Source organism: Balaenoptera physalus, assembly GCF_965194825.1.
Source record: "Balaenoptera physalus genome assembly, chromosome: 5".
Taxonomy (NCBI): domain Eukaryota; kingdom Metazoa; phylum Chordata; class Mammalia; order Artiodactyla; family Balaenopteridae; genus Balaenoptera; species Balaenoptera physalus.
The window spans coordinates 89,509,787-89,581,875 of NC_138884.1; positions in this window are offsets into that span (position 1 = coordinate 89,509,787).

Below are 72,089 nucleotides of genomic sequence, written 5' to 3' on the forward strand. Positions count from 1 at the left end.
TTTGTTTTTTGTTTTTTGTTTTTTTTTAACATCTTTATTGGAGTATAATTGCTTTACAATGGTGTGTTAGTTTCTGCTCTACAACAAAGCGAATCAGTTATACATATACATATGTTCCCATATCTCTTCCCTCTTGCATCTCCCTCCCTCCCACCCTCCCTATCCCACCCCTCTAGGTGGTCACAAAGCACCGAGCTGATCTCCCTGTGCTATGCGGCTGCTTCCCACTAGCTATCTATTTTACATTTGGTAGTGTATATATGTCCATGACACTCTCTCACCCTGTCACATCTCACCCCTCCCCATCCCAATATCCTCAAGTCTATTCTCTAGTAGGTCTGTGTCTTCATTCCCGTCTTGCCACTAGGTTCTTCATGACCTTTTTTTTTTTTTTTTTCCTTAGATTCCATATATATGTGTTAGCATACTGTATTTGTTTTTCTCTTTCTGACTTACTTCACTCTGTATGACAGACTCTAACTCCATCCACCTCATTACAAATACCTCCATTTCATTTTTTTTTATGGCTGAGTAATATTACATTGTATATATGTGCCACATCTTCTTCATCCATTCATCCGATGATGGACACTTTGGTTGCTTCCATGTCCTGGCTACTGTAAATAGAGCTGCAATGAACATTTTGGTACATGACTCTTTTTGAATTATGGTTTTCTCAGGATATATGCCCAGTAGTGGGATTGCTGGGTCGTATGGTAGTTCTATTTTTAGTTTTTTAAGGAACCTCCATACTGTTCTCCATAGTGGCTGTATCAATTTACATTCCCACCAACAGTGCAAGAGTGTTCCCTTTTCTCCACACCCTCTCCAGCATTTATTGTTTCTAGATTTTTTGATGATGGCCATTCTGACGGGTATGAGATGATACCTCATTGTAGTTTTGATTTGCATTTCTCTAATGATTAATGATGTTGAGCATTCTTTCATGTGTCTGTTGGCCATCTGTATATCTTCTTTGGAGAAATGTCTATTTAGGTCTTCTGCCCATTTTTGGATTGGGTTGTTTGTTTATTTGTTATTGAGCTGCATGAGCTGCTTGTAAATCTTGGAGATTAATTCTTTGTCAGTTGCTTCATTTGCAAATATTTTCTCCCATTCTGAGGGTTGTCTTTTGGTCTTGTTTATGGTTTCCTTTGCTGTGCAAAAGCTTTTAAGTTTCAGTAGGTCCCATTTGTTTATTTGTGTTTTTATTTCCATTTCTCTAGGAGCTGGGTCAAAAAGGATCTTGCTGCGATTTATGTCATAGAGTATTCTGCCTATGTTTTCCTCTAAGAGTTTGATAGTGTCTGGCTTTACACTTAGGTCTTTAATCCATTTTGAGTTTATTTTTCTGTATGGTGTCAGGGAGTGTTCTAATTTCATACTTTTACATGTACCTGTCCAATTTTCCCAGCACCACTTATTGAAGAGGCTGTCTTTTCTCCACTGTATATGCTTGCCTCCGTTATCAAAGATAAGGTGACCATATGTGCGTGGGTTTATCTCTGGGCTTTCTATCCTGTTCCATTGATCTATATTTCTGTTTTTGTGCCAGTACCAAACTGTCTTGATTACGGTAGCTTTGTAATATAGTCTGAAGTCAGGCAGCCTGATTCCTCCAGCTCCATTTTTTGTTCTCAAGATTGCTTTGGCTATTTGGGGTCTTTTGTGTCTCCATACAAACTGTGAGGTTTTTTGTTCTAGTTCTGTGAAAAATGCCAGTGGTAGTTTGATAGGGATTGCATTGAATCTGTAGATTGCTTTAGGTAGTAGAGCCATTTTCACAATGTTGATGCTTCCAATCTAAGAACATGGTATATCTCTCCATCTATTTGTATCATCTTTAATTTCTTTCATCAGTGTCCTATAATTTTCTGCATACAGGTCTTTTGTCTCCTTAGGTAGGTTTATTCCTAGGTATTTTATTCTTTTTGTTGCAATGGTAAACGGGAGTGTTTTCTTAATTTCACTTTCAGATTTTTCATCATTAGTATATAGGAATGCAAGAGATTTCTGTGCATTAATTTTGTATCCTGCTACTTTACCAAATTCCTTGATTAGCTCTAGTAGTTTTCTGGTGGCATCTTTAGGATTCTCTAGATATAGTATCATGTCATCTGCAAACAGTGACAGCTTTACTTCTTCTTTTCCAATTTGGATTCCTTTTATTTCTTTGTCTTCTCTGATTGCTGTGGCTAACACTTCCAAAACTATGTTGAATAATAGTGGTGAGAGTGGGCAACCTTGTCTTGTTCCTGATCTTAGAGGAAATGGTGTCAGTTTTTCACCATTGAGGACAATGTTGGCTGTGGGTTTGTCATATATGGCCTTTATTATGTTGAGGAAAGTTCCCTCTATGCCTACTTTCTGCAGGGCTTTTATCATAAATGGCTGTTGAATTTTGTCGAAAGCTTTCTCTGCATCTATTGAGATGATCATATGGTTTTTCTCCTTCAATTTGTTAATATGATGTATCACGTTGATTGATTTGCGTATATTGAAGAATCCTTGCATTCGTAGAATAAACCCCACTTGATCATGGTGTATAATCCTTTTAATGTGCTGTTGGATTCTGTTTGCTAGTATTTTGTTGAGGATTTTTGCATCTATATTCATCAGTGATATTAGCCTGTAGTTTTCTTTCTTTGTGACATCTTTGTCTGGTTTTGGTATCAGAGTGATGGTGGCCTCGTAGAATGAGTTGGGGAGTGTTCTTCCCTCTGCAATATTTTGGAAGAGTTTGAGAAGGATAGGTGTTAGCTCTTCTCTAAAAGTTTGATAGAATTCGCCAGTGAAGCCATCTGGTCCTGGGCTTTTGTTTGTTGGAAGGTTTTTATTCACAGTTTCAATTTCAGTGCTTGTGATTGGTCTGTTCATATTTTCTATTTCTTCCTGGTTCAGTCTTGGCAGGTTGTGCATTTCTAAGAATCTGTCCATTTCTTCCAGGTTGTCCATTTTATTGGCATAGAGTTGCTTGTAGTAATCTCTCATGATCCTTTGTATTTCTGCACTGTCAGTGGTTACTTCTCCTTTTTCATTTCTAATTCTATTGATTTGAGTCTTCTCCCTTTTTCTCTTGATGAGTCTGGCTAATGGTTTATCAATTTTGTTTATCTTCTCGAAGAACCAGCTTTTAGTTTCATTGATTTTTGCTATTGTTTCCTTCATTTCTTTTTCATTTATTTCTGATCTGATCTTTATGATTTCTTTCCTTCTGCTAGCTTTGGGGTTTTTTTGCTCTTCTTTCTCTAATTGCTTTAGGTGCAAGGTTAGGTTGTTTATTCGAGATGTTTCCTGTTTCTTGATGTAGGCTTGTATTGCTATAAACTTCCCTCTTAGAACTGCTTTTGCTGCATCCCATAGGTTTTGGGTCGTCGTGTCTCCATTGTCATTTGTTTCTAGGTATTTTTTGATTTCCCCTTTGATTTCTTCAGTGATCACTTCGTTATTAAGTAGTGTATTGTGTAGCCTCCATGTGTTTGTATTTTTTACAGATCTTTTCCTGTAATTGATATCTAGTCTCATAGCGTTGTGGTTGGAAAAGATACTTGATACGATTTCAATTTTCTTAAATTTAACAAGGCTTGATTTGTGACCCAAGATATGATCTATCCTGGAGAATGTTCCATGAGCACTTGAGAAAAATGTGTATTCTGTTGTTTTTGGGTGGAATGTCCTATAAATATCAATTAAGTCCATCTTGTTTAATGTATCATTTAAAGCTTGTGTTTCCTTATTTATTTTCATTTTGGATGATCTGTCCATTGGTGAAAGTGGGGTGTTAAAGTCCCCTACTATGATTGTGTTACTGTCGATTTCCCCTTTTATGGCTGTTAGTATTTGCCTTATGTATTGAGGTGCTCCTATGTTGGGTGCATAAATATTTACAATTGTTATATCTTCTTCTTGGATCGATCCCTTGATCATTATGTAGTGTCCTTCTTTGTCTCTTGTAATAGTCTTTATTTTAAAGTCTATTTTGTCTGATATGAGAATTGCTACTCCAGCTTTCTTTTGATTTCCATTTGCATGGAATATCTTTTTCCATCCCCTCACTTTCAGTCTGTATGTGTCTCTAGGTCTGAAGTGGGTCTCTTGTAGACAGAATATATATGGGTCTTGTTTTTGTATCCATTCAGCCAGTCTGTTTCTTTTGGTGGGAGCATTTAATCCATTTACATTTAAGGTAATTATCGATATGTATGTTCCTATTCCCATTTTCTTAAATATTTTGGGTTTGTTAGTGTTGGTGTTTTCCTTCTGTTGTGTTTCTTGCCTAGAGAAGTTCCTTTAGCATTTGTTGTAAGGCTGGTTTGGCAGTGCTGAAGTCTCTCAGCTTTTCCTTGTCTATAAAGGTTTTAATTTCTCCATCAAATCTGAATGAGATCCTTGCTGGGTAGAGTAACCTTGGTTGTAGGTTTTTCTCCTTCATCACTTTAAGTATATCCTGCCACTCCCTTCTGGCTTGCAGAGTTTCTGCTGAAAGATCAGCTGTTAACCTTATGGGGATTCCCTTGTGTGTTATTTGTTGTTTTTCCCTTGCTGCTTTTAATATTTTTTCTTTATATTTAATTTTTGATAGTTTGATTAATATGTGTCTTGGCATGTTTCTCCTTGGATTTATCCTGTATGGGACTCTCTGTGCTTCCAGGACTTGATTAACTATTTCCTTTCCCATATTAGGGAAGTTTTCAACTATAATCTCTTCAAATATTTTCTCAGTCCCTTTCTTTTTCTCTTCTTCTTCTGGGACCCCTATAATTCGAATGTTGATGCGTTTAATGTTGTCCCAGAGGTCTCTGAGACTGTCCTCAGTTCTTTTCATTCTTTTTTTTTTATTCTGCTCTGCAGTAGTTATTTCCACTATTTTATCTTCCAGGTCACTTATCCGTTCTTCTGCCTCAGTTATTCTGCTATTGATCCCGTCTAGAGTATTTTTAATTTCATTTATTGTGTTTTTCATCGTTGCTTGGTTCCTCTTTAGTTCTTCTACATCCTTGTTAAATGTTTCTTGCATTTTGTCTATTCTATTTCCAAGATTTTGGATCATCTTCTCTATCATTATTCTGAATTCTTTTTCAGGTAGACTGCTTATTTCCTCTTCATTTGTTAGGTCTGGTGTGTTTTGACCCTGCTCCTTCAACTGCTGTGTGGTTTTTTGTCTTCTCATTTTGCTTGTCTTACTGTGTTTGGGGTCTCCTTTTCACAGGCTGCAGGTTCGTAGTTCCCGTTTTTTTTGGTATCTGTCCCCAGTGGCTATGGTTTGTTCAGTGGGTTGTGTAGGCTTCCTGGTGGAGGGTACTAGTGCCTGTGTTCTGTTGGATGAGGTTGGATCTTGTCTTTCTGGTGTGCACGTCCACGTCTGGTGGTGTGTTTTGGGGTGTCTGTGGCCTTATTATGATTTTAGGCAGCCTCTCTGCTAATGGATGGGGCTGTGTTCCTGTCTTGCTAGTTGTTTGGCATAGGGTGTCCAGCACTGTAACTTGCTGGTCGTTGAATGAAGCTGGGTCTTGATGTTGTGATGGAGATCTCTGAGAGATTTTCGCTGTTTGGTATTACGTGGAGCTGGAAGGTCTCTTTTGGACCAGTGTTCTGAAGTTGGCTCTCCCACCTCAGAGGCACAGCCCTGATGCCTGGCTGGAGCACCAAGACCCTTTTGTCCATATGGCTCAGAATAAAAGGGAGAAAAAAATAGGAAGAAAGAAAGAAAGAGGATAAAATAAAATAAAATAAAACTATTATAATAAAAAATAAGAAAAAAATTAAGAATAAATTTATTAAGAAAAAAAATTTTTTTAATTTTAAAAAATATATTTATTAATTTTTTATAATAAAAAATAAGAAAAAAATTAAGAAAAAAATTTATTAAGAAAAAAAATTTTAATTTTTAAAAATAAAAAATATGAAAACACTTATTAAATTTTTTTTTAATTTCTAAAAATAGGAAATAAAGAAGAAATTATTAAGAAAACATTTATTAGGAAAAAAATTTTTTTGAGTAAAAAAAGAAAAAAAAAACAAAAACGGATGGACCTAACCCTAGGACTAATGGTGAAAGCAAAGCTATACAGACAAAATCTCACCCAGAAGCATAGACATATACACTCACAAAAAAAGGAAAAGGGGAAAAATTAATATATCCTGCTCCCAAAGTCCACCTCCTGAATTTGGGATGATTCGTTGTCTAATCAGGTATTCAACAGATGCAGGCACATCAAGTTGTTTGTGGAGCTTTAATCCGCTGCTTCTGAGGCTGCTGGGAGAGATTTCCCTTTCTCTTCTTTGTTCATACAGCTCCCAGGGTTCAGCTTTGGATTTGGACCCGCCTCTGCATGTAGGTCGCCTGAGGGCGTCTGTTCCCCGCCCAGACAGAACGGGGTTAAAGGAGCAGCTGCTTCGGGGGCTCTGGCTCATTCAGGACGGTGGGAGGGAGCGGTACAGAGGAGGCGGGGCGAGCATGCGGCGGCAGAGGCCAGCGTGACGTTGCACCAGCCTGAGGGCGCCGTGCGTTCTCCCGGGGAAGTTGTCCCCGGATCACGGGAGCCTGGCAGTGGCGGGCTGCACAGGCTCCCAGGTGGGGCGGTGTGGAGAGTGACCTGTGCTCGCACACAGGCTTCCTGGTGGCGGCAGCAGCAGCCCTAGCGTCTCCGGCTCGTCTCTGGGGTCCACGCTGATAGCTGCGGCTCGCGCCCGTCTCTGGAGTTCGTTTAGGCGGTGCTCTGAATCCCCTCTCCTTGCGCGCCGCGAAACAAAGAGGCAAGAAAAAGTCTCTCACCTCTTCGGCAGCTGCAGACTTTTTCCCAGACTCCCTCCCAGCTAGCACCAAAGCCAGAGCCTCGGCTCCCAGCCCCGCCCACCCCGGCGGGTGAGCAGACAAGCCTCTCGGGCTGGTGGGTGCTGCTCGGCGCTGAGCCTCCATGCGGGAATCTCTCCGTTTTTCCCTCCACGCCCCTGTTGCTGTGGGATCCGCGCTGATAGCCGCGGCTCGCGCCCGTCTCTGGAGTTCGTTTAGGCGGCGCTCTGAATCCCCTCTCCTTGCACGCCACGAAACAAAGAGGCAAGAAAAAGTCTCTTGCCTCTTCGGCAGCTGCAGACTTTTCCCCGGACTCCCTCCTGGCTAGCACTGAAGCCCGAGCCTCGGCTCCCAGCTCCCTCCTGCCCTGGCGGCTGAGCAGACAAGCCTCTCGGGCTGGTGAGTGCTGCTTGGCACTGATCCTCCGTGCGGGAATCTCTCCGCTTTGCCCTCCGCACACCTGTGGCTGCGCTCTCCTCCGTGGCTCCAAAGCTTCCCCCCTCTGCCACCCGCAGTCTCTGCCCGCGAAGGGGCTTCCTAGTGTGTGGAAACCTTTCCTCCTTCACAGCTCCCTCCCACTGGTGCAGGTCCCATCCCTATTCTTTTGTCTCTGTTATTTCTTTTTTCTTTTGCCCTACCCAAGTATGTGGGGATTTTCTTGCCTTTTGGGAGGTCTGACGTCTTCTGCCAGCGTTCAGTGGGTGTTCTGTAGGGGCAGTTCCACGGGTATATGTATTTCTACTGTATCTGTGGGAAGGAAGGTGATCTCCACGTCTTACTCCTCCGCCATCTTGCCTCCGTCCCAAACTTATGTATTTCTTATAGCAGTTTGAGTTGTGTGTTCCATAACTTGCAACAAGCATCCTAATTGATTCAGTTTAGGAATCAGCAATGAAGTAAAAAAAGCAGACTCACTTTCCCTGGCATCATTCTTTTTGAACACAGCCACTTTCAAACTTCCATATGAAATTTAAATTCCTATTTGTTCCACAACAGATTTGTTGCAGAATTTTCTCTACAAGTGTACCAGGTATGCATTTTCATTATGAGACTGATTTCTCATGCAATAGAGAGAAATAGAGAAAACAAGTTTATATCAAGTTATAATTCCACGTTAATAGGACTTCCTCTATAAAATATTTTATTGTAGGATGGACCATATAAGTTTGCAGAATATAGTCAGCTATGAATTGAATGACAAAAAATTAGAAATCAAGGAGTCTGACTTTAACAGCTCGTACTTTATCATGTTTATGATAATTTACAAAAAAATCATTAAAGAAATTTTTTCTATTGTAATCTGATAAAGTATAAATATTTACGCAGCCCCTAATATGTACAAGGACCTACGCTAAATATCTCCAGAATTCTAAGGAAGAGTTTGTGGAGATGTCTTCTCCCAAGAGACCTAAAATTTACTTAGAGAGATAAGATGCTCATGAATTACAAGTGAGAAATCAGACCACATCTAATTGGCAGTTAAATTAGGCCTTAACCTCTAATTCAGAGCAGAAAAATATCAGTAAAGACTGAAGAAATCAGTGAAAGCCTTCCTGATTTTTATTGGGTTATGGCCAAGGATTTTTTTTTTTAATTTTTATTTTTTTATTGAAGTATAGTTGATTTATAATGTTTCAGGTTTATAGCAATAAACCTGATTCTGCTATACATATATATATATATGTATTCTTTTTCAGATTATTTTCCATTATAGGTTATTACAAGATATTGAATATATTTCCCTGTGCTATACAGTAAACCCTTGTTGTTTATCTATTTTATATATTGTAGTGTGTATCTGTTAATCATACTCCTAGTTTATCCGTTTCCCCCTTCCCCTTTGGTAACCGTAAGTTTGTTTTCTATCTGTGAGTCTATTTCTGTTTTGTAAATAAGTTTATTTGTATCATTTTTTTAGATTCCACATATAAGTGATATTATATGATATTTGTCTTTCTCTGTCTGACTTACTTCACTTAGTATGATAATCTCCAAGAATGTTTTTATATGAAAGTATTAGATAGAACGGTATTCAATATCTTCATGAATGAGGACCCTCATGGTCTGTAACCAAGACTCCCACTCTTAAGTGTTTTTGTACTTATGATTGAATTTAGAAGTTCTCTTCATTAACGGACTATTCTCTGTACATTTTATAGATTGTGGATATAAATCTAGCACATATTCATAGACACTAACAGTGTTTAAATAATGAACCACCAATTGGGATTTAATATGTTGTAAGAAAGGCATTTTACATAGGTAAATTGAGTTCTAGAAAGGCTTATTGTTGGATTGAAAAGAGTTAAAAACTTGGGCTCAAAAAACTTTGGACTGTTTCCCAGCTTTCCAGTTTAGTGGTTTTGTGGACTTGCCTGGTTTTGTTCTGAGCTTTAGCTTTCTTGTACGTAAAATGGGAATAGTAATAACATATATAGCACCGAAATACTGGTGATAATTGTGTTTCCATACAAAATGTGGAATATCAAAGTACTTGTACGTTGCATGTATTTATATGGATTTTAGTTATTATTGCTGTTTGTCCTAGGATATTTCTAGATTTCTATTTTAATAGCTGGTGTGAAAACTTATAAAACTACTTTCTGGTGAAAGATAGATATAATAGAATCAAAAACTATAAGAAACTTGGTCACTGATGACTAACTTTTGTCCAAATTTGCAACAAATTTTTTTTAATACTATAAAGAAAATAAATTCCTTGGTCATCTAGTATAAAGGAAAAAGCCTCACACAAAGCTGCTTCTAAAATATCAGCAGATCTTAAAGTTCACTGGTTGGAGCTGTGAAGATTATATGCAGGAAAAACTTCACAAATTACCAAAGGAACCAAGTCTAACTGTATGGAAGGATACAGTACAAGCTGTACTCTTCTCGTTTCTGATTTTTATAGTCAGTTTTGTTTAGTACAATTGTCAGGCAATGCAACCCAATACTTAGATCTATCAGAAAAGGTGTTGTAAGAACAAGATGAGAATAGAGCCTCTGATCAGATATCTCCTCAAACTGAATAATTTTGATATGTGTGCAATTTTGAAAACTGGGTTTAGAAGGATGAATCAAAAGCCATATTCTGTTTATTATGCACATTTTGTAAATGGAGATTTCGAAGCATGAATTAAACAACTAAACAAAAATTTGAAATCCTGATAATATGAGCAATCAAGTTCAAGAACAGTATAACTCTGCTAAAGAGGTGTAGAAAATCACATGTGTGTCTTTCTGCTTATGGTCGTTAAATCTAAATCTAAGAACCAAATAGTGCTCTTACAAAATTATGATGCATGCTAACTTTAGTCTCCTCTTATTTTCATGCAAGCTATTTTCACACATAGAAGAAAGAAGGCAAAGTGGAGATGAGAGCAGATTTTCTTTTATTCACACATCATGAACTATTGCTCTTTTTATAATAAAACATGTTAGTAAAGGAAAATTGATTTTCTTCAGAAAGAAGATACTTACTGTAATATTTCACTTAAACTGCAAAGAACAGTGAATGATGAATAATTCACTGAGAACTATTTTAAGGAATTTAAAGGACTAGTTTACCTGTTGTGTTATTATCTAATTCATTCTCCATTGATTTATATTAGTCATTTTTTAAAACATGCTCATATGGCTAACGGGAAGGGCTTATCACAGTGCTGATGGATCATGCGATTCTGGATAACATTGAAATATGTTAAAATAAGTACAAAAAGAAGGATTCCAGACACATTTCCATCACAGTAGCAGCAAGGAAAGCATGCATATCATTTTTTTCTGCTGAAGAAAATATCTCTTTGTCCTATTTTCATTCTGCCAAAGTGGCACAGGGTCCACATTTTAATGATGACCAGAATCTTCCAAGTAGAGAAATATTTCCCTGAAGAAAGGTAGTATTATTAAGGTAGAATTTCTAACTGAAGTTAAACTGAATATTTTCTAAATATGTAATGTTTCTTCCAGCTTCCTGATTAATTATTGGTGCTTATGAAGTTTATTATTGAAGTTGGGTTTGAGATTGGAGGAAGATTGGTGGAATATTTCACAAACGTTGTCAGAGTACAGAATGAGAAGAATGTCGTAGCCACCACTCCATTTCATTGACTACTGGAGAGATGGGGAAACGTGCAATCGTTTTGCTGGTAAGGAAATTTCTAACCCTCTAACAGACACTTACAATTGATGCTCATGTTTCAGTATCCATGCCATAATCATTAATTGAGGATCTTCTACGTGTCTATCACTTTGCTAAAAGTTATGCAGACAATGCAAAATAAGAATAAGAGGTGGAAGGGGCAAGGAAATCATCATGCTACAATTGTGCATAATGAGATAAAGTCAGTGTTTTTCTTCTTCTGAAGCTTTTCATGAGTGTTATAACTGAGCATGCCTATAGTTCTCCCAAATGGCAAAATTTAGCATTTGTACTGTTTATATTGTTTACCATATTTTCACTTTGTAGCATTTTTACCCCAAGATGCAGACTCCCTGAAAATCCCATTTTCACTCCTTTGCAAACCCCATTACACTTAGCACAGTGCTGAGTGTGTGTTCAGCAAATTGTTGTTTGTTAGGTTAAATGTGACATGTGTCACCCCAACGCCCAGTTTACAGACTATAGAGGTCTTCTAACATGCTCTTTTTGACAGATGTCATTGAGATGCTTCAGTCTGGAAGAAGCCTTTACCAAGCTTTAGACTGGCACAGAACAGAGTTCAGTTATACAGAAATCAAAGAATAAGTAGGACTGGAACATTTAAAGCAAAGAATTTCTCAGGATTCTTTGGACCCAGGCTGACAGAAAACAAAAATAAAACAAAATTTTAAAAAATGCGTTATGTTAGTATAGATTTTGATGTAGCAGTTACTTAATAATTTCTAAAAAAGAGGGGTACAAATCTGTGTTCTGATTAGAAGGAGTTGGGGGCTTAACACCAAATGTGCATAGCACTTTACTTGAGATTGGCACTGAAATCAATTTTTCCCATCAAAGATGGAGTCTTTAAACCTGGTCCACCCAGCCCCACTTGGAATTGTCTCTTAGGCTTGCACCTTGCTGGTAAGACAAGGGGAAGGAGGCTCTTTTTTTCTAGGTTTTAAAGATATTCATTACCAAAACAGTTCATAATTTCCTGAACCTCACAGTATTGACTTCTTTAGGCAAAGATAACAAATTAGGTAAGTAAGCACTCTTTATTATTTTCATTTTATTTTAAACAAAACATCATGTATAACTTAGAAAAGTCCTTAATTACTATTTTCTATGTAGTACCAATAAATATATAAATGTTGTGTTGTTCTATTTAAATTCAAGTAAGGTAAAAATTTTCTAATTATTAAAATTTAATCAGTCACTGATAAGAGGTAACATTTCTTGATTGAGAAGTTTAAATGGCTGTCCAAAATCTGAGTAAATGCACTAAAATTTTGTTGGCAAATTCGAAAGTATATTTTCCTAAACATGTGAAAAAAGTAGTGGTTAATATGTCATCTCATTTGGTCTTTGTGTGATTCACTCTCTGAAATTGTGTCTCTAATTAAATTTTGGATGAAAATCAGTAACTACCCGATTTCCATAGGTATTTTGATGTCTTCCAGAAACATAGATTAATTTCTTACAAAGGAATTGTTTGATTAACTTACAAGGGAAGGGTTACATTTTTAAAAATACATCCCTAGATAGCAATGTCTACTCTTTACATGAACCATGTATATTTTAATGATTCCACTGAAATCACTTTGGTTGTTTCACTTACTCTACCCTTTTATTTTTAAGCTTTTATCAATTTACAAATTTGTTATTTTTAATCCTTGCATTCTCCTCAAATGAAGAAGATAAGTTTTGTTCCTGCATGTGTATCCATGTCATATTTTTTCATCTTCAAAATCCCCATTTGTGACTAATAGACCCTTGTAACTTGAGGGAAGCTAATTCCATTCCTACTTTCAGGGGTAGAGCACATGACCTAGGATGAACCCTAGCACTGCATTTCACTGTCTGGCCAATGTGATTAGTAAATGGAGCACATATGACTTAACCTGATTGGAGTACATCTCAGAATTTGCTGAGTGTTTTGGGCAAAAGATACTCTAGCACATCTGTAGAATATGAAAGAGGACCTATGCAGCCAAGTATCTAGAGAAATAATTTAAGACCATAAGAGGAATCCTCTGCAGGAGAAGACAGAGTAGGAAACATTGTAGAGACAAGGAAAAAAATAATGTGGCCTGGCTTGGTAATAACACTGTGTTCCTGGCTCTCAAGCCTCAGGACATGTATTTGAATTGGGTTTGCTGTTGTTGAAACTAAAAACATCCAAATGGAAATATCAGTACTAAATTTTTTATTCATGGATGAATACAATTAAAAGTCTGTTTTAATTGGAACTGAAAGCATGTGGTATGTCCTTCCATAATTGTGTGAATTCCTAAGCCCTAGAGCTACCTAGCTAAGATCAGAAATGAGCTCGCTTTGATTTCTAGTACAAATCCATTTTACCTATCTCAGCACTTCCCCAGCCAATGTCCCTCAAAACACCTCTACAAGTTAATAGGTTTTCCATGGAAATATTCCTTTTTGCTTGAATAAATTTGAAACTTTTATTTTGTACTTTAAACACATTCAAAATAGTGTCCTTTCTGTGTAACATCTCAGGGACTTCTCAATACACTAACATACTAGTGTGAATCCACAGGAGAGAGATTTAAGTTCAACATTTCCTAGTCTTATGTAAATATCACATTTTCAAAGCACTCTTACTAATGTTTTCTAGATTAGGGCTCTGATGAACAGAACCTTGGTGACCCCAGTCCTATTGTATTCTTAATACTTTATATTATTTTATAAAGAATAGGCAATTCCCTTGTAAACTCTTTGTCTTTAATAATTTTATTCTATGTGATTTTGACATTTCAAGGAACATTGTTTTGTGATATGATCTTCATGTCATAATGAGCTGTGTTATAGTGGAGTTCTATTTATGTTTTTATATTTTATAATATAATATATTTTATTTAATTATCCTTTTTGATAGGCAAATATTAGAGGTGTTTGTGCAAAGACAGCATTGGAAAATGGATACTGTTATTAGATGTGTTAAATTATTATTATCATCACTACTGGTAGATTGGACGCTAGAGGAATAAAAATAATAATACCACAAGAGATCTAGAGACAATTCACCCTCAGTATTGAACCAATTACAGTGAGAAGGATGAGGCTGGAAATTTGAAGGTGCTTTTATGGTAGAACACCTAATTTTAAACAGTAACAATTTTTATCACATTCTTTGTACATGTCATTTAGTTTAGCAATGAAGCAATGGACATTTTGGTGAATTTTTTTTCAGTCAGTTAGTTTTCATTAATTACTTATCCTGTGCTCCAACCTCTGTGGGATATAAAGAATTATGCTGATTTTACTATGCTCTTGAGAAATCTGAATTATACTGGCAAGAGGAGATTGATATTAAAGACCAATAGCTAGTCAATAAGGGCTCTGAAAATACAAAAATAAAAACAAAAATTACTATGAACTTGTGTAGTTGGAAAGTCTTGCCACCTACAAATTGGCACTTGCCATCTACTTCTACAAGGATTAAATCATGAGCTACTGCAGCTGCTGACCTTCAACACTCCCTGAAAATAGTTCAGGGTGGAGATCAGGAATGAGGCACTCTGTGCTCTGGGAAAAACTGGCAGAACAGGTCTTTAGATAGCTAGATATTTTCAGAAGATTTTATGAGCCCGATTCTTGCATCTTCTCATATCTAGAAAAGCACTAAAATCATTAACGGTGACATCTGCTCCTCTTGACGAGCAGCAAGCCTCTGCCAAAATGTGTGCTTGACTGCACATACCCCCCCTCACTAAAATCATATATAGCACCGACCTTCCCTCCTACCTCTTTGGAGCAGTTTCTCAGAGCTATCTGAAATGCTGTCTCCCGGGCTATATTCCTCATTTTGCCCCAAATAAAGCTTAACTCGCAACTCGCAGGTTGTGCATTTTTTTTTCAGTTGACAGTCTTCCCAGGAGGACAGCATGGACTGAGGGATAAAAAATTAATAGCATCTGGAAAGATGGAGGAAATGATCACATCTCAAAGGAGAGAAAATTTTAAATATTCTGAAACACTGTGGATATCATTAACTCATTAGACATTCATTTATGTATATTAACTATGAAGGATGCATATATGATGTACGTTCTTCACTTATAAGCTGTTACTGTTGATTCATATCAGACACATTTCAGTAAAATTTGACTTCCTTAAGCTCTTTTATAATTAACATCTTCACTAATTGTTTAGGCTTTGCTCATCAATCTTATGATTAATTCTAAGCCATAAAATACAAGAGAAAAAAATAATTCTAGTGCCAAGAAGATACACACATACCATAAAAATTCTTCATTGAACTTCTAGTAGCTTCTGATCATAGTTTGGAGAATTCAGCATTGATAATTATCTTCATGTAAGGTAAAATTCACAGACCATATTTTAAAATATGGAACTTGCAGCCAGTTCACTCAAGATTAGAATTCTTTTCTTCAAACAAGCATTTTTAGGCTTACAATATGACAGCTGCTTAAGCAAAGAAAAGCCTGGTTTACTAACAGAGAGGAGGAGTAAAAATCACCACTGCCATGCCCCTGTTAAAATAACTTGAAGTTTTCTTGGCACTGGAATATGTTGAGATTTCAGAGACTGCTGCCCTGTATCTCTCTAGACCTGTGCTTGAGTAATCACTTTTCACTCTGGGTGCCATAGATTTATCCCTGAAAGTATGATTATTAGGTTATTTTGGCATCATTCAATGTAAAGCATCTTTCAGGAACTAAGGCAGGGATCCCCAACCACTGGCCATGGACCGGTACCCATCCATGGCCTCTTAGGAACCAGGCTGCACAGCAGGAGGTGAGAGGTGGGTGAGATAGTGAAGCTTCACCTGTATTTACAGCTGCTCCCCATCACTCGCATTACCGCCTGAGCTCCGCTTCCTGTCAGATCAGAGGCAGCATTAGATTCTCACAGGAGCACAAACCCTATTGTGAACTGCGCGTGCGAGGAATCTAGATTGCGTGCTCCTTATGAGAATCTAATGCCTGGTGATCTGAGGTGGAGCTGAGGCAGTGATGCTAGCACTGGGGAGTGGTTGCAAATACAGATTATCATTAGCAGAGAGGTTTGGCTGCGCAGAGACCATAATAAATCAATTGCTTGCAGGCTTATATTAAAACCCTATCAGTGAGTGGCAAGTGAAAACAAGCTCAGGGCTCCCACTGATTCTGCATTATGGTGAGTTGTATAATTATTTCATTATATATTACAATGTAATAATAATAGAAATAAAGTGCACAATAAATGTAATGCGCTTGAAACATCCCAAAACATCCCCTCTGTACCACCGCCCCCCACACCCCCAGTCCATGGAAAAATTGTCTTCCACAAAACCGGTCCCTGGTACCAAAAAGGTTGGGGACCGCTGAACTAGGGGGAACACATTCAAGCTGGTCATCTAAAATGCAGCAGACTTCCCTCTCACTAGTGATACAAGATAAACACAGGGCTCGGCTTATTGAATAGCTGGCTCTACTCTATCAGTGCATTCATTTGCAGTGGGAAATACACATGACAAAATTATTGGGCATGGAGATTGTTGTAGATAGGGTGGCCTTGGTGACTCTTTTGAGTGGGAATTATGGTGAGAAAAACAAAAACAAAACAGTCCAGTAGAAACAAAAACAAATTCCTCCCTCCAAAGAGCCAGGAGTAGAGTGTTGGACATAATGGAGATAGTATGTAGAGTGTGTACAAATATCATGGAACTTAAGCAGCTGGTCTTATTAGAAGTATCAGAAGGTCATGTGACAATATGACGAGAGGGATGGAATAGAATCTGAAAAATATATATACATATGTGTATATATGCATGTGTAATTGAATCACTGTGCTGCACACCTGAAACTAACATGACATTGTAGATCAACTATACTTCAATTTAAAAAAAAGAAAGAAAGAAATGAGAAGAGAGAGGCACAATTATGAAAGTCTAATAATGAAAGAAATGTAGAATTTGGTGAACATTGTGATTGGCTTCTCAACACTCATCCCTCCCCTGCTTATTGATTAGCAACCTGAGAAGCAGTTGGAGGGCTTGATACAAGACAATAGGCCAATCAAATTACTTTTATCCCTTGACAATCATTGTTTCAGGAACTCTGGTCTAAGCCAAAGAATGAATCAAATTCCTGGGACAGCAGGGATTGATTTTGGAAGGGGCGTGTGCTATCCCAATCAAATAATGAAATGCAAGAAGAACTGCCAGCAAAGGAAGCCAGAGCTGTGGGACTGAGTCATCTCTGAGGCCTGCCCTAAACTGTACTCCCAGGGTTTCCTTTCTACTTAAGAATAGTGGAGGTGAATTTTCCCATTATTTTCCTCTGAAAACATCTTAACTGATATAAAGTCTGTATAGGAAGATTTTGCTTATTCTCTGAAGCTTAATGCTAGCACTCACAGACTAAAGAGACAAATTATTTAGCCTAGATTACATTATTCACAACAATCCTAATTTAAGGAAACATTTAAACTGGAATAAAATTACTTTTTTTCAGAGAAGTGCAATCCCTTTGGAACTGTCGTCAACCAATTATTTCCTTTTTGTTACCAAAAGCAGTGCTTTTCAAATTTTAACATGCATACAAAGCAACTGGGTGGGACTTGAGATTCAGCATTTCCAATAAGCTTTAGATAATGTTGATGCAGTTGGTCCATGGGCCACACTTTGAGTAGCAAGAACCAAGTGGTCGTCAGACTTCTGCAGTAGTAAGGTCAACAAAAGTGAGTAATCACTGGACTCTGACCATGTATTGTATTATATTCAAAAAGATCCAGTGAATATTTCTACATAGAATTCAATCCCAAACAGAGCTGTATATTTCACATTCATCACCACCTCAAATATATATTAAAAAAAAAATGGGAAGGATAGAGTGCTGGAGTGGAAACTTCTTGATTAAATTTTCTTTTCCCACTTAATTTGATTTTACTGAAATAAATTCACTGACTATGCAAAAATGGGAAAAACCATTGACACATAAATTAGGCAAAATAATCCCAAGATACTTACACAGATTTATATGAAGAAGCAATGTGCATAACATGGTTACTCAAATAGCTTAGTGTAGTTTACTTGGATAGTTTTAACTGGGCCTTCATCCAAATCCTTCATTGCCCTAATTAGTTATCAACATATTCTAGATTCTCTTTAATTACTTGTATTGTTCTTTTTTATTTCTTGAGCGAAACAGTACTTTCAATTGTGTGCTAAAGTGAAAAAAATATTAAAATGAAGAAATTTTATAAAGATGTAAATTTTGTGATGTGTTCCCAATTAATATTTTACAATTTCTTTTTAAATAAATTTATTTTATTTATTTATTTTTGGCTGCAGTGAGTCTTTGTTGCTGGGTGTGGGCTTTCTCTAGTTGTGGTGAGTGAGGACTACTCTTTTGTGGTGTGCGGACTTCTCATTGTGGTGGCTTCTCTTGTTGTGGAGCATGGGCTCTAGGCATGCAGGCTTCAGTAGTTGTGGCATGCAGGCTCAGTAGTTGTGGCTCACGGGCTCTAGAGTGCAGGCTCAGTAGTTGTGGCACATGGGCTTAGTTGCTCCGCAGCATGTGGGATCTTCCCAGACCAGGGCTTGAACCTGTGTCCCCTGCATTGGCAGGCAGATTCTTAACCACTGTGCCACCAGGGAAGCCCTACAATGTTTTTTTCCCCTCTATATTTGAAAGAAGTGACATATAATGATCATTATACTGTAACCACATTTGGGGAAATCCAAGAGAGGAATGTTTTTCTTTTTTGCTGCCTTCATCCATTTATGCAAATATGTAATATGCAGGTACATTATGAACATTAATTTCAAAATACTTTTCTATCTACTTACATTAATTGGGGGTACTTAGCAACTGTAACACCTTAAGGAAATATGTCTTAATACGATAGAAACTTATTCTCACTCATGTTTCCCAGTGAGGGTCCTTTTGGCAAGTGGGTAGCTTGCCTCCAGGTCATGCTTTGGGGACTCAGGCTTTTTTCATCTGTTGGTTTCTCCTTCCACCAAAGCCTTGGAACTCTCCACATTCAGTAAGTGAAAGGCAAATGGGAGAGTAGAATTTACCAAGCTGTTAAAAGCCCTGGCCTCGAAGCAATATATCACTTCTTCTAAAATTTCACTGTTGAGAACCAGTCATGTACATTATTAGGGAGCTGGCAAATTTACTCCACAGGTGGGAAGTTGTTTCCCAGCAACAACTAAAAATATGAAAGGAGAAGCACACATTTTGGTAGAAAGATTGCCTATCTCTCCTTTATTATTTCTATATTATTATACATATTTTGTACAAAATTTGTATATATAATTATTTGTATTATTAGTTCATTATCTGTGCATTGGACCAGGTCAGGAGGGTCAGTAGAAAGGTGAGTGAGACATTGAGCATTACTATCTAATGATGTAAGCAGGAATGCAAACTTTTTAGAAATGTAGTATAGTGTGGTAAGTACTAGGAGCTGAAAACACCAGAAAACAATGTTTAATCAGAACATTTGCTTTTTGTGTAGTTTATTCTGATGACATTAGAAGACAAACAGTAGAGAGAGAAGACTCAGGAAGAAGTTGCAATTGCTTGTGTAAGTCTTGACAAGAGCTTAAAGTTAGATATTGACAACGTGAAGAGAGGGAAGATTCAAGAGTCATTTATTCAGTAATATTAAAAGAATGTGTACAATAAAATAAGAAGTTAAAGTTTCAATATAACATGATTTAGCGCTGACCTTGAGAAATTGGATGAATGATGATACTGATATAGGGAATTAAGAAGTTACAATAGAATTTCAGTGGGTGAATGTCAATCGATTCATTTAGAAATGCGTAGTGAGTGTATATGAAAAGTTATGCTTCGGTTCTTACAGCTCAGGAAAGTGATGAGAGATTGAAATAGAATCCAACAGCATAAACATGGTAGCTAAAGCCAAGGATGTAGCTGAAATTGTGAGGAAGAACATGTATAATTAGAAGAGACAAAACCAAAATTGACTAAGGACAAAATCAAAATTTAGGCTGCAAAAGTAAATAAAATAGAAACCAAAAGAAATTAGATTTACTGCCAGATTTTTGCTCAAAGAAGGCAGGTTAAGTAACTCGGTCTTTAGTGAAGTAAGTATACTTGAATGAATTTTCAATGATTCTTAGTAGTTTTGCACTCATAGATATTGCAATATGACAAATAATTTTCTGTGTCAACTTGATTTGGCCAAGAGATGCCCACATAGCTGGTAAAGCATATATCTGGGTGTGTCTGTGAAGGTGTTTCTGGAAGAGATTAGCCTTTGGATTGGTGTCTGATAAAGCAATATTAGTGGTCATCATCCCATCTGCTTAAGGCTTGAATAAAACAAAAAGGCAGAGAAAGGTTGAATTCCTTCTGCCTGTTTGAGCTAGGACATAATTCTTCTCCTGTCATTGGATTGGGGCCATCAGCCTGCTAGTCATCAGGCATTTGGACTTGGACTAAGCTACACCACTAACTTCCTGAGTCTTCAGCTTGCAGATGGCAGATTGTGAAATTTCTCAGTCTTCATAATCATATGAGTCAATTCTTCATATTTATATATATCTCCTATTGGCTCTGTTTCTCTGGAGAACCCTAATACAGACATATTTAATAATCAATGAAATTCTTATCTTTTCTCTTAAAATATGCACATATGCATATGCACATGAATCATTCCAACTAATTTCGGAATCTCATAGGCTTCTGGAAACCCATACATGGCGTGTAAAATCCAGGTTAAGAATTCTAGCACTATGTACCTAGAGGTCTTAAACTGTAAAATAAGTTTAAATAACTTTGGTGACTTATTTCTTTTAAGGCAAACAAAGTCCTGAATATGTTTCTATAAAGTGAAAAAATTTAAAGGAGATACTATGTTCTCATTGCATTGATACAAAATCTTTTATAAAATCAAAGACATAATGGAATTCAGATTTTTAAATTTCGCTCACTTTGATTTTCTCTTTTGTAGGGAAACCCGGAAATATAAAAAAACAAAAATACATTTTATTTTGGTGTTTTATAACCAGACATGTTATCTGCTACTTCTTTTAATTGTCAGCTTCATTATTGTTTTCATTTCATGGTTGGTTTATTTATAAAATTCTTCATAGAAGATACTGATTTTTCTTCCTGCACATTTTCTATTAGTAAGATTTGACTTCTGCTTCTAGTTTTCTGATTATTTCTAATGGATTTGAAAATGATATTAGAATGGATTGTTTGTTTATTATGCTCATTAAAAAAAAATTACCGTAAAAAATGATGTCAACAGTACCCAACATAAACAAAGATAAAATATATTAATGACTGAATCAGCTAGAAGAAAACTGAAAGATAATCAGAAAAATTAGACTGATTTCAGTTAGGCTGATAGAACATTTTCTGTAGTTTGTTTTATAGTGTTCTGTCCATTTTGCTTTTAGACAATTGAAGTAATCCATATTTTTCAGTTTTATACAGGGATGTATTCCTTTGATTGATTTTTACTTCTAAATTTGTATCACTCCTCCATTGCTACAAATTACGAGATATAATGTTCTTTTTTATAAATTTATTTTACTTATTTATTTATTTTTGGCTGCTTTGTGTCTTTGTTGCTGTGTGCGGGCTTTGTCTAGCTGGGCGAGCAGGGGCTACTCTTCGTTGCAGTGAGTGGGCTTCTCATTGTGGTGGCTTTTCTTGTTGTGGAGCATGGACTCTAGACGTGCGGGCTTCAGTAGTTGAGGCGCGGTCTCTAGAGGGAAGGCTCAGTAGTTGTGGTGCATGGGCTTAGTTGCTCTGCAGCATGTGGGATTTTCCCAGACCAGGGCTCGAACCCGTATCCCTTGCATTGGCAGGCGGATTCTTAACCACTGCGCCACCAGGGAAGCCCTATTATGAGATAGAAATTGATGTAGTTTAGTCATTTCTTGAAGCTAGCTTAATTCATTTTCTGTAGATTTTAGACTGTTATAATTAATTAGTAAGAACATCAGCTTTTAAACATCACCTATTTCCAATTCTCAGTCATTTTTCACATCTTAGCAAGTAGTTTTTTAGGGTTTTTTTGTTTGTTTATTTTATTTTGCTTTTGTTTCTTAGTAATATTTACCCTATTTGAACGAGTTATCTCTGTGTGCCTTAACTTGAGAGTGGCAGGCACTGGGAGACACTGAAAGAGAGAACTGGTCAAAATACTCCAAGAAGAGTTTGGTATTCCATGCTTAATCACCAAAGGCAACATCTCATTTCTACTGCACCCGCAAGTAGGACAAATGAATTCCTGATGTCAATAGTCATTCACATAGACATTGTTTTATTTAGCTCATTTTCATTAAGTGCTAATCATATGTTGGGCACTGTTTTGGGAGCTGAAGAATAACTAGTCAAGGATACATATATTAAGTACTAAAAAGTATAAAGAAATTCCTACTCCCTCATTATAATACAAACTAACATTTCAGTATCCATTCATTTGACCAGTAGTTAACACCTTTTACTAGAAGTGCCTAACCTCTCCATGAGCCCACTCAATCAACATTCTCTGGTTTTCCTTGGTTTAAGCAGACTGGATCCCTCTTCGTAGAAGCAGTCTTGTGCTTTGAAAGAATTAACTTTTTTTTTAAGACTGTATTTTTTTAGAGCAGTTTATGTTCACAACAAAATTGAGAGGAAGGTACAAGGATATTTCATATTCTTTCTGCCCCCACACATACGTAGTCTCCTCCACCACCAGCAGATTTGTAACTATAGATGAACCTATATTGACATATCATATTCACCCAAAGTCCTTAGGGTTCACTCTTGTACATTCTATGGGTTTGGACAATTGTATAATGATGTATACTCATTATTATGGCATCATACAGAATATTTTCACTGCCCTAAAAAGCCTCTGTGTTCTACCTATTTGTCTCTTCCCATCTCCTTCATACCTATCAACCTCTGACTTTTTTATTGTCTCCATAGTTTTGTCTTTTCCAGAGTGTCATATAGTCAGAATTGTACAGTATACAGCATTTCAGATTGGCTTCTTCCACTTAGTAATATGGATTTAAGTTTCCTCCATTTCTTCATGTCTTGATAGGTCACTTCTTACTGCTGAATAATATTCCATTCTCTGGATGTACCAAAGTTTATTTATCCAGTCACCTACTCAGGGACATCTTGGTTGCTTACAAGTTTTGGCAATTATGAGTAAAAGTGCAGTAAACATCTGTGTGCAGGTTTTGGTGTGTACAAACTTTTCAACTCCTTTGGGTAAATAAGAAGGAATGTGGTTGCTGGATGCTAGAGTAGGAGTATGTTTAGTTATGTAAGAAACCACCAAACTGTCTCCTAAAGTGGATATACCATTTTGCATTCCCACCAGCAAGGCATGAGAGTTCCTATTGTTCTACATTCTCACCAGTTTTTGGTGTTGTCAGTGTTCCAGATTTCGGCCTTTCTAATAGGTGTGATGTGGAATCTCCTTGTTTTAATTTGCATTTCCCTGATGACATATGATGTGGAACATCCTTTCACATGCTTATTTGACATCTGTAAATCTTCTTTAGTGAGGTATTTTTAAGGTTCTTGGCTCACTTTTATTTATTATTATTGTTTTTTGCTGCACCACATGGCATGTGGGATCTTAGTTCCCTGACCGGGGATCGAATCCTCGCCCCCTGCATTGGAAGCACAGAGTCTTAACCACTGGACCGCCTGGGAAGTCCCTCTTGGCTCATTTTTAAATTGAGCTTTTTGTTTTCTATAGTTGAATTTTAAGAGTTCTTTATATATTTTGGATAACAGCCCTTTATCAGATGTGTTTTTTGCAAATATTTTCTTCCAGTCTGTGGCTTGTCTTTTAGTTCTCTTGAAATTTTTTTGTTTTTCAGCACACAATTTTTTTAGTTTTAATGAAGTCAAGCTTATCAATTATTTCTTCCTTGGATTGTGTCTTTGGTGTTATATCTAAAAAGGCATCAACATACCCAAAGTAATATAGGTTTTCTCCTGTATTATCTTCTAGGAGGTTTATAGATTTTGTCTTTTACATTTAGTTCCATGATCTATTTTGAGTTAATTTTTGTGAAGGGTGTAAGGTCTGTGTTTAGATTCACTTTTTGCATGTAGATGTCAAGTTGTTCCTGCATCATTTGCTGAAGAGACTATCTCTACTGCATTGTGCTGTCTTTGCTCCTTTGTCAAGGATCAGTTGACTATATTTGTGTGAGTCTACTTTTGGGCTCTCTATTCTAGTCTATTGATCCATTTATCTATTCTTTTGTGAATACCACACTTTAGACTATGTCTTGATATCAGGTACTATCAGTCCTCCAACTTTATTCTTCTTCAATAATGTGTTGGCTATACTGGGTCTTATGCCTCTCCATATAAACTTTAGAATCAGTTTGTCAATATCAATAAAATAATTTGCTGGGATTTGGATTTGGATTTAAACATGTTACAGAGCACGTTGGATAGAAACTGACATATTGACAATATTAAACCTTCCCATCCATGAACATGGACAATCTCTCCATTTGCTTTTTTTAAAATCAGTTTTCTAGTTTTCTTCACATAAATCTTATACATATTTTGTTATTTTTATACCTACGTATTTCATTTTGGGGGTACTAATGTAAATTATATTGTGTTTTTAATTTCAAATTCCACTTGTTCATTATTCCTATATAGAAAGGTAATTAACTTTTTCATGTCAACATTGTATCCTGCAAACTCGCTATAATTGCTTATCGGTTTCATAAGTTTTTTTTCAACTCTTTCAGATTTTCTACATAGATGATCACACCATCTGTGAACACACACATTTTTGTATCTTTTGTATCTTCCTTTCAAATATGTATAACTTTTCTTTCCTTTTCTTGCCTTATGGCATTAGCAAGCACTTCCAATACAATGCGGAAAAGGAGTGGAAAAGCTTCAATGTTCTCATCATTAAGTATGATATTATTTGTGGGCTTTTTGTAAATATGCTCTATCAAGTTGAAGAAATTTCCCTTGATTCTTAGTTTACTGAGAGTTTTTATTCTGAATAGTTGTTGGGAGAGCAATTACTTTTAATGGTAGAATGGCAAGGGGCCATTTGAAAATACAAAAGGACTTCTTTCTACATAAATGGATTGATGACAATCCCTCATCCTCAGAAAGCATACTACACATATTGAACAATGGGATTGGAAAGGAGAGGTAATGAGATTTTTAAGTCCTTCAAACTTTAAAGAAAAGTTTCAGAGATTTAAAGGAAAGGCTGAGAAGCACACCACCTGTGGGAGACCAGTGGGAGTCTTTCTCTTTCTCTGACTCCATATCCCACCCCCACCCCCAATACACACTCCCCCTGTGGAGGAAGGCTACTGATAGGGATCTGTCAAAGACAAGAAAAGAAGTTGACCATGTTTTGAAAGAGTCAAAGAAGTGCTTTATGTGTGAAGAAGAGGATAACAGCTCTGAATTTTCCATAGCATTTTCTTTTAGGATTTGTTTTCTCTAGTGGATGCTGGGTAATGGCTATCTAAGTGTCCATTCCATTCTCCTTTTACTGCATATGCTGAAAAACTAAAATCATCTACATTAGCAGCTAAAATTCTGAATGTACATTTGGTTTCATCAATTACATTATATGCATTCAAGTGAGATTTGAAAATAGGAATAGGAGTTATGTTGCTGATCTTTTGATTGTCTTTTCTTGGTCATGGAGTAGTGAATGTGTAGTTTATTTCTCCTAGGTCTGCCTAGTGTAGGCAGAAATTATCCTTGCAGCTCCCTGTGGTTCAAAACTTCACCAGAATCAAGAGTTCCATAGGGGAGCTTGAGAGGTAGGTAAAACTTCTTAGTAGTAATCTGGCATTGCACTGGACACATATCTTCTTCAAGTACTGAGTAGAACTGACCGCAGTTATACCAGGTGGCTGAGCAAAACATATTTGATTTGGTGTAGGGATCCAGCACACTTCCCTCTTTTTGTACCCGGAGAAACATCTCCCTCTTTTGTGCCATTACTTTTCTTCATACATATTGTTTTTCTTCTTTGTACAAGTCGTTGGCTAACAGACTAGACTCTGAGCTCATTGAAGGCATAGGTGCAAGACTTTTTACATATTTGTGTCGAAGGTGCTGTGCAGGACACTTCATAGAGCTCACAAATAATTACTGAGTTAGTGAATAAGCAAATTCATAAATAATAGGCACCAGAAATTTTAGATTAGACCATTCTTCAAACTACTTGCAGTTCTGTCTTCAAGAACAAGTATTAAGTTTTTTATTTGTCATTGCTAAATGAGTATAGAACTCCAAATGTTCTAAGAGTAGAAAAAGTACTTTTAAATATTACAGCATATTATTACACTATTACAGTATTAACTACTTAGCCAAACAGAAGAGCAATAAGAAATGTAGTAATTTTCTTCAGCTCTTTTCCATTAATTTGTTAAGGGGTTGAAGAAAAGTGTGGGTCACTACCAGAAAAGAGACTAAGGCCCTGGAAATCCAGATTCATGATTAGTTTTTAGTTCTGAACTTGTATATTTTTACCTACCTGGATGAGTTTTATTTACTTTTTGACTAAGTATTTAATGCAGCACTTCTGTACTTACTTACTATTTCCTATTTTCAAAGGTGATTTAAATTCAGAATTGAAGGTTGAAATAGGCCAAAGGATTACAGATTCATGTGACTCATCACTACTTTCTTGTTTATGATATATTTCCCCTTCACAGCCTATGAACAAGAACTTATACAGGCTATAGCATAAAAGCTGAATAATATTTAGGAAGTATTTGATCTCTGTTGGTCTCATTTTGTGGCTCAAGAAACTGAAGCAGTTAAGCTATGTATTCTGCACAGAGACCAGAAAGCATAACACCTTCAATGGAATATACATATACATGTATATATATATGTTCCTTCTCTAAAAGCATTCTTTATTACATGAGAGTAATCCCATCACTTTCCACATCGGAAAATAACCCAGGGCTTACTGATTTCTGTTGAAATAAACAATAGAAATTAATTTTATACCCCATTTGGGGGCATCTTTCCTAGAGGACAACAGGAAAACTTGGATGTACAGGTTATATCTCCTGTTTTGTTTTTTTTTTTCCTTCCAAGTATAACCAATGTTTCACCAGTCCCAAACAGCCTGGACAGAAACAAGTTTACATTATTGATAATAAGAGACCATCTCTGTCTCCATTTGTAATTGCAAATCAGTAGAAATCCAGAAACTCTAATTTGCTCCTAACCAATTTCAGAACATCTCAGGGAGATTGTCACATTTATTTCCAACACTCTGTCCACTTACACATTTTTGTATGCTGTTCAAAATGACCTAAAATTAACTGCTCTGAAGTGGACAGTTCAATATTATTCTCCTCTTCCTGTATTACACATTTTAAAAAGCATATTTTGGCAACATAGAGAAAGACACAAGTTTGTTCTTTTATCTTGTACCTGAATTTGAGCTGAGTTCCTGGGGATGCATAGGGCCTTAGGCCAGAGGTTAGTCTTTACACCAATCTCTCTGCTGATCATTTGTTTTTGGGCAAAATGTGCAGATTCTGAACCTCTTTTCTCTTTTGGTGAAAACATCACGGTCCCTCCTGCAAACCGATGCCCAAGGAGCCTGCTTCAAGGGCATCTAAATTGGGGATGAGTTTTTTTGTGGGGATACAGCTGACACCAAGATTGTGTGCCTCCATTTCATCTGAAAATGCATTTATTCTATAAATTACTCATGTAAAAAGCGACCTTTATTTTTGTCCAGATAATTGTTTGCAATCTCTTTCTAGTTCACTGGAATACTAATGAAAAAATATTCTGATATAAATACTTTCATTTTGTTATCCTTAATGTTGTTTTACTCACATGATGATCGTGTGTTTCATGACTTCCTCAGTCTTCGTAAATCTGTCTAGCTCAATGGAAGATTGTTTTCCCCTTTCAAACATGCTTAACAATAACTCCTTATTGTGGCTCCCAGAAATTTAGCTAAGGTTTAAGAAGGTATAATGGATATTAACAGTCTATGTGCTACCCAACTTTAGCTCAGTAAGTAAAATACACATGAAAAGGATTGGGATTAATAAGACTCTAAGGCTTAATAGAGATGTAGTATAGATATTTCACTAAGTGGAACAGAGCTCCTGCTTTCCAAATGAAATTCTTACATGAAATCGAGAAAGTGATTTTTTAATGACCAGATGATTTGGTAGGTAAAATACACCTGCCATCTCTAAAGAAGAAGGGCAACTTGCTTTTAACTAGAAAGTAAAGTTCAAAGTCACAAGATGCCTTGTCTTAACTATGGCAAGAATGCTTGAACATATTTTTTGTCTTGAATGAGATGCTTATTGATTTTCTGATTTTTAACTCAGATGGCAACTGTGTTTAAAAGTGCTTTTTCCCCAGACATGTGGAAAGCTTAAATTCATCCACATTTCATTTGCACATGTGCTGAGATTCTGGGTGCATGATACTGGGCACAGAGCATGGCACTTTTGAGCTATGTGAACTCTTAGCAATCATTTGACTTGATGTCATCATTTTACAACTCAAAAAATTGATGCCGAGATAGAGTATGATATATCCTTAAAGTTACACAGTAAGGTTTGTAGCAGAACCTAAATTTGAACTTAGATCTATGATACCCAAATAGTCCATACCCTTTCTTGTGCTCTTTTCTACCCAAAATAATGCAAATATGTCAATTTGTATAACTAAATGAATAATGGTAAGTCATTTTTATTAGATTTGATGCAAATCTACTTCACTGGCATTTTTGCTTCTCTTTTACCTTATAGTTTTAGTATGTGGACCCAGTTGAATATTTTAGGATGTGGACACAGTTGATGACTGAGTCCAAAACAAAAAGAAAAAATAACACTTATTGCATGTTTTTATAACATGTAGTTATTTGGGATAATATGATACTTATTGAAAGGTTCCAAAACATGTGAACCTTAAATATTTTCTGCTTCAGGTTGATCAATTTATTATTTCTGCATACAAAAATAAGCTACTCAACTCATTCTTTGCCCTATTGATTTATTTTTGATTTTTACCTTTTTTTTTTCCCCAGAACATTTTTGCTTCAGTACCTTTTTGCTGTAAAAGACACTAATCAAATGTATGGAGTACTTTAAATGATTAACAGAAAAGGAAATTATCTGTCTAGAAACAAATGTTGCCATCTTTTGTATGCAAAGAAGACAGTGCGCTGACTATAGGATTTACCCAATACTAGGAAACTAAGAGATGAACATAATTCTCCCAACTCAGCATGGACCATAGTTGTATAATTTAATGTAATATTTCTTTGCTTAACTAATGATTACTGGTGGTGATGTTGGAAATTAAGTTTTCAATTTGTGTGTGTTCTATCTGCTAAAGATTGGATATAAGCTAATGTCATGTGATTACAGGAGCCCTATTAGCATATCCACTTTGGTTCTGCTTGCTCCTCTACCACTGACAGCTACACATTGGACATCCTGAGACATGTCATTCTTCAGAAATGTTTGCTGAAGATGACCTACTGGTAGGAAATGCCAAAAGAGGGCACTTCACACACAACTGTTGAACTTCAAGTCTTTATCTCATCTTGAAATGTATAAAGAGGGCACTTCACACACAACTGTGAACTTCAAGTCTTTATCTCATCTTGAAATGTATAATGAGTATAATACAGTAATTCTAAATTTTTAGACAACTGAATTTGTCAATGCATGAATAATTATGATCTGACCTTGCCAATGATTATTCCCTTTTAAACATTTCAATATTTCTTGAGACCTGAGTATGAAAAGGAGTTCTGAGAAATAAGTGTATGAGTTTATCCATCTTTGAAGATTTATTTCCAATCTATAGATGCAAAGGAACTAACATCAGGCTATTGCTATTAAATTTTTAGAAACACTACCCATGCAGTAAGATTTCCTGACCTTGCAGGCTAATAAAATGTTTTAATGTATCAGAATCAGCAGAGCATATGGGCGGGTAAGTCACTGAGCTAATTAGTCACCCCTCTCCCAAGAGCTGTGTATGACTTAGTGGAGTGTGCTTAGCATTACAAGTAAATCAACATTGTTGCGGCAGGAAAGTATCATTTCGGAGTTATTTCCATAACTTTGCCACCTTGACTTTCCAATAAAATCTTCCAGGTTTATGATGCTTACAGCTTGTAAAAAGGGGATGTAGCAGGAAGGAAAATTAATGCCATGCATAATCTTATGATAGCCAGAGTACACTAATTTTAAGAAACAGAATGGATTCCTGAGTAATGGAAATGAAGATATAAATATGCCAGTTCCTATACATAAATGAACAATGATGAGTAAGTTATTTTCGTTAGAAATGACCCACTGCTATTTCACTGGCATTTTTGCTTATTTTCCTCCATTATAGTTTTAGGATGTAGACACAGTTGAATAGAAAATCAACAAGCTTGGATCTATAGCTAGAAACAGTTGAGGCTGAGTTTCAGGCAGATCCTTTTATGAGAGTAGTGAAGGGAACTCTCATGGCTCTCCTTGGAATTCTTCCAAGGAGCAGGAAACAACCAATAAAAATAACACAATTTTAAGCTTTCTATATAATTATATTTTAGTTTTTAATCTTCACGTGTACATTTCATAATCTGTTTTGCAAATACTTCTAGTTTGGACTCTCTGAGTGAGTAAACCCATAAGTTAGGCCAGACAAAGACTATTGTTGTTATTCTAATTTTATAGATGGAAAATGAGATACAGAGAGACAAAGTTTATTGCTAAAGCTTACCTGCTTGAAAGTGGCAAAACTCAACATACTTAATACATTAATACAATGAAAAATGGATCAAAAATTGTGATAAGGAGAGTGCAAGAAACAGTTTCCCATAATTAATGCTTTCTGTCTTTCTCTCCTCATCAACTCTTTCTGTCCCTTTATCTTTTAAATAGGCAAACCTCTCTGATCTTAAGACTCATTTCCTTGGCCCTATATTTTCCACAATTCTATTCGTTCCTCCTCTCAATTCCAACATCTGAAAAGAATGAACAACCATCACTTTCTTACCAAAAGTTCCCTTTGTAAACATTTGCAATCTGGCTCTTGCCTCTCACTACAATGAAATTGCTCTCTTGACAGACACCAATGTGTATCCTTAACTTCAATATTTTGTTCTCAGTAATTCCTCATCCCTCCTTGAACTCTGCAACATTTAGAACTCTTGAAAATTTGCTTACTTAACCTCACTCCTCTCTGGAGTTAAATGACACTGCAAGCCTCTGGAAGAAAGAACGTTTCTCAGACCCCACTTCTGCCTCCTCTTCATCCAGGTCTTGAAAAAGGCCTTGGTTAAGTCTTTCCTTTGACTGTCTTCCCTGTATGTCAATCTCATGCATTCCTATCAAATATCATCTTACTGGGTTCTTCCAAATTTCTTTCCTCAGCTTCCACTTTGCTCTTAAGCAACTGACCCATACTTCTAATTACCTGTTAGATATCTTCATATAAACTCAATTTAACTACACTTATTATCTTATCCCTCAAGACCATCTCAGTTAACATTCCACAATGTACCTAATTCCCTAGATCAAAAACAAAGCAAAACAAAAACAAAACAAAAATAGGAAAGCAAACTTGATGTAGAATCTTTTCTTGAATCTAAGGCTTCATTATTTCCTTTTGATCCTATTTCCCCTCTGTCTCTTTCATGCGTTCTTTCCATTTTATTTTTCACTATCATTTCCCTATGTCAGTTCTAATACTCGGAGTACTGAATTTCTCTGTTGCCTAAATTTTTCAACTATAAAAAGGGTTTTGTATTAGTATAGTATCTTATCACTGTTATGAGGTTAAATAAATTGATGCACACAGGACACTTAAACCAGAGCCTGGCCCAGAGCAATTGCTTAATAAATGCTAGCTTTCACTGCCACCACTACTACTATTACTATTTTTACTACTACACCAGGACCACCTACATAAATTGTGGAGCCCATTAAAAATAAAAGTGTGGGGCCTCAGGGTCAAGGGTCAACAAGCAGGAAAAAAAAACTTAAATCAGTTTGTATTACCTTTTATGTTTCTAACTACATTTCCAAAGTCAGTTTCTATTCTACAGAGTGATAAAATAGTGTCAAAGAGAAATTATTCACCAGACACTGGTTAAAAATTACAATGCAATGGGACTTCCCTGGTGGCGCAGTGGTTAAGAATATGCCTGCCAATGCAGGAGACACGGGTTCGAGCCTTGGTCCGGGGAGATCCCACATGCCACGGAGCAACTACTGAGCCTGCGCTCTAGAGCCCGCGAGCCACAGTTGCTGAGCTGGCGTGCCACAACTACTGAATCCTGTGCGCCTAGAGCCCATGCAAGCCACTGCAATGAGAAGCCCACACAACACAACAAAAAGTAGCCCCTGCTTGCTGCAACTAGAGAAAGCCCACGTGCAGCAGCGAAGACCCAACACAGCCGAAAATTTTTAAATAAATTAATTAAAAAAAAATTACAAGGCAGATTTTATTCCGACTACTGCAGTAAGGAAGAGAGAGATTTCAGTATACAATGTGCTCAACTCCACCAAAACAAAAGATAGGAGGCTTTTAAAATGCTGGGCATGCTACAAGAAATGTGCTGAAGGGCATTAAGGGAGTTAATGACTAGGCCAGTTAATGTGACTAGGCCATCAGGGCTTGTTAATTAACACTTATCTGGAGGAGAAACAAACTTTTAATAATTTTAAGACATGAGTTAGTTTTGTAAATTGGATAAGGCACCCACCAAAGTTAGGCTCCTACCCTCCCACAGGAACTGGGGGACAGGAGATCTATCTCTCTGGATGTTCTCATTTCAAAGAGCTGTTTCCCAGGTTCCGAAGGAGACATTTCTGCATGGTAGAAGATTTACATCTTGAAGGGACAGAGAAAGGATTTATAATTACAAGTTTGCTAAGGTAACTGCTCTAAAAAAAAGGAAGGTCAGGGGCCTATAGTCAGGTTTTGGCTGGAATAAAGAGTAAATTCTTTTGTCAGTTATAATAGTCAATGCTCTCTAGTGATACACACACTCAAAAAGGATACACACACACGATTTATTCTGAGGAATTGACTCACACCATTACAGAGGCTGAGAAGACCCAAGGTCTGCAGTCTGCATGCTGGAGAACCAGGAGACCCAGGTGTGGTTCCAGTTTGAATCCAAAGGCCTGAGAACCAGGAGAATTGATAGTATAATTTCCCGCCTGAAAGCCAGCAGGCTCAAGACCCAAGAAGAGCCAACATTTCAGTTTGAGTCAAAGTCAGGAAAGAACTGTTGTTATAGCTCAAGGCAGTCAGACAGGAAGAATTCCCTGTTTTCCATGGAGGGTGAGCCTTTTTGTTCTATTCAGTTTATTGGATGAGGGCCACCCACATTAGGGAAAGCAATCTTCTTTGTTCAGTCTGTTGGCTCAAATGTTAATCTCATCCAGAAACACTCCCACAGACACACCCAGAATAATGTTTCACTAAGTATTTGGGCACTCCATGGCCCAGTCAAGATGACACATAAAATTAGCCAAAATTAACCATTACAGCAGTGTTGAGCTTTCTCAAGTAGACATCTTAACGGGGATGGCAGGCTGTGATCATCCAAGGAACATGGTCTTGGGCCAATAGAAGCTATTGTAGAGTTTGGTTAATTCTCATAGCATGAGAAGATTGTACAGTGTTGTTTGTGCCAAGAATTTTACAGTTTTCAGCAATCAAGTGGCATTATTATTACATAATCTCCCTTATAATGAGTTTCATGTGATTTAATTGGTCAATGTTTTAAGCTGGTTTAGAATTTTAAGAACATTTTAAATGAAATTTGTCATGATAAAAATTATAAGATAAAGATAAATGATTCATGTATCCATTGTAGAACTGTGCAGTTTTGAATTGAACTAATTTCTATATTTTGAAGGGCTACAAATTCAGCTCTTATTATTATGTTCAAATTGCTGCCTCATGATTTCCTTACTCACAGCTTGATGTGTACATGATCTTAGGTATTTTGAAAATGTGGAAGCAATGAGCTCAGTCACACAGGCTTGAAATTTCAGAAAATATTCTTCTGGAGAAATAAATAGAGCCAGTTTTATATCATTACTCTTTCCCCTTTAAAGATCAATGTTCTTCAGTTTACTAGTATTACATACCAGGATCTTGTTATGGAATTTTATCACTATAATTAAATGAATAATGAGTATAGCAAATATTTAGTAAGTATGTACATAGTAGCAGGTTCTGTGGAAAACAAGTTATGTTTTTTTTTTCTCAGTTTACATACACACCTCCTAACCAAGGAGCTCTTCTTAATTTGAAAGCCCCTTTTTCCAAGTATGCATGCTTCTCTGTCTTCTGAATGAGACTTCAGACCTTAGTCAAAGTCCTTAACCTGTGTATTTAACATTTATTTCCCCCTTTGTGAATTCCCTGAAGTATCTATTGGTGAAACCTTTAAAAGTGTCTTCCATGATAAGTAGCAGTTAGCCCAGTACACCCTCCAAAGAAAGTCTTCCTCAGTATTTTGTTTTCTTTTTTCTCTTCTAGATATCCAGTCCTCTTAATATTTTAACCTGTGTCCATAGTATCAGGGTAATTTATAATACAGACTATATTCCTATTTACAGGGGAAAATTACTAGTATCATGGCAAATAGACCAATTTCCAGTATTTTAGATATATTTTAAAGTTTTTATTTTCTTGATCCCACTTTAGATATTCAACAAATATTTACTGAGTTCCTATTATGTGCTATAAATATATATTGAGTGCCTCCGGGAAGCTGAGACTACACTAGCTAATGAAAGAGAGCATGGCCTCAGTCACACAGAGCTTTTAATCTGGGAAGACAAGTAGTCAAACAAATAAAACACATGATGAGTGATAAGTGTTATGAAAAGAAAACAGGAGTATTGATAGATATGGAGGCCTTGGTTAAGTGACCATTTTTAACAGGTGAATAGGAAGGTTTCACTCCTAAGGTGACATTTCAGAAAAGAAGCATGAGAAATGGAAGTGTAATCTAGAAGAGGATTCCAAACACAACTTAGGGCAAGTGTGAGTGTCCTGAGGCAGAAGTGAACTTACCGTATTAGAGGAATAGCAAGGAGATCAGTGTGACTGGAACAGAATGAACAATTGAAGAGTGGTAAGAAATGAGCTCTTAGAGAAGTAGTAGGGGGGTCAGATCACATAGGGCTTTGCTTATCAGTATTTGGATACTGTCTTTCACTCTGAATGTAAAGCTATTTAAGGGTTTTGTTTAGGCTAGTGATGGGTATATGACCTACATTTTGGAAAACTTCCCCTCACTGCTGTTGTTGAGGATAGATTAAAGGAGGATGAATTTGCAATTAGAAAAATGAATCAGATGCTATTGAGATAATGATGGCTTGGATGAGGGTGTAAACTACAGAGGTAATGAGAAGTGGCTTGATGCCGATTTTATTTTGAGGCTAGAACTAACAAGGATGATATCCAGAAGTTTGAGAAATAGGACGGTCTAAGATGAATCCAAGATTTTTGGCCTGGAAAACTGGAAAAATATAGCTGCCATCATCTAAGAAGTGTAGAAGAGGCAATATCAGGAGTTCTATGTTGAAGGTGATACTTTTGAAACTCAATTATTAATCTGAGTGGAAATGTAGACTAGACAGTTGGTTACATGAGCCAACAAAATTCTGGCTGGATATATATATTTAGTAGCTGTCCACATATCACTGGTATATAGAACAAAGAGGCTAGATGAGCCACCAAAAAAGTAGTGTAGATAGAAAAGAGGAGGTTCAAGGACTAATCTCTGGGAGCCCTCACGGTGTTTACAGGTTGAAGATTTAAGTAGAATCTGGCACAGTGGACTGCAGATAGGAAATAAGGAGGTTGTCCTGAGAGCCTAGTGAAGAAATTCAAGGATGACTAAATGACCAATAATAATTATCTGTTGGATTTAGATATATAGTGATCATTGGTGACTTTGACAGAAACAGGTTCAATGGAATGGCAGCTTAAAAGTCTGAATAGAATTGGTTCCAAAAAAACCCAGGAAGATAGTCATGAGATCCAGCAAATATCAAAAACTCCTGAGGTGTTGAAGTATATTACTGTTAATAAAAGGAACCTGAGATGGGGGATCAAGAGAGAATTTATTAAAGATAGAGATATTGTAGCAGATCAATTGAATGGCCGTGGGAAGAATTTTCAATTCTGTTTATATCTGTAAAAAGAGAGTCCCATAAGAATCTCAATGTCATTTAGGAACCTATTCAGATAACAAAATTTGATCATCATCAGAGTTAGCTAGAGAACACAAAACAGACAGTAACCATAGAGAAATTGGTACATAGGGCTGAGAGGTAATGGAGACGGAATATCAGTATTTCTGGAAAGTCTGAATATTCAGGCTTAAATGTATATGGTCATTTTCTAAGCATATGTATATGAATCATCTTGTTTTATACTCTCAGCAACACTGGTAATAAGTGGAAGTTATTACACCCTCATACTGAGGCAAGAATGAACTGTCTCCAAAGTTAAGGGCTTGACTTAACTAACCTCTCTAGCAATTTTTACTTTCTCATGATATATTAGTGTCACAGCATAGATCAGGGTCCTCAGCTTTCCACTTTAAGAAGATACATATTCTAGGAAGATGACTAGTAAAAAAAAAAGATAACCAGTCATTTAAAACATATGCAAGCATTGGAGGTCATTGAGAGGACGTGACCGTAGGTTGACCTGTGAGCTGGACCTGGGCAGTCTAAGGTTTCTCACCCCTCCCCTGTCCTTGGAATGTGCATTCTATTTGCTTTCCCTGCAATAGAAGCTGCCTCAAGGACAAAGCCCTGAGATAATAATGTGTTATTGAGACCATCAGTAACAGTGTATGTGACTGAACCCACTTAAGACCTCTATTTAAACTTTTAAGATTCTGGTGGGCGGGTTCGGAGATCTACTCATGCTGCCATAGCTGCCCAAGACAAGCCTGGGATGTCAATTCCCTTGCTTATTAAAACTCCAGGGGCTTCCCCGGTGGTGCAGTGGTTAAGAATCCGCCTGCCAATGCAGGGGATATGGGTTTGAGCCCTGGTCTGGGAAGATCCCACATGCTGCGGAGCAACTAAGCCCATGTGCCACAACTACTGAGCCTGCGCTCTAGAGCCCGCAAGCCACAACTACTGAGCCCGTGTGCCACAACTGCTGAAGGCCACACACCTAGAGCCTGTGCTCCGCAACAAGAGAAGCCACTGCAATGAGAAGCACGCACACTGCAACGAAGAGTAGCCCCTGCTCGCCACAACTAGAGAAAGCCTGTGCACAGCAATGAAGACCCAATGCAGCCAAAAATAAATAAAATAAATTAAAAAACAAACAAACAAACACAGCAAAAAACCCCAAAACTCCACTACCCAGCTGGAGTGACCTGCTCCTTTCTTTGGTCTCTCTTTGGCGTCCCAGTACAGGGGCCTGTTTCAGATTTCACCATGGAAGTTCTTAAGGTTTTGAACCAACAGCAAGAGGTAAGTTGAAAAATATAGTAAAATAAATTTACAGTAATGCAAAATATAGTTTACTTTTATGTTGGAAAATGACATCATAAATATAGAAATCAAGGGAGATTTGTACCAAATGGTTTCTACAACCATAGATAGAGCCAAAGCTTCTCAGAAAAGAACCTGAGATAAAATTAGCTTTAAGAATTTTGACAGGGAGTTAATTGTAGAGTAAATTCTGTGTTTTCTGTTGTAGAGAGGGAATTTGCTGTCCTTGTTAAACAGATTTTTAATTAATAAGGAGTTATCACATATACCATACATGGGGATTACCAATTTTCCAAAGAATTAGAAAACAGTAGAATATACTTAACACTAAATTAAATCAAACACAATTTAATCATGTTAATGACTCCAAAGTTTGCTAGAAATACTTTACATTAGTAAATGAGATTCAGCAGTGTCGAGTGTGACACAAATACAAGTGTATGCAGTAAGAAATCAGGTTACTGAGTAGATTATATCAATGTTTTGGAGGGGCTAACACTAAAGTTCAGATCATAGAAACGTATAGACATGGTGTTTGTTATGTAATACAATAGGATTAGTCATGACTTCATTCATTCATTTATTCATCCTACATTTGTTGAAAGCATGTAGGAAGCTTGGCTTCAGTTGTAGTAACTATTGTTATCAGTAGGAGTTGTATTAACAAAACTTTGTATTTTCAGGAAGTTGACCAAACAGTTCAGAGAGCAGAAAAGTAACGTATAGGAGTATATGCTTGATAGTATGGAAGCACAGGAGAGAGTTTCTCAACCTAGACCTAGTGTTACCGACCCTCTAGTGTTGGTGGACCCCAGCTAGGTCCTTTCCTTGCCTGGTGCCGCTAGCAACAATTGCAGGAGAGTCCAGGTTCAGCAAAGCAGAGCAGAAGCTTTATTTGTTGACCAAGGAATGGGGAAGGGAGAGCTCCTGCTCTAAAGACCCCTTCTCCAGGGTTGGGGTGGGGTGGGGGGATGGTGAGGGGAAGCGGGAAACTTTTAAGGGGTAAGAGATGAGTATGCAATCAGAACTCGAGAAAGGAGAGGCGAGTTCCAGAAAGAGACGGAGCATGCGCAGTCCTCTGGTCTCCTTTGCATGCGGCACTAATCCAGCCTAACAAAGTGCAATCCTCTGGTTGGGTGGAGATCCTGGCACGGTAAAGACACAAAGGCAACTTTCTGTCTCATCTGTGCAGGCGCTGCCATCCTGGTCAGGCTGGAGCCAGTTCAGGGCAGTTGACTGTCGCCCTCTTGGTCCTTTTTGGCTTCAGAGTGGTTCTATGGTTTTGCTTATGTGGCATTTGCCTTAGTTTCTGTTAAACAAGTACAGCTGTGGGCACAGACTGACAGATTTTGGTGTTGGGGAAAAAAAGTAGGTTAGCCTCTGTGCAGGATGGGTCTCTTCCCTGTGACATTAGGTTGGAAAAAGGAGAAGAATTTTTGGGGAAATTCGCCTCTTTATGTTTGAAATACTGAGGTTTGTTGCCAATGTATCCATTGTGCATATGGGAGCATATTTAATGGGAAGAAAGATAAGTGCGTGTAGTGGAGTAAAGAATTCGAGGTGAAAGTCTTGGGTATTGCAGGTTTAGACTGCTTGAATATGTAAGAGAAGGCAGTCCTTTCTGCAAACCTGTTGATGACGACTGAGAAGGTATTGGAAACCATTTTTCACTGAGTTAGTAATGCTGGCCCATTTTTTCTAAAAAAGCATAGTGTTTAAATGCAACTCTGGTTTCTTTATCAATGGCCTTTAGGGATTAAAGTTCAGCTGAAAAATTCATAAGAATTTACACACTGATTTCATAAACAAATACACGTAGGCAAAAGGATCATTTGTTAATCTGTAATTAGGACATATGTATCATTTAGGGTCCAGTCTGGAGATAGAACTATAGCAGTTTTCATTGTTGTTTTTTTCTGATTTTGGTTTTGATCAGGAGTATTTAATATAAAGATGTGATACTAGTCATTGGAGGATTGGAAAGGCAGAAAGGGTATAGTAATGCCTCAGCGATAGTAGCTACTGGAAGGTGATTCCATCCTAAGGCTGGGGCATTAGAAAGGTTGAAATTATTAAAACATTGGAGATGGAGTAGGGAATCTGCAGAGCCTGAAAGTCAGGTGGATGAAACGCAGATGTCCAAGGAGGAACCACTGCTCACTCTGTGAAGCTGACATCTCTGAGGAGGTGTGATAAGGTTGGTCCTGAAAGTGTTTGGAAAGTGCAAACTGAAACCAATTGCTGTTACTAAAATGGAATTGTTAGGGTGAAAATTTGTTGCTATGGTAAGAGCAGCAAGAAGCAAAAACAGGAATGGGAAACACACAGGAAGGAATGTGTCCCTTCTTTTTCCTTAATTTTTCCAGTACTTTTCTAGTACCTAATACTGGTAGAGACTTACAGAAGCCAGAGGACAAAGCAGTCCCAGTCCCAGAATCACAGACTGAGTATAAAGCACAGGGTTAACTGGGACAACAGAACTTATAACTGATACATAAGCAATAAGCATACTTGAGTATAATTTTGCATTAGCCCTGTATAATTTAAGTTTAAGGTTGGAAGTGGAACTTTGTGAAGAATTTGCTTTTGCTCCCATAGAATTGGAAGTTGATTACTAGTCAATGCATTTATACTTTTAAAAAGCTTAGTTAGATAAGTTGTAGAATATTGTCATAAGTTCAACATGCTTCAAAACAGAAAGCTCAATGAGTGGATGGATCCCTCTTGAAGTCATTTTATTCTTCTTTGATGTTTTTATTAAAGATTGGTATTTAATTTTGTTTCTGGAATCCAGTATGAAAATTTGGACTGAATTAAGGATATCTGAACATAAATACAAAATTTGCATCAAGGCAATAAACTAGTTTTGTATTTCTTTTCTTTTTCATGTTACTAAAAGAAAAAATGCTTTATTTTAATTCTGAAATACTCTCATTTCAGCTTTATCATGTTTTATCATTTTCTCAAATATCAATCCACAATTAGCAATGGGAAGAAGTGAAAGAATCTGGTCTTCTGATTATTCATGTAAAAATCTAAAAAGAGCTCAAGATTAGAACAGCCATGAGCTAAACTATTGGAACTCTTACAACAGCTATAGAAATTCTCAACACAGGAATTCACTCAAAGATGAAATAACATTTAGAGGAAATTATTTATTTTCCTTTATTAATGTTGGTGTTAAATTGGGCATCATGTCAAAACTGAGCATTTTGTTTCTTAAGGGGAAAAAGGTAGGCAGAAAGTTGATCAAGCAAAACAATAAGAAATGAGATTTTGTAAAATAAGTAGATTTTAATTGCATCAGTTGCTAAAGTGTTATTTTTCCCTCAAATATTCTAAGTCAATTTTTCATATGCATCATCGCATAGCACCAAAGTTGCTTATTGTCTCCCATTTAGATTTTGCTTCTAATCATAAGTCTTTTGAGCAAATAAGTAAGTCTATATATTTTACCTGACTCTCAAGATGATTTTCTTTTAATTCAGCAACTAAACTACTGTGGGTTTCTTAAAAGTATTATAGCATTATATAGTTCTGTGAGTTTTCTGATTTATTCTTTGCTAATAATTATGCATTGTGGGAAATCTAACATCAAGTTTGAAGTTTATACCTAAGATAAATTGTAATACATATATTTTTGATATAAAAGACTAAAAAAGACATGGATCTCTTTAGTCTTCAAGAAAGAGATGCCTTTGCAAGCCCTTTTGAAAATTATTTCTTTATCTTTATCAAACTAGGTAAATAAATATTAACATAATTATATTTTTGATTCAATTAATTAAATTAATAAACATATTAGGCTTGGTTTAAAAGGGAGAAAAATATTATCAAATGCTAAGATTATAATCTCATTATAATCTCAATTTTTAAAAATCTCGACAAAATATTTTTAAATTCTTATTTAAAGCAAACAATAAACTATGGCATTTCAAGATGTTCAGGTATGCTTATGTATATAGAATAGAATGTTTTTACTTTTGAATGATAGTTTACCACAAAGTCATAGGTAATAATGAGAGTAGTATCAGTATTAGTTATCATTTATTAAAAGAATACTCTGTGTTCAGCACTGTGCTAGACTTTATTTATGCTTTTATTCAACAGATTTCTTGATTGATTTTTGTGTATTAGACATTAGGTGAGACAACTGAGACCTCAGAGATTAATAAGGAAAGTCTTCTGCCTTTAAGATGACAATACAATATGATAAGCATTGGAGATATAAATATGTTTTTAACTTTTTCATTCCTTTATTTATTCATGCACTCATTTAACAAGTATCTATTTTGGCAGGCATTGTGCTAAATGGTGATAATTCAGAGGTGAACAGATGTAGACCAAATACTTTCCAAAAAGGAGTTTATAGTATGGCGTAGGAGGTAGAAATTAATGGGAGTAGTACATAAGTAAATTTAAAACTGAACTGTTATAAAAATTACATGGGAGCTACATGGTCCTATGAGAGGGTATGATAGGAGTGTCTACCCTAATCAAGGAAGATAGGAAAATATGCCCTGAGATCTGAAGAATGAAAAAAACAAAAAAAAAAAAGGAGGAGGAGCCAGCCAGCATCTTGGCAGAAAGACCACCATGTACTAAGGTCCTGTGACAGGGAGAGGAATATTTTAGAAAGTGAAAAGGGACAAATGTGACTACTTTGGTAGATAAAATTCAAACAATGTAGAGCCTTCAAGTTAAGAATTTTGATATTTATCCTAAAAATTAAGAGAATATTAATATTATTTACTCAATCAGATGTACTGGTGGTATTATTGAACCAATGCAGTTTTCAGTTTTAAAAATTGCTCTGGCTCTAGTGAAAAACTTGAAGAAAGAACGAGATAAAGACAAGTGCATCTCTAGGAGACAATGTAAGAAGCTATACTTAACAATATTTGCATTCATTTCAGTGAGCTCATAGATCTCTTGGAGCTAATCCATAAAAAAAGATCTGCTGTTCTAGAGATTTAGTAATTAAAATAAAATTTTGTAAAAGAGTTAGTAAGACTAGTTCTGAGATTTGAAGTTTATTTTATCATGGAGGAAAGAACTAGAACAAACCCATGGATTTTGAACTCTTTTTATATATGGTACTTTTTAATACAATAGTCCAAGATTGACAATATGAGACTATTCTGCCTTGCAGACATTTGTTTATGTTAAGCCCATGGGATTAAGAAACATATCTATACAGCTACACATCTCAGGTTTTTAGTTATCATTGGTTTTGCATTTATTTCTTGTGATTTAGAATTCTTCTGTGAAAGGGAGTGTGACTTCAGTATTCATTTTGAATCAGTAACAATGATGATGAAAGCAATAAAAACAAAATGATAGGTAATCTTTGGTTTGTGTATACAATAAAATAAACACTGCTCTAAGAATCACCATCTCAAGAAACAAAACTCTGAGGTGAAACTTTTTATTATTATTATCCTAAGGATATGAGGAAATTGAAGCTTGGAAGAGTAACTCACATAAAATTATATAGTTAACAAGAAGAAATTGAATTCAAGCCACTGTCTGTTTGACTCCAAAAACCATATTCTCCCTTATTGGGAAGCAGGTAGGGAAGGTCAGTTGTAAATAGTAAGTAAAATCATCCCCTACATTGCCACTTTTCAGCCAACTAGTTTATAGAGGTATTAAGTGCAATAAACAAGGGTTTTTTGAGATAGAGAATAAAAACAAGTAAAATAGAACTTTAATGAATACCACATAATCGTAAGAAAATAGACATTCTAGATTTAACACAAAGATAACTATTTTTAACTTCCTGTTTCAAATTGCCAGAAAATATGTAAAACAATAGAGATAAAATTTTAGAAAAAACTCTCCCCTTCTTTTCTCATAAGAGACAAATAGGAATGTGATGTATACCTTTTGTTGTATCCTGCTTAATACTTTCTACAGAATATTTTGTTTCTCTGTAAATAAATGAAAGAATTTCACGATAATTTAATTATACTGTTTTGTTAAGCCTTCCTGGCACATTGAAAGAAGTAATAAAAATGAAACTGGGTTTGTTCGGATAGTACAATGATGGTAGTGGAATATTTTAATCTCTTTCTCTAGAGTGCATTCAAGGCATCACAATTTCTCCTCATTATAACCAGAGTTGGAAGGAGCTTGTAGTGGAAGTTGAATAACCCTCTCTGGGTTTATAAAACATATTGTGAAGAGAATACAACATGCTTAGTTGTGAATATGAAAGACTAATTCTGTACAGAATGTTTTTAATTTTTAAAAATAACTTCATGCAGTTTGATTTTAGTAAGATTTAACTTTTTTAACATTAGATCCTCTGACTTTATTCATCATTTTTTGTTTTAATTAAAGTATAATTGATTTACTATATTATACTAGTTTCAGGTGTACAGCATAGTGATTCAATATTTTTTATAGATTATACTCCATTTAAAATGATAAAGTATTGGCTCTTTTCCCTGTGCTATACATTACATCTTTGTATCTTATCTATTTTTACATAGTAGTTTGTATCTCTTAATCCCATACCCTTATCTTGCTTCTCCTCCCCTCCTTCTCGCCACTGGTAACCGCTAGTTTGTTTTCTAGATTTATGAGCCTGTTTCTGTTTTGTTATATACATTCATTTGTTTTATTTTTTAGATTCCACACATAAGTGATAACATACAGCAGTGATCCCTAACCCACCCCTGGGCCGCACAGCAGGAGGTGAGAGGTGGGTGAGCGAGTGAAGCTTCATCTGTATTTACAGCTGCTCCCCGTCACTCGCATTACCGCCTGAGCTCCGCTTCCTGTCAGATCAGCGGCAGCATTAGATTCTTACAGGAGCGCGAACCCTACTGTGAACTGCGCATGCGAGGGATCTAGGTTGCGCGCTCCTTATGAGAATCCAATGCCTGGCGATCTGAGGTGGAGCTGAGGCAGTGACGCTAGCGCTGGGGAGTGGCTGCAAATACAGATTATCATTAGCAGAGAGGTTTGGCTGCGCAGAGACCATAATCAATCAATTGCTTGAAGAGTTATATGAAAACCCTATCAGTGAGTGGCAAGTGAAAACAAGCTCAGGGCTCCCACTGATTCTGCATTATGGTGAGTTGTACAATTATTTCATTATATGTTACAATGTAATAATAATAGAAATAAAGTGCACAATAAATGTAATGAGCTTGAATCATCCCGAAACCATCCCCCCACCACCCGGGTCCATGGAAAAATTGTCTTCCACAAAACCTGTCCCTGGTGCCAAAAATGTTGGGGACCGCTGACATACAGTATTTGTCTTTTTCTGTCTGACTTAGTTCAGTAAGCATAATAATCTCTCTAGGTCCATCCACATTGTTGTGAATGGCAGAATTTCATTCTTTTTATGGCTGAGTAATATTTCATTGTGTATGTATATATGTATATATATACATAGAATGTTGTGTATATATATATTTTTTCAAATTAACAAACTGTAATTGTTTTCCCAAAGATACATTTTTTTCATACACATCCATCATACACTGTAACCAAAAAAAGCAGTGTACGTGAAATAAGAGAAAATAAAGTAAAAATCCATAGCATAAGTAAGGAGGCTCTAGTCTGGAGCACAGCTGAGTTTCCAGCAATATAAGGAGGCTCAAAAGTTTCTTTTATAAGAATGCCTGCTAACAAGGGTTCCAGCCACATGGTTGGTTGGTCTGTAGGTCAGTCTTGAGTACTTGAAACAGTTCTGTTCGTTTTTTTTCCTTAGCATTTAGTATAGCCATCATTGTCCTGCAATACACAGAGCTATCCGGGAAAAATGAGGGAGGGAACCACAGAGGCAGTGTGAGATCCAAATACAGCTCAAAGGTAATTGGTCCAGTGGTGCCTAGGGAAGGAAGAAGGGGATGGCACTCCAGAGTTAGCCATCTTCCTTCAGGGGAGTGTACCAGCTGTTTTTATCGTGGATCTGCACCGAGAACATGTAGGACTGCTGTGCTCTTGTCAGGCTGTATTGAGATTTGTTGGCTCCAAACTGCACACGTGCTTTTCCCTTCACCAGTGTGGCACTGATCTGCATGATCACTGACTCTACTGAGTAGGCACTGCTCCAGCCCTGCTTGGTGAGAAGTTCCATGCAGATGGCACCTCCATCTGTTGATGGACACTTAGGTTGCTTCCATATCTTCTTGGCTATTGTAAATAATGCTGCTATGAATAATGAGTTTCCATGTATCTTTTCAAGTTAAGTGTTTTGTTTTTTTAAAAATATATGCCAAGGAGTGGAATTTCTGAGTCACATGATAGTTCTATTTTTAGTTTTTTGAGGAACCTCCATACTGTTTTCCACAGTGACTGCACCAATTGACATTCCCACCAACAGTGTACTTGGGTTCCCTTTTCTTCACATCCTCGCCAACAATTTTTATTTGTAGACTTTTTGATGTTAGCCATTCTAACAGATGTGAGGTGATATCTCATTGTGATATCTCATTTGCATTTCAATAATAATTATTGATGTTGACCTTTTCATGTGTCTGCTAGCTATCTATAAGTTTTCTTTGGAAAAATATCCAGTCAGGTCTTCTGCCCATTTTTTAATTGAGTTGTTTGGGGTTTCTTTTGCTGTTGAGTTGTATGAGCTCTTTATATATTTTGGATATTAATCCTTTATCTGGCATATCATTTGCAAATATTTTCTCTCATTCAGTAGGTTGTCTTTTTGTTTCTTGGGTGGTTGCCTTTGCTGTACAAAAGTCGGTCCCATTTGTTTATTTTTTCTTTTATTTCTTTTGCCTTAGGGACAGATTCAAAAATATATTGCTACAATTTATGTCAAAGAGTGTTCTGCCTATGTTCTCTTCTAGGAGTTTTACGGTTTCCAGTGTTATATTTAGGTCTTTAATCCATTTTGAGTTTATTTCTACATATAGTATGAGAAAATGTTCTAATTTCATTCTTTTACATGTAGCTGCCCAATTTTCCCAGAACCAGGAGATTTAACATTTTTTCCTCTCTTTCTTTACCACTGCCCTCTGTCTTTAGTTAGTCTTAAATGTTAGGTTTTACAGGAAAAGTAAAAAACAAATCTGAATTTATCTTCTTAACTTCCCCCCCAAAAGTCTACTAAGATTAAAGGGTATTAATGCCATCCCTTCTCTTTTTAATGATAGGTTTCAACCACTAGAAATATCTAAACTATGTTCAAAGTGTATTTTAAGTTATGGAGATAATGTGCAAGATAATGACATAGCTTATTTAAGGTTTGCAGAGTACATTCCTGTCACTGGATGCTAGTTATGTACAATACCTAGCATTTTGTTTACATTCTAGTACATCCCTCATCCATGGTATGAAGACACAAAGTTCCATTTTCCTATTCACACATTCTTAAAGCACCCTGAAAAGAAAAATAACATGCTAAAATTGTTTTGTTCTTTGTGGCACTACTCAGGTTTAGGTTAAACCCAAATCTTCATAATTTCTTCCATGGTTTGACAATTCCATCTGCTTATTGTAAACCCAGTGAAGCTTCTCTACAGGAGAAAGCCTAGCTTTGGGGAAAGCAGTTGCAGAAGGCTGCGAAAGAGAGTGAAATGAACAATGCTAACCTCAATTTGTTAATTGAAGTCATTGGTTAGCTTTAGAGAATACTGTATACACAATTAAGCAAGCATTTCACACTGCTCTTCCTCGTTAACTGGTTTTGAGATATTCGGCTGAACAGAAAATTGATGGGCAGGGTAAACACGCTCTAGTTGCCTCATTAGCTCATGTAGTATAATTACTGGTGTTCAATATCTATCAACAAAGCAAAGGTGCTTTAAATGTCATATAAACACTAGAAATAAAAATACAGCACAAAGGAATTTCACACAGTCAGCCATCTGAATGAAAGTCAACTTCTTATTAATTCTGCCTTGTAATGTAGAAAGCTCAACTTAGGGAAAGAAAGATAAAAAGAAAAATACCTTATTTGATTTAAAATTCCCACTTCTGAGTGTTAGAGAGGCATTTAAGAGGGTTTTTACTAGCTTTATAAAACCTCACATTAACTTGGAATACTAATATAGCTACCTAAAAAAGTCAGACTAAATGATACCAGCAGAAATTCTCCCATTCTGTAGTCTCTCCCACTATGCAGAATAGGCCACCGGGAGGATTAAGGATTCCATCCTACAGAATGCAATAAAGTCTCTACAAGTGCAAACATGTCGGTGTGGTAGACTGAACTTACATTCAGGTATAAATTTTTAGAATGTTGTTTTCTTCTAGTATCATTTTTACCAATTCTTAGATGTAGCTTTCCTATCATGCCTGCCATTTATCTGTTTGATAATTGAGCTGGTACTTTTTAAGTAACCACTTTGTGCTAGGACTGTAGTAGCATATACTTGAAATTCTTTGTACATAAAGAATGTCTCAGGGTAGTGGACAGGCTGTAATGGACAGCCCAGGTTGACTTTTCAGTGTTCATCCCCACTTCCTTTATTCCTAGGAGGACCTCTCTCCATACAGCCTTGTGACTCAGGGAAACCTGAGTCTACCCTCAGCTCCAGGTGGTGAGTGAGCTTAAGGGTAATTCCAGTCCCCTTTCTAAGAGATTAGTTTAGTAGTGAGCTCCTCACCTTGAGCAACTGAGTCATTATTAGAGATTTGCTGGAGATTTGGGGAAAGTTATTCCATACTTTTAAATTCTTATGTGAGAGTTTCGAAAACTCTTTTCCTCTGGATTCTGTAAATAATAAATGTCAACACAGAAAATGTTTCAATCATTTTTCACATGAAGAAAACAGCCCATAGAAGAAGGGATCACAGAGAGGAAGGCACATTCAAGGCAACAGCAGTTCAAAGAAAGCAGAAACATGGGATTAAGCTGACCCTCAGGAAACCTACTTTACCTCTGACTTTATTATTTTTATGTCAGTGTATGTTGCTTTTACTGGTACTTGGAGTCATAGTACATTAGTTTATAAATCAGAGAAATCCCTTTATCAAAAAAATTATTCAGAACCGTTTTGTTTTATTTCTTATTGTTTTCTCATCTTTCTGTCACAATTTATCATAAAAAATGTAACAAGTCAAGACTACCTGATTATTGGTATATTATACAAAAGGAATTTCTAAATTAGTTTATCATCTTTGTTAATCTAATACATGCTCATAGTTTATAAATCAAATAGTTCTGAAATGCTTGTATATATCATTTAGATGCAATATCTAAACTGAGAACACCAACTGATTTTTCTGAGGACTTCTGGTATTATCTGAATGTGCTCTATTTTCTCCCTTTTTCTGTTTAGTTTAGTATTTCTCTCTTAATTGGAGACTTTCATCAAATATCTGGTGATCCTTGGCTATTTGTTAATAGTTAAAATTAAGAACTGAGATAATTAAAAGTCCTAAAAAAACAACATTTGTATACTTTCACCAAGTAACTTTTGATTTCCTTATTTCCCTCCTACATCACAAGTTTCTGTATCCTAATCTCCTCAGCTGGCTTCTCCTCCTGTGTCAGAATTTTAAATTCCATTCTCTCCTGAAATACCCCATCTTCAGAGAATTCCCTGAGCAAACTTATTGAAAATGCTACTCCCCACCAGCCACTCACTAATCCTTATAGTCAGTGCTCCAAAGCACTGATTTTTATTTCAAAATATATTACACAGCTCTATGCTCTAGTTTATGGTCTGTCTATCCCCTCCTCCTTGTGCCTAAGCTCCATGGGGCTGCAGATAAAATCTTGTTTGAATCTGTATTGCCGTGTAATATGGTGCCTGGCACATAATAGATTCTCATTAAATATTCATTGTGTAAATGTATTACCCTTAAATGAGTACTAAGTTCAGCGTGTCTATTCTTAAGGGCAGATTGTTCTTTATTAAACTTTTTTGGGGGGAGAGGGGTTGCAAGTATAAATAGAAAGATTGTTTCAGAAGTCAAGAGAAGTCACTACAGTTTAAGACCTCTTAAGTTATATATTCAATGTATGCATGACAGGCAGTGCTAACCATTGTGCCAAATATCACAAGGAAAGTCTGGCATTTTTGTAAACTAATTTCAGTGCAAGTATCTTTAGCTTTAGAACCTAGATGACTGGGAAACTGAAATAATTTCCCACTAAAAAAACAGTGATGCACTCAGTGAATCTATCATTCTGTCACATAAAGGACTAAGGGATTCTTCTTGATTTACCCTAGAGAAGTTTTTAAAGTAGTTCCTTTGGAAAAGTGTTCATCTTGCTTAAAGCTACACCTGGTAAATGATGCTCAACAAGGCAAACAGTTTAATTTCATCTAAATTATTCCATGTGTTAATAGACAAATCACTAAGAGAGGAGAGAGCACTAGATACCATTTTTAAAGAAATATTGGGAAGTACACATTCCACGTATTTGGAAATTTTATTAATGAGGGAAAGACGAGGACTGAAAGCCTTTGTTATTGTTCTTTTTTTCCCTGTGAATTTAGATATTAGACTTCAACTAAATGCAGCAAATGTTAATTGACTGGCTTCTGCATGGAAGGTGTGCTTGGATTTAGATACTGGAAATACATAGATAATTAATCTGGGAAACCTTTTTCACAGGATGAGCTCAATGTAAGCAAATGTTGGCAACACATATAGCAAAGTGGTATGTGCCAAGTCATACAGAATGGAGTGAAAAAGAAGGACCGATTATCTCTGGTTTGGAGGATATGTGACTGAGGACATTCTAGGAAACCTGAAGTAAACTCTGAAGGCTTGTTGGGGCTTTAGGAACCATAAGAAGTAATTCAGATCAGACTGTTCCAACTTTGATAGAGTTTTAATAGCCTCGAAAATCTGAGGGGTGTGTTTGCTGGGAACCACAGGGGTAAGTGTGTGCATGTGTGTAAGTCTGTGTTAGGGAGAGACAGAGAGAACCACTTTAGTGACATTTATGCAAAAGACTCTCAGTTATATTTTAAAATGACTTAAAGCATATAAAGTTTGAATCAAATTGGAGTTTGATTTTGGCAACTGTAATTCAGGCTTATACAGCAGGAAGCTAAGACGTTTTTTCAATATAGTACTCCTATGCTTTAAATAATCAACAGGGTTGCAATATCTTTATAATTTATATATTTTTAAATAGAAAAACAAGATCCTCAGTAAGCAACCCAAATTATGTGTGACACAGATGCTTATCCTCCTTGATTATATTTATATTTTCTATAAAAGGGAGGTTTACAGAATTAAAAAAAAAAAAAAGATGCAAAGCACCAGCAATTACTTTGTATTTGAGGTAAGGGAGGAGAGACAGGAGTCATAGCCATGTCACTTCTTACAAGTGCAGTAGTAAATTTTTCCATATTGGTCTTCATTTCTCTGTCTCCTTTAACCTTGAAACATGTTAGATTTTACTCCTCTGTGGCTTACAAGGAATAACATTTATTAGCTGGATATTATGCACAGTTGTTACCATTAATTACTTTGATACTAAATCAGGATAATACTACTCAGCTTAAGATAAATTAAAAGTTGCTTTGTATTCTGGAGTCTGACTTGTCAAGAGAAAAAAAAAACCTCTCCTATGCTTAAAGAAAACAAACATCTAAACTGAGAATAATCTAATATTGAAGCAAGACAAAACACTAAAATGTTATTTTTGATCTCAATTCAATAGCTTAGATTAGAAAGAACTTATTTTTTACAATAAAGCAAAATAATTTATTTTGTACTATCTATATATTTAGGTATGTCAGCTTCCCATATCTCATGAAATATTAGTATCCCCATGAGACAAAAGAAAATAACACAGAAAATGAATGTGTCAGTACTTGGGTTATATATTATTAGTTTAAAAGTTATATCATTTATTTTTTGTAATTGCTAGGTTAGGACAAGATTTTAACTTTAGCCTTCAAGGACGTTAATTCTGAACATAAAAGGAAAAAAAAAACAATGTGTCTCTGTGAGTTCGTATCATTTTGGGAGCTGTCAGACTTTTCTGAAAAGGTAATTAATAATTCATGAAAAATAGAAAACTCTCTCATCCGTGGGTGTTTGGTCTCAGAGGTGTAGACTGAGGTGTAAGACCAAAAAAAATCTATGGAAACGTATACAGCTACAGGCAGCCTTCCTGCTGATCTGGTAACTAACCTGCAGCCCTGAAAAAGACAGGCTTCCTCCCTGCCAGTAACAGGAGACAAAAACCCAAAAGGCAAACAGTTTGTGTGGAAAATAAAGACATGGCATTTGAAAATGTTTCTACTTGTAGGAAGAAATGCTGCATTAAAGGTTAAGTACCTCATAAGACTTGGTATCTCTTATGAATAGAGTCTATATATTTTTCTGAACTACATCTGTGGGTTATAAAAATTCTATTTGTTTTTACATAATTACCATTTCTTTTTCCCCTTGTCATCCTCACAGTGAAGCATTTAAATAATATAAATAATAATAATAATTAAATACATAATCCAAAACATATTCTACCACACCAATAATATTTTAGAATTCACATTTCATATGTTTTCTATGGATACACATATATATCACATCATATTATCATCTATTTTATGAATATAATCAATTTTGTAGATTTTAAAGATTTTCTTTTCTTTGAACTTTCTCCCGAACTCCTCTCTAAGATAACAATCTTTATAAATATTTTCGTAGCCTTCTCTCGTCTCCTATCATACAGACCATAGAAAATTTTGGTCATTTTATTCTATGTGAGGTCACGTTATATGCACTGCTTCCTTGCTTTCTGCCTTCAGCCACGCATCTTTAAATCAACAGATACAAAGATAACCAATTTCATTTAATGATGTTGCTGAACCTCAGTTTGTTCAACCATTCCACAATTGATGGGATATGCTTAGCTTCTAATGTATTGTAACTCTACAAAAGATGTTACAATAAAGCTTCTGCAGCAAATATCCTAATGTCCATGTGCTTATAATTCTGTGGAAGAGACATGACATTTTTAATTGAAATGCATATTGCCAGTTTGCTTTCCAAAAAGACTCAATTTATTAACGAAAATTTTCTATGAAATATTAGCTTCTATTTCATCTCAAACATCAGTAGTTATTATTACTGTTTTTAATTTTTATGAATCTGATAGATGATTAATAGATTATTTTTGTTAAGTGTTGTTTTCCATATTGGCTATTGAGTTTGAACCTGATTTCAGTTATTCATTGGTCATTGGCTTGGTTCTTTTGTGATGTTCACTCAGTCTTGTACCTATTTTCATTAGTTTTTTTTGACCTTTAGTCATCAGTTTATAACCAATGTACTATACTATAGATAATTTATCTTATTTGCCTTGTTATTTTCCCCATTCTCTCAGATGCATTTGATATTGTCTATGATATATTATAGCACACCACATAATTAATTTCATAGCCAAATATACTTCTTTCTGATTTATTTCTGACATAGAACAGATATGCTTATCCTTAGCTTGTTTTGGCCTAACTGCATACAAATCTTTTATTTATTTATTTTATTCATTTAATATTGGAGTTTATAATTTATTTTGTAGTAATAGCCAACATTATTTTATTCTAAGTAGCCAGTTTTAGTAACACTATTTATTAAATCAACATTCATTTGTCTCACTGAATTGAAGTTCAAACTTTTTAATAAAATGAATTCACAAAAATATTTGCTTCTATTTCTGGATTTTCTACTCTGTTCTACTAATTTAGTTGATTATTTCTATAATAATCTCATACTTTCTTTTTAATTAAATTCTTTGGAGTATAGTTGATTTACAATGTTGTGTTAGTTTCTGCTGTACAGCAAAGTGAATCAGTTACAACCTCATACTCTTGATTACAGTAACTTTATAGTATATTTTAACAATTGGTAAGGCAAAGTACTTATGATTATTTTATTTTTATAATGTTCTTATCTATATTTAAACATTTATTTTGTTCACATTTACTTTATGTTGATTTTATCCAATTCCCCATTTCCTTTTCCACCATAAATATTGACTCAATTATAATCATATTAAAATTCTATATTAATTTTGGGAGGATTGTCACTTGTCTTTCTGTCAAGAATAGGATAGGACTTTGTATTTTCAATGTTTATGTTTTCTAGTAGTAAAGAATATCTGACATCAAAGATCCTGTTTGTTCTTTTTAATTAATTTAGACTTTTACATCATTTGGTTATGGACTATTTGTAAAAATTGATATATGTTTTGGAAGCCAGATGAAATGCTAAAATCTTTTTTATTGTCACCTACAATTCTTTCACACTTCATTCAGGACTTTTGCAATTTTTACATTATCCATTCTTGGATATATCATCAAACTACAGAAGATTTCCTGTATTGAAGTGGCTTTTTGGTATGTGATGTCGACTTGAAACTCATTTCTTCATCAAAAACATAAACACACACACACTCTTTTTTTTTTTTCCTTTCTGGTAGATTTTAGATGTTAATTTTTTCCTTTAATAGTTTTTCTCCTTATTTAACCTCCTTGACTCTCTGCGATCCCATTTAGTTTGTAATATAGGAAATGTTAGTTGCAAGATAATTTTTTTCCCTAAAATTTCAACTTAATGGGTATTGATCTTTTCAAATCCAAGAGTGGAGAATTCCACGCTGACTTAGAGGATCTGAGCTTTGTAGGTCATGTTGTCTTCCCACTCATATTTAGTTTTGTTCTAGCTCTCTGCATCTCCAGTCCAGGTTTACTTCTGGAGCTCATGGTTTTCACAGCAAACACAGCAGACCCAACTTTGCACATTTATCCTAATGCTGTAACTTCCAAAGAAACAGGCTATTGAAGGTAAACTTGATGCTAACCTTGTGCTCAGAATTCTTCCCCTTTGTTTATATCTAATCAAAATGGTGCTCCATTTACATTTAACATAAAGTCCACACTTCTTCCCAATGCTGTAACAGCCCTGCTTCTTTGTTTAGCAAGAAAACTATATTTGCTGGCCATTCTTCCTTGTCCAAGTAAGAAATAAATTTAATTTGTGTTTTTTTCAGATGGGTGTGAATTATGATTACTTTGAACAAAGCTAATAACCTCAAATACAGCACTCCACTCTAAATCCCATGGACTTTTTGGAATTCTTAAACTTTATCAAACTTTGCAACAGTTTTCAGAACCATATTGTCTAAATATATTACTTTTTAATTGTCTTGAGCAAAATTTTTAAATGGGAAGAGTGCAATTTTAGTAAAATCTTTGGATTTTGTTCTCTCTTTCCCTATTCTCCTATTAACACATTTACTGCTCACACTGTCTCTATCGGCTCTGTTCACATCCTCAAATGTACCAAAATGTTTCAATAAAGTCTGCTGCTTTTCCCATAAGCTCAACTCCTCCACATTCCATGCTCTCCAAAATAAATCTATGTCCTGTGCTTTTCTCCAGTAAAGCTCTTGAAAGCAACACAAGATAATCTGACAAACATTTGAACCAGGACATATTAAACAAACAAGGATAAATACTAGAAATACCCTATGGAAATTAAAAGCTAAATGACTGACTCTGAATATCAAATAAAAAATTCATATACTTCTTCATGTTGAGTAAAATGTAGTTAATTGCACAGAGATCATTATTTGTGATGTGTGTGTGTGTGTGTGTGAAGAATCCTGTATAAAGTGGCTTAAAGCATATTTGTTTTGTTTAGTAAATTTAAATCTTCAAAAGAAAAGCTGTCTGTCCCTTAAATATCATAATTATACAGTGGAAAGAGGAGAACTGGATCATTAAGTTATGAGTCAGCCATGGACACAGAGATTTTTTTCATTGCATTTATTGGGGAAGAGAATTCATTCAACTCCTTGTGAGAGAGAGAGATATAATACAGCTCACTAAGACAAGCCATGAGTAGGGTGGGAGTACGTGGAATAGAAAAAGCTAGTACATCAAAATGCTAAGAAGAAAATTATACTCTTTTCTTTGTATGGCTGGAAAGCATAAATAATGATTAAAGCATCATTAATTTCCTCCAAACATTAAGTGTTAAAAAGATATTAAACTTTGGAGGCAGTAAATGGTTTTCTTTGTTTCCTGGAGTTAAATCTATTTTGATGAGTTTGAGGAAGCCAATCTTTGACAGTGCATTTCCCAGTGAAGCAAAGTGGTAAATTGGAGAACTGGAATTACTATTAGAAAACTAGTGTTGAGATTCCAGCTCTGTTAATTACAGATTATGTGATCTTGAGTGTAGATAATTGCTCAGCGCTTCTATTTCCTCAGGCATAAAATAGTTAGGTTGCTGCTGCTACTGCTTACCTCACTATGTTGTTCAAAATTACATTAAATGAAGTATGACAACAGCCCTACCTCAATAGTGGTATCTCACAATTGCTATATTTATTGAAAATAGTATATGTGATGAAGACATTTAGCACAACATTTACCATGTATGAAAGATTACTCTAAAAGCACAGAGCTTAAAAAGTACTGTGGTGGACAGATTTTAAGATGTCCTTCATGATCATTAACTCCTAATATCCACAGTCTTCTGTAATTCCCTCCCTGAAACATGGTGGGCAAGGTCTGTGACTTGCTTCTAACTGATGGGATATGACAAAGGTGATGGTATGTCACTTTCATAATTATTTTATGTCAAAGAAAACTCTGTCTAGCTAACAGACTCACTCTAGAATCTATGCCTCCATTGCTGGCTTCAAAGAAGCAAATTACCATGAATTCTCCAGCCTCAAGGTAGTGAACTTTGCCAACAACCTGACCCATCCCCAGCTGAACCTTCAGATAAGTACCACTCCTGACCATCACCTTTGCTTGCAGCCTTGCAGGGAACTCAGTTAAACCATGCTCAGAATTCCTACCCTCAGGAACTGAGGGTGTAAATGTGTGTTATTTTAAGCCATTAAATTTGTGGGAATTTGTTATGCAGCATAGAAAACTAACACTGGGAGCACTTCTCTCCAATGGACTAGAGAACATCTCTTACTAATTGTTTTAGTTGTGCTTTAGCTCTGTGTCAGTCATGAACATTCACACTAAAGGAGTGGTATATTTATCTATTAGCTAGAAAATATACCAAAAAACTCAACAAAAGTAACTGAGTGCAGGCTCTTGACTGGGGACTTAAATAGGAAAAGTTGATTTTAGTTTTGAGGGTATACTTTGTAGAATATAGACAGTAGCAGTAAAAGAAAATTCAGCAGAGTCTGGGAGTGGAAATGAGGGTCACTACTTATATTTCATAAGATGGACAACCAAAAGTAGGTCATGCTGGCATTCTTCTCCCTATGATTACAGTTTTAATAACTAGTAAAAAGTTATTTCACTATTGAGATATAATTCTTTATCTCCTCACCTAGATTAGTGACAGAAAGCTACAAGGGGCTATCAGGATTTTAAGTGATTTATAAATATTCGATTAAATCTAATACACAATTATCAAGCAGCTACTAACATTATAAACTACCACAATACACTAGGAGCTTAGAGATTACATGTTAATAACAGCTTAATGTCACCCCCTCGGTGAAGCTGTATGTGGCTATCCAATGCGATCTGTTCTCTATCAAGGACGATATTCTATGTTTTATTTGTATGGATTATATAAGCACTTTTCCATCATCACCTTAACTTTGACATTTTCTTATTAAAGTTTTATTTTTCTGCCCTTCATTCCCCATTATAAGAATGAAATCTCCATGAAAGAAGAGACCTAGTCTACCAGGCTCAAGTAGATGAATAAAGAAATAATCACACAGATAAATGGAGCATGGAATCTGCCCCAAAGTGAATTACAAATAGACAGGGATGGTGGTTTAAAGGATGGAGTGATTACAACCAGTGTTATTAGTGGGAAAATCACTAAGGTTTTCTGACATTTTGGAAACACTGTCCACACTTCTCACATGTCCAGACCCTGTATGTTAACTAAGTTCTACCATACATTCCAACTTCATACAAAAGTTTTATGAAGACACTTCCACTCCTCTCCTCACCTTTCCACTGATAGGTTTCTTTTATTGTTTATTCTGCAAATATTTATGGGATGCCTTCTTTGTCCTAGGCATTGTTTTAGGTTTTGGAGACATATCAATAAGCATGGGCCGAAGACGTACTGCATGACACCACACAAATGAACATGTAACTGTGAACAGTGATGAACATTAAGAAAAAAAGATCCTAGGAGTTCACAACCTGGGAATAGGGGGAATTAAGTGACTCTTAGGCTGGGATGTCAAAGACTTTTCTGATGAAATTGGGCATTTGAGCCAACATCTGAAGGATGAGCTGGAGTTAATGGAGGTAAAGGCTGGGAGCAGGATTTAATGGACATTCTGGGCAATGAGATCAGCACATCCAGAGGTTGGGATGTGGGTGTGAACTTGAAGAACTGAGAGGAAAGTTGGCATGGGGAGGGGATAAATAGCAGAAATATATTTTTCTGTCGTTTATCATGTCCTTTGTGCTTTCTGTGTTTCAATTAACACATTTTTCCTTACTCTGATATTAGAAATACTTCAATGTTTTATTCTAAAAAAGTTTCACACCTTTTTTTTTGAAACATATAGGTCATTACTCCTCCGAAATGGATTTTAAATCTGGCACGAAGAAGTAATTTTTTTGTTTTTTTTTATTAACTTGAGATGGAATTTATTGTAAGCTACACATTTCCAGGTGTCTTGAAGTCCTCCCCTCCCCAAAGCAAGGCAACGTGTTCCTTTTTGGTGATTACTGGATTCATAAAATTCAAAATCAGGGCACTTACTTACCCCCAGTCCTGGCTTTCCCAGACCAACTTTGCTCAGCCACAGCCTACACCAGGTGGTCCTTTGGGGCCACTACAATACGGTCTGTTTTCTGGAGTCAAAGACAACGACAGCCTTCCAGCCAGGGTGGTGGTGGGATTTAAAAAAAATTTTTTTTGATAAGGGACACTAGTTTTTCCAGTGTCATTTATTGATGAGTACATCTTTTATCCTGATTTGCAATGCCATCTCTGACATATATGTACATACATATGTATATATATAAACATCTATATTTAGATATGTTTCTAGAGTTTCTGTTTAATTCCAATGGCCATTCCATTGTACACAATTGTTCTAAAACTACTTCTTATTTATTTAAGTTTAGACTGAATCTTGATATTTTGTTAGACAGATTTTCTCATTTATTCTTTTTCAAAATTGCCTTGACTGAGAAGATCTTCACAAGTACATTTAAGAATAATTTGTCTCTAGTAGCTTTGTCACTTAGGGACTGCATTGTTCATCTTCCTGTGGGCCCAGTGAGTCTGGAATTGGACTCCATCCTTAAAACAACAGCTTACTTTGCCATAAAAAGCTCTATTTAAATAATAAACAATTTATATTGCAGAGAGAAAACATGTATGCTTTTAAAATATGTGGTGATTTTTAACAAAAATAACTTATACACTGATATACAAAGAAATCTCAATAATTACCAAAAACTATACATTTTAGAAGTCATATTCCTGATTAAAATTAAGAGGATAGGTCTAAGCATTTTTGTCTTTACTTTTTTATATAGATAACTGAATCAGAGCTTCATGTTATATAGATGATCATTTTGTGATTTTGATGGGACAACTTTGAATTTATGGAGAAAAATAGACATTCTTATGATATTGAAAATTCCCCTATATATTATAAAAGCAATGTATCTCTACATTTCTCTGTTTATTCTTAAATCTTTCAATTACGTTTTGTATTATTCTCCATGGAAGGTCTTTATACATGTTTTGCTACTTTTATTCCTTAGTACTTCATATTTTTGGTTGATATATCTAAGAACATTTTACTGACTAATTATTTCTTCCTAATGTGTTAGGAATGCAGTTGAATTTTTTCGGTTCATCTTGTTCATTTAACTTGCTGAACACTTTTGTTCATCCTAATTAGGGTATATATAAGACTTCATTGATCAAATTTGCTGGGATTTTGTCTATTACAATAATCTTTTAATGTTTTGTTTTATACATTGTGGTGCTTTGTTCTTACTTCTTATGATTTCAGTTGCTAGTAAACTCTTTTTGTTCACTGACCTTCTTAATCTTCATATATGTATATATTTTTTCTTCATATATATATATATCTTTAGTTCATTTTATCAATGGTCTATAACTTCAGGGTTTTTTAAAAATTTATTATTTGCTTTGAGTAACTTTTCTCTTTCTTTTGCTTCCAGTTGTTTTGCTTTCTTATGTCTTTTCTAAACACTATTCAACTGAATTTTGGTTTTTGTTCAGCTTGATAATCGTGCAGTGATTTTTCACACATTTATATTTGGTTTGTTTTAAAAATCTGATTGGGTTGACCATTTTACATTTATTATTCTTTTTATTACTATTATTATTATTATTACAGATTTTGCTTTATCTTAATTTCATTGGATTTTTGGAAATATTTTAAGTTCAAATTTATTTTTATTTTCTGGATTGAATGTGATGCATCCAACTTTCGTCAGTTTTGTGTGCATTTGTTGTGTGTGTGTGGTTAGCCTTAGAATTTTAACTTTACACTTGGCCTAAAAAAATTTAAACTAACTAAAATTTATATCCTGAAGTTTTTATAAAGCAACATAGATGGTTTTTAATCATTACCTCCTGTGCAGAGCTGCACTGTGAAAGGGCAATGGTGGCTCTGAATCCATGAGCTGGAGGATACCTCAACTTGACCTGAATAAGTTTCTCTAGGGTAAACTTGGGCTCTGATGATATGGCCATGTTCTTGATTTTTAAAAGGCAGTAATTTTGAGAGCACAGACAATGGTCATGCATGGCAGTGAGGGATGACCTATCCTTCTTCACTCCTTGAATGACCTGAACAGATTCTACTGCATTAGGTCCAATCCAGACCAGAGGTGCAGCAGCAGCCAGATATCCTGACTCCAGTGTTGTATTTTAGAACCATAACAGTGGCAAGTGGAAGATCTTCCTCCGATTGGAATTGATAAAAGAGTTGGCCATCACCAATGGGTCGTTGTCCAGGCACGAAGTGAGAGCTGCCAGAATTCACTCTCAGTATAAATAACTATCAGAAAAATAGGCATTTTTGCTAGTTGAATCAGGATGGCAGAGTGGGAAACTTAATCAGTTTAATTAGAAAATTCCAAGGTTATTTCTTACTACAAGATGATAAAGTGAGACAAATTGCTGCATGCTTCCTTGTCTCCTAGAAGAAATCTCAAATACTGGCCTACCATTTTCAAAACTGGTGACTAACAGTCTAACTGAAGGTTACTCTTTATTGGGCTCCGTTCTCAAATAGCTTAAATGCCTTTCCTCTTGACCCTCACTACTCTAATCATTACTATTGGCATTAAAGTTTTATACCAGACTAGATTTTTGCAATACAGGCTGATGTGTTCTTTGATACTCTTTTTCTGTGCCATATCATCATGCAGATTTGCTTCCTTGAATCTCCTTTTACTGTCTTTTGATGTTCCTTATGAAAATATTTTTCTTCCTCGGCCATGCCATAAATCTAAAATTATTACTCCCTCTGCTATTGTTTAATGTTTAACACTAATAAAAATGCTACTTAACATTTACACAAAGGTTCATATTTTTAAAGTGCTTTATAAGGACTATTACTCAGGTGTTTTTTAGTGAGAGTATTTTTAGAGGCAATTTATATGAATATTCAGGTGTTATGAATGTGAAGCTAAAGCCCTGCTCCTGTGATGATATGGAATTTAGATATGTAATACACAGAAATAGGAAAGTGCTGATCTGGTAATCACAAATAAAAAAGAAGCATTTATAGTACTTTACTGAAGTCAGTAAAATGTTCATATCTATAATTTACTTATTTATTTATAATTTGGATAGATTATTTTTATAGAGGACAATGTCTCTAAAATAGGTTTTTAAATCACTTGAGTCTCTCCTTATTAATATAACATTCATTAAACTGAGACTTTTTTTTAAAATTGAGAGCAAGCTTCAGTTTGATTTAAAGCCAGAATTTGTTACTTAAGGTTTCAGGCTGTTGTTGTGTTTTAGCTTAGTTCATTATGGGTGTGTTTTAATTTAAATTACTCTGGTAGAGAAAATGTTCTATTGTCCTATTCAGATATTCATAGGTATTCTGAAAATAAAATTCATTGCCTTACACAATGCACTCCAATTCTCATCAATAAATGCAAAGAATATGTTTGAGCTGTTAATAATTCTCTCTTTGGTTTTGTCATCACAGCTCTCAAGAATTAGTAATCCTATGCATCTTCCAGAAGCTTTTGTACCACAAGAGAATTTCTGTATAGGGAATAAATATAAAGTAAAATTATTTCTTCATGCCTGTACTGAGAGTAGGGACAATGTCTCATTATTCTTTGATTCCCTGATGATTAAATAGTCATTGGCATATATTAGGTACTCAGTAAATGTCTGTGGGCTGCTAGTTACTGATCATATGTAGAGGAACATCATTTCAAACAATACTAATAGCTTGTGTGGGAGAATTCTGATGAGGCCAATGCTGATTTCATGGATTTATTGGCTGTGCATCACTTGGAACCGTGCAGAAGCTTTCCATCCCACTCAACATTAAACTTAAGTTGCAGACCACAGCCTGCGTAACTTTCTCTCATCCTATGTGGTACCATTCCTTGTCCTCCTTATCACACAGGACTTTGTTTTGTTCTTTGACTCATTTTGTTTCCTTCATAGAGCTGTCTTCATTTCCATAGACTGTATCACGGTTGTTTACTTCTTGTCATCCAGATCTCATCTTGAACATAACTTCCCAAGAGAGGACTTCCTGACCATTTAAGTCCCACAACTCTCCATCATGTTATTGTAATGTGTGATGGTTAATTTTATGTGTCAACCTGGCTGGGCCATGGGATGACTAGATATTTGGTTAAATATTATTCTGGATGTTCTGTGAGGGTGTTTTTGAAGGATTAACATTTAAATTGGAGGACTTTGGGTAAAGCAGTTTATCTTCCATAATGTGGGTGGACCTTGTCCAATCAGCTTTTTTTTTAAAGGCTGACATTTCCCAACCCCAGCAAGAGGAATTCTCCAGTGGATGTCTTTTAGACTTGAACTGAAACATCAGCTCTTCCTAGTTCTTTAGCCTGATGGTCTTTGACCTGGAACTGAAGCACTGGCTCCTCCTGAGTCTCTAGGCTGCCAGACCACCCTGCATATTTTGGACTTGCCAGCCTCCATCGTTGCATGAGCCAGTTCCTTACAATAAATCTCTTTATCTATCTACCTATCTATCTATCTATACATCCATCTATTGATTTAATCTATCTGTTTAATCTATCTATATATCTAATCTATCTATCATCTATCCATCTAATTTATCATCTATCTTACTGGTTTCTGTGAAGAACACTGATTGATGCAGTGTGTTTGCTTATTATATTTTCCTTCCCCACTAGAGGTATGTTTGATGAGAACTGTGACCTTACTTTCCTTGTTCTTGGCTATATCCCCAGGGCCTAGAATGGTCTTTCCATGAATAATTTATTACTATATATAGTAATAAATTATTGTTGAATGTTATAACCAATGACTTAATCCATAGATACCAATTTGTAAGGATACTTAAAAGAATAAATAATAGTTGGTTGCTTCTGATTATCATGTATTCTCTGGTGTGAGCTATAAAAATATATGAATACATATGAATATATACACATAATATAATTACAAACAAATCTATTATATAAAAATATATATTTTGAAATAATTGTGCAGTTTAATTACTTTGTTACATTATTATAGTAGCCAAAACAGCTATCACTTATTGCATGACAATTTATACTTGATGTGACTTATTAGATTATTAATATTAGATATCTATATATCTATATTTAATAATGCAAGAATACAAATGATTAGGCTTTATCATTCTCATTTACTTCTCTTTATGTCACTTTCCTCATATGTAAAAATAATAACAGTGTCTATGGCACAGAATTTTTGTAAAAATTAAATGAGTTAGAACAGTGCTTGCAGATTATATTAACTATTATTGTTGTTACTATAATTGGCATTGACAAATACACACTGTCTTATAGGTTAATGTAAGATTTCATTAATTATACTAATGGAATAAAAGCAACTAAAGTGGAAATTATGTTTTTTTAATGAAATTATAATATTTTCAGGTAACATAAAGAATTCCTTTTTGATATTATTCTATTTTATTATATCATATTCCTGTGAGCTATGCTAAATAATTGCTTTTACTTCTTCCTCTTCACACCTTTCAAATATTTATAAAGTTTTTTTCTAGCTAAGTTATACAAATTTAGCTTGTCTAAAATTTTCACTTAAGACATTGTGTTGACTTCTTTAATTATTTAAATTTCTCTGTTCTGGATGTTCTCCAAATTTCTTAAGTTATTTGGAAAAGATAAGCTAAAAATACGTATTATGAAAATTTAAAATATATAATCTCAACCAAAATGATTTCAAAAGAATATTTTTGGACATCCAGTGAAAATATGTTCATTACGTCCTTTTCTGAAGTGCATTATGTGTTTTGGTCACATTGGATTTTATTCATTTCTCTAAATATGTCAGTACTAAACTAGTATATACAAAAACACACACAGAGAGAGACATACATTTACACAGTTGAAAACACAAACACACAGAGGTGCGTATGAATTATTTCTATGATTAGATTGGCAAAGGTTTCTGATAAAGAATTTCTTTTGACCCTTAATAGGAAGTCACAATTATCCCCAGTTTCCATATATAAATACTAAGAGGTCAAATCATGGGCCTTGAGAAAAGTCTTATTTACACTTTCTTTTGCTTTAAGCTAGTGGATTTATTGCTACAAATTCTTTAGAGAAAATAAAAGAGATCTTGCATTTGCATCAGTTTTAGGTTCTGTTGTCTATATTTGCATGCCCCTCACCTTAGAACTCAGCTCTCAAAACATTTCCATGGGGACTTCAAAAATGCAGCAAACTTGCTAGAAGTAATAATGAATTCAGTAAAAAGAATTACTATGGCTCCTTTACTGCTACATCATCAGTCAAGCTTCAGTGGAATGTTTTCTATCTGAGTACCCAACATTGAAGCAAATCGGTCTAATGACTTCCTTCTGGGTCACATAGGATTGAAGGAATGACCCTCTGTCTAAGCAGAATGAATATCTATATGACAAATTAAACATGGGGTTATCACACAATCTCAATTTTCTCCAGAACCACACACCACTCCTTCATCTCTAAAGAGGGTCCGTTTAGTTTTTCCCATTTGAAGCAAACCTGTCTGATGCCCATATGTGTGTGTTGTTTATGTGCCTCATAGTCTGTCTGTGGAAACCCTAGAAACTGTAATCGTGACTCCCAAGGTAATAAAAAGCATTCTGGGGCCTGGCAGCCAGACATCCCAGGACCTGGCTCTGCCCACAGATGGAAAGATACACCGTGCTCATGAATTGAAATAATTTATATTGTTAAAATGACCATACTACCCAAGGCAATGTACAGATTCAATGCAATTCCTCTCAAAATACCAATGACATTTTTCACAGAACAAGAACTAATAATTCAAAATTTGTATGGAAACACAAAAGATGAATAACCAATCAATCTTAAGAAAGAACAAGGCTGGGGGTATAATGCTCCCTGGTTTCAAATTATACTACAAAGCTACAGTAATCAAAGCAATATGGTACTGGCACCAAAACAGACACATAGATCAATGGAACAGAATAGAGAGCCCAGAAATAAACTCATGCTTAAACGGTCAATTAATCTATGACAAAGGAGGCTAGCAAATAAAATGGGGAAAATACAGCATCTTCAATAAATGATGTGGGAAAACCAGACAGCTACATCAAAAAGAATCAAACTGGACTAATTTCTCATGCCATGTACAAAAGAAAACTAAAATGAATTAAATATTTAAGTGTAAGACCTGAAGCCATAAAACTCCTAGGAAAAAAACATAGAAACATAGGCAGTATGCTCTTTGACATTGGTCTTAGCAATATTTTTTTGGATCTGTCTCCTCAGGCAAGGGAAATAAAAGCAAAAATAAACAAATGGAACTACGTCAAACTAAAAAGCTTTTGCACAGCAAAGGAAACTATCAACAACAACAAAAAACTCTGCCTACTGAATGGGAGAAGATATTTGCAAATGATATATCTGATGAAGGGTTAATATCATAAATATACAAAGAAATCATACAACTCAACATTAAAAAAAAAAAACCCTGAAAAGATGCTCAACATCACTAATCATCAGGGAAATGCAAATCAAAACCACAATGAGATATCACCTCACACCTGTCAGAATGACTCTTGTCAAAAAGACAACAAATAACAAGTGTTGGCCAGGATGTGGAGAAAGAGAACCCTGGTACAATGTTGGTGGGAATGTAATAATAATAAATTGGTAGAGCCACTATGGAAAAGAGTATGGAAGTTCCTTAAAAAATTAAAAGTCAAACCACCATAAGATCCAGCTATTCCATCTATGTATTCTTATAAAGAAAACAAAAACACTAATTCAATAAGACATAACACCTCACGTTCATTGCAACATTATTTATGATAGCTAAGATATGGAAACAGGTAAGGGCCCATTGATAGCTGAATACATAAAGAAGATGTGAGCTATATACACACACAGACACACACACATACACAATGGAATATTAGCCATAAAAAAGAATGAAATCTTGCCATTTGCAAAAACATGGATGGACCTATAGGGTATTATGCTAAGTGAAATAAATCAGACAGAGAAAGAAAAATACTGCATGATTTTACTTATTTGTGGAATCTAAAAAACAAAACAAATGAACAGTCATAACAAAACAGAAACAGAATCATGTATACAGAGAACAAACTAGTGGTTGCCAGAGGGGAGGTTGGGGGAATGAGTGAAGTAGGTTAAAAAGATTAAGAGGTACAAACTTCCAGTTATAAAATAAATGTCACTGGGATGTAATGTATAGCTTAGGGAATATAATTAATAATGTAATAATTTTACATAGGAGACAGATGGTAACTAGACTCATCATGATGTTCATTTTGTAATGAGCAGTTTCATAGTCTTGATGTGAAAATTAAATGAAATAATTGAGATACATTCAATCATAAATTGGTAATGTACCCATTGTAATGGCAATGTTAGTGTTTCTCATACATTTTCTTCATGCTAAATGCATACCTAATACTGTAAGAATGTGTTTTTTTAAGCACCATTTTTACCTTCTAAATGATCTGACATTTCCTCATTTTCTCATTATATGCATATCACTTCTATTTTTGTTTCACCACTTTTTTTTTTTAATTTTTATTTATTTATTTATTTTTGGGTGTGTTGGGTCTTCGTTTCTGTGCGAGGGCTCTCTGCAGTTCCGGCGAGCGGGGGCCACTCTTCATCACGGTGCGCAGGTCTCTCACTGTCACGGCCTCGCCACTGCAGAGCACAGGCTCCAGACGCGCAGGCTCAGTAGTCGTGGCTCACGGGCCTAGCCGCTCTGCGGCATGTGGGATCTTCCCAGGCCAGGGCTCGAACCCGTGTCCCCTGCATTGTCAGGCAGATTCCTAACCACTGCGCCACCAGGGAAGCCCCATGTTTCACCACTTTTAATTAATCAATCATTTCTATTTATGAAGATTTCTCCGCATCCCCTAGTCTTTTGATATCAGTCTAACACTCCCAGAATTTGTCAAAATAATTAGAAATGTTTAATGAGTTTACAAGATAATTATCTTAACTCCATATGATAACTGCCATGGAGTTCAGTTGATATGCTTTCTTCTGAGTATTCTTTTATCTTTGTGCAAAGCTTTAGATCTTTTGAGAAGCCTTTCACTAGCTGTTGGCATTAACTCTAAAAGTTTCAGCTTAAAAATGAAAATCTATGTTTAATCATTATTATTTTTGTTTCTAGTATTTAACGCAATATCTTTGTATTTTTTAAATTGCAGATTAGTTATATGGAGAAAAGGTAAAATTACTGTTTTAAATAATTTTTTTCTTCATTTGTTTTCTATAAATCAGCATTCTCTTATTTGTACACATAAAATATGCTTGATTTTTCCATCTTATATTTAGTATATATTTGGCACCTTTAGCAGGTCACTATTTATTCAACAAGTACTGGATTTTAATTGCCCTTTTACTGTGTTATCCTAAATGCATTAGCTAATTACTCAATTTTTAAACTTTTCTGATTCTTCTCCTCATAATAATTATATGCTCCTTTTGAAGAGAAAATCAAGCAAGTTTACAAGAGAAGAAATGTTTGCTTCTCACTCTGGGAAATTTCCGATCTTGAACAATCTTACTTCCTACCCCTCTGGTTGAATAAATTAAGTTGGCATCCAAATCTAGTTGTTCCTTGTAAACTAAGAAATATAGACCATAAATGTGACTGAGTACCAGGTATTAGAGTAACCACACTTTTCTCCAAAAACTGGAAGTAAATCAACAAATATTTAGGCAGAAAACTCCTCTGATACTATAAGAGTTGACCTATTCTGTTTCTTGCCATGCACGTAAAGATTAAGGGAAAAAGAAATTCTTTATATAAATTCATTTCCTTGGTAAAATGAAACTGGTGGAAAATAGTTTCTAGTGGAATGAATGGATGAAGAATTAAATGCCTATGGACACTATCATTGTGTCCATTTGCTTCTTACCTTTGAGTCAAATAATTAACAGTGAATTTGTGAGATCACAGCATTAAACAGACACTATATTTTAGATATTGACCAAATGGCCATTTGCTTCTGTGATGTCAATTTCAAGGTGATTTTTATTTTATCTAGATATGTCTATTGAAAAACCAAGAGCAGGTTTGACACAGCTCCATGTTTCTACATTACTTATTGTCGAGAATTAGTTGAAACTTGTTAGTTAAAGCACAACTACTAAAGATTTTGGATTTTGTTGTTATTGTTTTCTTTTTTGTTTGTTTGTTTGCTTGTTGGGTAGTGATAAAGTTAATTCATATATCAGGATCCACAAAATGGAGGACACCACCTTGGTCCAGCCCACATCACAAATCTAAGTCAGCCTTAAACATAAGTCAGACTGAACTTACTGAAATGCCTGTCAAGGAAATCTAACTGTATATCAATCACAATCCTCCAACTCAGCTTTAGCTAGCTCACCTTACCCCGGAAAATAGAACCTGCTATTCCTATAAGGACATTCCAGACCTTCTAGCCAACCATCGCCTATTTTCATGTTGCCTCTAACGCTCTTTAAAACTCGCTTTTGCCCAAAATTCCTTATAAAGAGTGCTCCACTGCTTGTGAGGCACTGTACTCCTCCAATTCGTGGATTGTTTTCCCTTGAATAAAGAACATAAAACTTCTCACTAAATCATTTTAGTTTTGTCACTTGACAGTTTGTGATGGTAGAAGTCTATAATCAGTGGTAGGTGACAGTTAGTTATTCTTTAGAAAGTTCACTACGAGATTGTGATGAAAGTCCTAAACCAAATTAAATTGCACAGATGTACACTTCTTAGCAAGCAGGCACTAAACAGTGGCACAGCCTGTTCTGTGAGCTCAAAGAAATTTATCTTTTAGTCTTTTTGGTGCTGTAATTCCACCTTGCATAAAAGGGTCCTCTTAAGCAAATGCAATAATATCCTAACACAACATTTGTCTAATCATCTAAAAAACTAGATTGATTCTAAATCAATCAAGAATCTTCAGAACGAATGATGGAACAGAGCATCTGCTGTTATAGATATATAGGTATATAAGTCTGCTCCTCTAGGTATAGGATGAAGAATCAGATAGAAGTTTTACATTTGGTTAGGAAAATCTCTGACATAATTAATCCACCCACTTAAAAATATAAATATAAATATATATATATTTCACCAAGGAGAGTCTTTTGAAGCATCCATACTGCTCATAAACAAGATACTAATTTCACTCATGAAAACCCATTTCTAATGCTTATTTTGCTAATTAACATTTCTGGCATTGTTCAAGATAAGAAGAACTGAAGTTGTAGAGACTGACTCTAGAGTGGCCTTTCTGATTAAATGATAGAAGACCACCCTTGGAGTGTGACTTACTGATTAGAAACTGACTGTCCCTGGAGTACAGCTTAAACTACCCAACACCTACACAATATCACACCTTCTATATAGAAGTTATTTTAAAATAATTTACAAACATGATAACGTTGATCTTCTCTGAACAGGATCAGAAAGTACCATTCTTTTTTCATGCCAGTCAACCACAATGTGTGGCATGGAGCCAGTGTTGAAGAGGGATAGATTAAATTGAATTTTGTGGGGGCAGGAATAAATGAGAAAGATGAGGAATTAGCCATGAATGACTCATCCTATCAATTTTGCTCCTGATATATGTGGGATTTGGCTCAATCTCCTTGAAAACACTCTGTGTTTGACCAGTCTATCATTCTTAACAATTCAATGGTTTTTTTTTTAATCAAAAGGTATGCAGATTATTTAATAACCTAAACATTTTAAAGTTTGTTTTGAATATTCAAAAATATTTATTGTAGAATTTTTACCATTTTATATCTCTGTATGAGATGTATAATGATGTGACCCTAGGGACATTGAACATAAATTTAAGGCAATCATATTGCTAAAACCAAAACAGTAATTGCTATTTAATAGATATATTTCATTATAGGAAATTATGATAGCTTTTCCTAATTCTACTGGATTTGAGTATTTTCTTCCCATGTAATCTGTATGTATCTCATCTCTAGTTTTCATACCGTTTTATTTGTAATTCATTTTACTCTTTAGATGATTGCTTTTCATATTTTAAATCATTCTATTATACTTACTATAGGTGAAGAACAACATTGCCTCTTCCAAATTTATTTTCTTTTGCAAAGTGTTCTTTTAAATTTTATATGAGTAGAAACTGATAGATAATTGACTGATTAGAAACTGACTGTCCCTGGAGTACAGCTTAAACTACCCAACACCTACACAATATCACACCTTCTATATAGAAGTTATTTTTCTATTTTCTAAATGCATCTATATAGATGCATTTTTCTTAGTCTATAATATAACTTTTTAACTTTGGAAACAATGAATGTGATTTAGACTGTAAGATTTTTATAAGAATAAATAAACTTTTTCGAAGAGCTATATAAAGTGATTTGTGCATGCAAAAAATGTTCTGGAAAAAATACAGTAGTCTAACTTTCAGTTTGAGATTACTATGATAGCATCTTTATTTTATAGAAAAAATTAGAATATATGAGTGTGTTCTATATTTCTCAAAAGTGGAAGGAGTGTGTGTTTTTGTGTGTAAAAAAGTGCATACAAATAATTATAACCAAGAATTAAAGAGCTTTCTTTTTCTTTAACTATTTATTTTATTCATTCATTTTTGGCTGTGTTGGGTCTTCGTTGCTGCGTGCGGGCTTTTCTCTAGTGGTGGCAAGTGGGAGCTACTCTTCTTGCGGTGCGTGGGCTTCTTATTGCAGTGGCTTCTCTTGTTGCGGAGCACAAGGCTCTAGGCGTGCAGGTTTAGCTGCTCTGTGGCATGTGGGATCTTCCCAGACCAGGGCTCAAACCCATGTCCCCTGCATTGGCAGGCAGACCCTTAACCACTGAGCCACCAGGGAAGCCCAAGAGTTTTCTTAACAGCCAATAATGAAGTAAATTGTACAAAGCTGTCTGGCAATAAAACAAATATCAATTTCAAGTGAACATTTTATATTTTAACCTTAATTTTAAGCTTGTTTACTACTAACAAGCAAGGACCTAATAATGTTGTAAAAATAGCTATATTTCTGTTTGAAAAGATACATTGTTGTAGAACCCAAGTTCATGTGCCTGATGCACAGTGAGGTCAAATAAACCAAAACATCAGAGTTTGGGGTAGAAAAAGGTTTACTGCAAGGGCCAGGCAAGGAGAACTGGTGGCTCATGCTCAAAAAGTCTTAACTCTCCAATGGGTTTCAGGGAAGAGTTTCTATAGGCAAAATGTGGGGGGAGGTCTGCAGGGTGTGTGACCTTCCTCTGGTTGGTTGGTGGTGAGGTAACAGGGTGGTATTCCAGGAATCTCAATCATCAGCCATCTGGTTCCAACCAGTCTGGGGATCACGTGCTTGTGTTCACTGAAGTTATCATCCTCTGCCTGGTTGGAGGCTTTAGTTCCTGTAGAACTCAGATTGTTATGTATCAGATTGTTATTTATATCCCGTGAGGAGGAACAAAGACCTGCCCCATTGCTGCACTATTTTCTTTTCTTTTTTTTGGTCAGTGAAGCGTTAGGTTGTTTTTTTAATTTTTAAATTTTAAAATTTTTCTGTGGGTTCATATTTTATTTATTTATTTTTAATTGAAGTATAGTGATTTACAGCATTGTGTTAGTTTCAGGTGTACAGCAGCAATATGATACTTTTAGAAATATGTTGATTATTCTCTTCAAACATCTGGTTTGATACTAAAGGAATTATAGTTTGCATTCTTGCTCTTTAAAAAATTTAATTCAGCAAAGAATTCACAAATCTATTTAGCTAGGTTCATTGTAGCCACATTTAATATAGCAAACATTTTGAAAAAAATATCAACAACAACAACACAAATGTTCATGGGAAGGATAGTAGATAAATAATGATATGATCACAGAATAAATATTATTATAAAACTGTTAAAATGAACGTACCAAAATGACACATAATAATAAGGATGAATCTTAGTAATAAAATATTAACTGAAAAAGTAAATTCAAATGATCATGTAGA